Raw genomic sequence first — 72,089 nt, 5'->3', positions numbered from 1 at the left:
GAGAAAATTTACAAGACAATGACTAAACAGGCAGAGAACAATGCAAAATGAACCAAGGCCTAAGCCAAGGGCAAGGGAGATGGTGAAGCTAACAGAGCAAGGCTAAGGCATTCTTCTAGAGTGGGAAGAGAACTAGCTTGCTCATTGTCACTAGTGAGCACTAGTTTCTCCCCACTACTCAATCAACACAATGCACCCTAAGCATACAAAAATGGAATGGCAAGATAATCAGCTTGCTATGAGCACTGATTTCTTCCACTACTCAATCAATTCAGTGCTTCAAAGGTATCTAGCCTAGCATTCCATCAAACTAACAGTGAATTAAACATAACAGTGAAATCAGCAGAGCACTAGGCATGAACAGAAAATTGAAACTAAAGTTAAACAGTGAAATTAAATTGACCCTGACATGAAATTAAACTAACCCTAACATGAAATTAAACCATAAAAACAGGAATTTAAACATCACACATGAAATTAAACCAAACCTAAATTGAAGCTGAAATTAAATTGAATTAAAATTCAAATATCAAAATTGAAATTTAACCCTAATTGGTTACTTGGCTAGTCCAAGAACAAGTTTTAACAGTGATACCCAACCCTCAATTTATACCCAAACATTAAAATTAGGGTTTCCCCCAAATCCCAAAAATTAGGGTTTAACTTTCATTACCCAAAATCGAGGAATTGACTCTCTTATCTTCGACCCATTCCTCCTCTGATCTTCCTGCTTCCTCTCATGTGTTCGATTGATGTCTAGAGCCTCATCTATTTTAGTGATTTCCAACCTAGGGTTTAGAATGGTGAGAAGTCACTAAAATAGATGGCTAGAGAGATAAAGGAACGGACTGGGGAGGTACTGATGATGTTGGTGAAGAAGTGATGGTGTTGCAGAGGTGAGGTGGTGGCTGGAAATGGTCGGGGAAGGTGGTGGCAGAGAGGTGGCTCTGCAAATGTCGGGGAAGAAGGAGCTCAGTTGATTTTGGGAGAAGGGATGCGTTTGTTTAGGGTGTAGGTGTTCGGTCGCTAGGGTGTGAGGCGGGATCATCTGAAGTTGATGAGCAGCGAGGAGATCCGTTGGATAATCAGTTACTAATTGAATCGAACGGCACGATGTAAACAAGCTCTGAGCGACCGTTGGATTAGGTGATACAACGAAGCTGACGGCTCCAGATGGGGTTAGGTGCTGTAATGTAAGGCGGAGATATCAAACTTTGATGAACAGCAAGGGAGCAACCGTTGGATTCAACTACCATCTAATCTGAAGGCTTGGAATTTCAGCGCTGTGGTGCTTGGCAGAGACTTCCGATTTTGATGCTCTATGAAGGAGCGACCATCGGATGCTTCTGAGAACTGATCTGATGGCTGAGAACGGAGGCGTTTTTGTGTGTAGAAAATGAGGTTGTGCGCACCATTCTTCGCGGCTTCCTTGCGTGATTTCTCCCGGCTTTTCACTACTTTTCTGTTCTTTTTGCTCCGCAAGTCATCCAGACTTTATTTATTACCTAAAAATGCAAAATTAAGTAAGAAAAATATTTATTCTTGAAAACAATGAAAATACAGAATATGGGATAAAATGTAGAATTAATGCGCAAAAGATGAGTTAAATGCCAACAAAAAGGGATAAATATATACAATATTTGGCACTCATCACTCCTTCCCTGTAGTTCACTAGATTTTAGGACCGGATCACTAGTGATAAAAACGCATGGGATATCAAATATACCCCAACTATTTGGGTCGGCAACTTGTATAGACAAAACTTAATATAATAGCAAGTAGACCAACTGAATGATCCTTGACAATATATATTTAGAGTTTATATCTCTAACCTCTACTTAATCAGTATGTATATAGACACAGGGTTCGTGAACCTGATTGTTAAGTAGAGTATTTAGACGATCTCAAAAATCAATATCCAAGATCAATCTGGTTGCATCCAAATAATCCAATCGGAATCCTACCAAGTGATTAAACTTGTTATCTACCTTTCAAGATACGAATTTTACAAGAAACAAGTCTTGTAATCGATTACAATCAAGCGGACGTATTTACTTAGATTGAACATGTACAAACATGTGAAAATCCAATTATAAAGATAAACAGTATAATGCGGAAAAGGAAAAACACAAGATACCAGAAATTTTGTTAACGAGGAAACCGAAATAGCAGAAAACCCCCAAGACCTCGTCCAGATTTGAACACCAACATTAATATTAGAGGCACTAAGATACAATATTTTTGTGAGAAAAATCATCAACAAAAATTATTCTCTATGTCAGTTACGAACAAGAGAACAATTAGTGCAACATGACTCAACATAAGAACAATAACTTCTCTAGTCATGTACGAACATAGAGATTAAAGTTCACCACTTATCCTCTGGCGGTGACGTAATCAAGGAAGTAAGTCGTCGCTAAAGAACATCTTACGAAATCTTGTAGCAGCTTATTAACAAAAGTGTAATAGTGGAGAGATCAAAACCGCAATTCTCAAAATAGTTTACTCCTCTTTTACAAGAGTGAAAGAGCTTAACCTATGAGAAAATATGAGATATTTGTTTTAATCACCAAAGAATAACATCAAAGAACAAGTCTCACAAAATAAGCAATACAGATATATAATCCTTGAAGATTAGGTATTGCAAGTCATCTCTCAAAATGAAATGAGTTAATTAGTGTTTGGGTCGTAAGTTTTGGTACCCTTTAGTGTTTGTGTCCTATATTTGTCCTAAGTTTTCCAAGAATAGGGTCGGTTCGTGACCTCCAAATTTTGGAATTTGAGTTAAATAAGGAAAGAGTTTGTGAGCCGAACTTCCTTTACTCAAGAGTTTTTAACAAGACATGAAACTATTTTTAGAGACATATTGTGTTCTTGTCCATATCTAAGAGTACTTCAAATGCATGCATAAGCAATTTGTGAAAAATTTCAACATACAATTTATAATTCTTGGAGCAAGCTCAACAATAATAATTGTAATGTCTTAGAAAATCACAGTAATAAGTAGTACCTTCTCTTAGAAGGAACCAGAAGAATTATGTCATATAGCAGAATTATTTGAAACAAATAAAACACATGTCTACTTAAATCTTCACCTTACAGGATTTTGGTAGATGATGAGGATTACAGTCTCCCTGCTTAAAGAGCATCAAGATGAGTGTTTTCATACTCACCATTTGAAAGTTTTTACGTTTTGATTTAAATTTCCTTTTGTGTTTACCATTTGGTTTCGAAAAGTTATCAATATCGCCATGAAGGGAGATAAAGTTGGAAACTTTATCTAACTTCTTTCGCCTTTAAAAAGTACAAGATAACTTTTCAATGATATCATTGTAACCAGCAATCATCGAGTCCATGTTTGCTAGTTGAGTCGTCTCTTTAACTGGTAAGTTCTTAGATTTCCAAAAAAAATTAAGTTTTTATTGGGACCCAAGTCTGTGAAGACTTCATTAGGTTTTTCTTAGAGATTGTACCAAATCTTGTGTTTTTAGTTCTGTTTGATGAGTAAGTTGTACTTGCATTCTTGGAAGGTGCCTTGATTCGAGAACCAATATCCTTCGTTTTAAAAACCAAAGGTTTTGTCTTTTGAATGTCAGTAACTTCTTGTAAGATGAGATTTAAGGTATCTTGAATACACACAATATGATTGTTTCTCAATCTAAGATTACACTTCCTTTTAACATGTCCTTCCGTCTCGCAGAAGTACAAAGTTTCTGAACCCTGACAGAGTCAGTTTGTACAGACTTAGCACAAGAGCTTTTCTTTATGGGAGATACATTTTTTTCTTGGTCAGAGAAACATATTTGATCATCCTTTGTCAAAGCGGCAACACTTTGAGAATTTCCTTCTAAAAGATATTTACTTGAGATGTTGTGAGTGTCATTGGCAGTTACATCCTCTAACTCTTTTATTTTTAAAGTGGACATAGATAGGGATAATTTTTTAGACTTACACGTACTACATGGAGTTGGAGGGATCTCCAAAAGATGTTGAAGTTCCAAGGAGTTTTTCTCAAGCCGAGACTCAAATGAAATATGAATATTTACTTCAGTCTTTTCGTCAAGAAGAATCCTTATTTGTGAGTCCTTTTCATTAACCTTTCCAATAATATTTTTGATTTTGTTTTTCAGCCTATTGACCCCGGAAGCCTGAGTTCCAAGACGACTAAGAATCTTAGCACTTTCCTTAGCTGCTTCCATTTCGACTTCTGAATCAGATTCATCAATAAGATAATAAGGATAACAATTTTCAGCAATAGACTGCTTTATAGGAACCAAATGTTCATCTAATTTAGAGATGGAGGGAGATACTTTCTTATTAATAAAATCCATAAAAATAGTTTTTCAATAAGTGGTAATATGTTAACAAATATTACACTCTTGTCCATAATGTAAATCGCTTCAAACACAAAATTATTAGGTATAATAGTGTTTGCCTGCTCTAATACCAATTGAAAACCCAGGGGATACCAACAATACCAACTTTTTCGTTCGGCAACCTGTATATATGAAACTTAATACAATAAACAAGTAGACCAACTGAATGATCCTTGACAATATGTATATAGAGTTTATATATTTAGCCTCTACTCAATCACAGACACAAGGTCCGTGAACCGGATTGTTAAGCAGAGTACTTGGGCGTTCTCAGAAATCAATATCCAAGATCAATTTAGTCGTATCCAAATAATCCAATCGGAATTTTGCCTAGTGATTACAATTGTTATCTACCTTTCAAAATACGAATTCTACAAGAAAAAGGTCACGTAATCAATTACAATTAAGTGAACGCATTTACTTAGATTGAATACATACAAACCTGTGCAAATCCAATAATAAAGATAAACAATATATTGCGGAAAAGGAAAAACACAAGATACCAGAAATTTTGTTAACGAGGAAACCGCAATACCAGAAAAACCCCAGGACCTCGTCAATATTTAAATAATACACTGTATTAAGCAGTTACAGACACTATCCTACTATCAGACTTCGTACTGAAATGTAATTGAGACCGAATCCACCCTCCAAGCGATTCAATTACAGTCGCGCTCCTTACGTCTCTTGAACCTCGCAAGGTTCTACACACTTGATTCCCTTATCTGGCGTCCTTTATAGCCTAAAAGTTGCTTCAGCTCAATGAAGACTTTTCTTCCTCTAACAGATAAGCCTATTTGATTTCAGTTTATATCAAAGATCAAGGTGTCGAAATCTCTTTGCAATTGACAAAACTACCAAACCTCACAAATCCGGAACTTACGACCCCCGAAGAGCGGCCTAGATTCTTAACCACCTCTCAAGAAAAATCTTCAAAAGATCGACTAAGATCAGCTTTCAGATTTCTATCTTGAGGAATCACAAAGTTTAAGACGAAGATAACTTTGCGCTTTTTATTTATCTTGCCTGAAAGAGATTACGAGAACCTCGATAACAGAAAAGAAAGATCAGGATTCATGAACTATCAAGGTAAAGATAGTCGGGCCTGGATTCACGAATCCCCAAAGCAAGGTCTTTTAGTCGTAGACCTATTTATGTTTCTCAGAGGAAACCTAGGTTAATAGAGGTCAACTCTAGAATCAACTAGGACACATAGTATCAAGGATTGATTTTCCCAGTTGAAAGAGCATCTCTATTTGTAGTTTTTCCAAGACCAGGGTTGCTTAGAATTCAAGCTAAGATAACTTGAGAATCAAGCAGACTCTATTCTTGAAAAATATGATAGAAGAATATACACTTAGGTTCCGTTACTGAACCGTGTATAATGACAGTTCGGTTTGGCAAGTTAGCCAAAGAACTAAAAGAAATTTGATATTCATTCAAACACTTAAGAGTTTAATCATGGTGCACATGCATAAGTGTTTAAGTGAGCAATGAAGGCTTCGGAAGTGTTTAAGAGAGTTCTAGTAATGCTAAATGTATTAAGAAAATAATTCTTTGAGCATATACTAAAATATAAACTGGGACAGTTGGTAGGACGGTTTGCCAACCGCTTGGTTTTTTCACGAGTCAGGATTCATCGGCTCGTGAATCGGGTTGTCAACCCTATAAGACTACCAAACTCAGTTGACAATGGTTTGTGAGCCGCATTCGCCAACTGTTAGACTATTATACCAACTTTGATAATTCATCTCTCCACAGTTTTCTAACCGGGTTCGTGAACTGTTCCAAACTGAGCTTGTGTTTTGCGAAATGGTTCGCCAACCTTCCCGTATTTCTGAAACTCAGATATCTATGGTTTTCAAACTGGTTTACCAGCCTACCATGAGTAGAAATATTATTAAGGACCATTGAATTAATTTTTGGCGTTATAGGTTGTATCTGAGTTCTTATGAACTCAGATATCTATGGTTTTCAAACTGGTTTACCATCCTACCATGAGTAGAAATATTATTAAGGACCATTGAATTAATTTTTGGCGTTTTAGGTTGTATCGAGTTCTTATGAACTTGTAAGATCCTTTCGGGTTACATATGTATTTTTTTGTTTCTTTGTCATCTTTGTGACAAAGGGGGGAGAAATATATGGAGCATACGGTGACTTATAGTTACTGAGAATGGATATATGTGCTGAAAAGTATACATCTAACGAAAGAGTAAAGCATTGACTAAGGGGGAGAAACATATCATCATGATGTGTAGTATTACATACTACAAAAGGGAATAACAAATATGTTCATATTGAATATATACCTAGATTTCTTTTAGGAGGAGTAAAGCTTTTTGTTATTCAAATGCTTCAACATCGACATTTATCTTTGAATACATGTGCAGGTTATTGTGTTGTTGAAACTTGGAATCAAGCGTACGAAGAGTGAGTTAAGAAACTGTTATGTAATGTAATATCTTTATCTTTTAATTCGTGTATTCTCCATGTGTAATAGGGTTTTGTCACTAAATTGACAAAGGGGGAGATCGTTAGAGCACTGCTCGGTTGAACCCGTCAATGGTATGTCAAGGTTGGCTGTCATATTTTAGTTTCAAAACTCAAGGTCGCTTGATTAGATTATTAGAGTCAACTTCGTTAGGTTAGACTAGGAATTCTATAAATGTTCATACATACAAGTATTACTCTAGAGAACCTGAAGAATCCGAAGACGTATCAACATCAACAAACACATCATCCTTCTACTGGAGGTTAGTAATACAAGAATTGACTTGTTTTAGTTTTTATCTACGTTACTTTCAAGTCGTTTAAGTTGAAAATATAACATGCGAAGTTATATATATGAAAATCTAGTATTAGAGACTTGGTCATCTTATTGTGATCAAAGTGTCAAGGAAGAATATACAAGTTGTATCATAACTTTGGTATATTGAATTACAAAGTATAACACTTATCTTTTGAACTGTGTAATTGCGACATAGACAATATAATTGTAAATTGTTATTACATTGTGTGATGAACTGAGGACATATTCCATACTTAGAAAACTATGTTTAACTACATGTTAAAGAAGTAGACTTGTGAAACTTGTTTCGTAATTAAAAGGAATTATTGAGACTTGTGATCTGATTCCTAATGGGGATCAATAGCAGGACCGATCACTATTTATTGGGGATCTTGTTGATGGTGGATTTTTTCAACAAAGGGAAAAACCGTAAAATCATGAGGCATGTTTTAGACACGGCTTTCAGACATGCAGCGATTCATATTTTACGAAGCCATGATGAGTATGTTTTCGAAAAGCCTCCACTAGCTGTGCGTTTCGATCCCCAGCATTTCGTCATGACCTTTGTGCAGAATAACGTATTTGGGTGGTTCTCCGTAGATTGAGAGCTTAACGCCTTCAGGACATCGGTGATACTTACTGTTCCCTGACTTCAGGAGACAGACCCACCTCCACATAGAAGAATAGTTGGGCGGCGGACGCCTTCAGGACGTCGGTGACACTCACCGTTCCCTGATTATGTGAAGAGACCGTGTATAGATTCAGGAGGTTCTCCGTAGATTGAGAGCACTAACGCCTTCAGGTCGTAAACAACACCGTGACTCCCTGACTATGCACCATTCAGAACGGATGTGATGCCTTAACTGGATAATATTATTTCTGCAATAGATTAATTCTGCTGCGACATTCACCATTGAATTCCCAGAATAATCTATTATTGCTCCTATTCCATGTTCGAATCCACGGCCTGATCCTATGGAATGGCAATAACAATTTCTATGATTTCATGATCGAATCCACGGCTTGATCTCATAGAATGGCAATAACACTACTACATTATCCCGTATTCCGATTTCATGATCGAATCCACAGCTGATCTCATGAAATGATGATAGATAATTTTAATTACTCTGATTCTATGGTCGAACCCATGATCTCATAGGATGGTAATGCCTGCTTTATTATTCTGAATTCGTAGTCGAATCCACAGCTGATCCTATGAATTATGTAGGATCAGAATCTCGCAACAGTTATGTCTCAGCGAAGTTAACAATGGTATTGCACAAAAGTGTCGCAGAACAATTTCAGAAACGACATCAACAAGGGTCATGAGAAAGGTGTGATAGTCTTGCGAAAATTTGAAAGCTGGCGAATAATACATTTGTAAGGTTGCGAGAATGTCGCAAACCATATCCGAAAATAAAGGATAGATTAGCTGTCATCCATTAAGTATTTCCCTTATAAATAGTCATTCGAGTTGTAAAGGAGAGAGAGATCTTTTTTGAGTGAGAGATAAGTAAATAGGAGAGAGAAAGTTGAGGGTAGAGATCATTCTTGATTTATTTATTTTCCTTGTAAGAATATTCAGAAATTAATCAATAAAATTAACAGTGTAAACCTAAAAATAGGCTGATCAACGATAAAATCATACGAGGGGTGTATTGTAGGATTTCCTGCAACTACAAATTAATAATAAACAACTATTCATTTTTATTACTCAGTTTCATGAATTATTCTCCGCTGAATTTCATAAATTAGTAATAAATACTGAATAACCGGGAATCTGGACCATCACTGAGTAAGCCCCACAAAAATGGTGTGAGTGTACTCGACAATGATGCACGACTGAGCACCCGGATGCACGAACGAGCGTCCAAAAATATGAAATAATGAGGAATCCTTCGCAGAACAGGAGAAAACAATAAATAATAATAAAATAATAAGAGGCGCTCAGGGTGGGCCCACCAGCCGGCCGACCGGTCGTGCCCTAGCCATGGTCGGTCCATGCATCTCCCATTATTTTCTTTATTTTTTGTTATTTCATGAACTCATGGAAACTCCTTGGTTTTAGCAACTTTCCTTGTTTTTGCAAAACTCGTGAATTCGCCATAACTTCGTGGATTCACGAAAAATATTATAAAGAAAGGTGTGCGGGACTAGGCAACCCAGCCGGTCGACCATACCCGAGCCGTGGTCGGCCCCACACCTCACAATCCTTAGCTTTTTATAATTATTATTCCCTAAACTCATGAAACTCCTCCGTTTCAACAAAAAATCGTGGATTCTCCATAACTTCAAGGATTCTCCATAACTTCAAGGATTCATGAAAAATAATAAAATAGGGAAAGGTATGCGGGACCGACAACCTAGCCGGACGTCCATGCCCTAGCCATGGTCGGTCCCACACCTTGCAATCCCTAATCTTTCATAATTATTATTTTCCTCAATTCATGAAACTCCTGGGGTTTGAGCAAAATTCATGATTTCTTCATATTTTCTCAAATATTGCTCAAATCACGAAAAACCAAAAGCCAACATGGTCACACAACTAGCTAGCCTCTCACGGCAATTCTAAATATTAAAAAATTTTATTTTAATATTTTCAAAATATTGATGAATTGAGCATACATGCTCATTCCAACAAAAATCGAGAATTCTCAGTCAAGATGAAACTCTTCTGAATATTCACGATGTTGCTCGAACGCTCATCAGAAAATACTGAAACTCTCAGTATGGAAAAACGGACACCACGGAAACACGTGCATGCCTTCATGACCGACCAGAGTCATTCCTAGGGCTTGCACAAAGCCGGTCCCACATGTTTTCATAATTCTGACCTAATTTGCTCAATTGCTCATACTGGGCCCGAACTCTCTCCAACCAACTGAGGAATCCTTCAAATGACCAACAAATGGTCCCGTGATCACCAAGAACCGGTCCCATGCTCTCTTGGTCGGTCCCTATCTCTCATCTCTAGTTTTTATCATCTAATGTTGAATCCAGCAATATTTCAATAAATGATGAAACCGGCATTTAATAATCGTTCTTCCACCAACCCTCAAACTGACTGAGAACCCTGGTGCGTGCTCACTCGAGCACTGGGCACCACATGGACGCTCATCATCCCATGTGGTCGGTCCCTCTTCACTCATGACCAATTTTCAGCAATTCACAAATTGTTGAAGGATTGATAAAAAATTAGGGTTTCGAACAAACGCTCCACGAATCACCATTCTGAGCAAGTTCAAGCACAAAATTATGTTGATTCAGCAATCAAAAACCAAATTAATAATAATCGGTAATTCACCAATATTTTTGATTAATATTTTATTGGGTCACGGCACCAGTAAATAATTCGTCGAATTGAGCAATACTTGCTCAGTTGCTCGAATATTGATCCAACCATCAATATATTCAGTAATTCATCAGTAGTTTGTCGAATTGAGCAACATTTACTCAATTGTACGTCAAATTACCAATATTCAGTATTTTGTTGAATTGAGCAATACTTGCTCAGTTGCACGCCAAAATTATCAAATTCGTCGAATTGAGCAATACTTGCTCAGTTGCTCATCAAACTCTTAATATTCAGCAATTCGTCGAGTTGAGCAATACTTGCTCAGTCGCTCTGGTCAGTAATTCTCAGAGAACTACATGTTCAATCCATGAATCGCTGAGCATTCACCACTTATGCTCGATTCAACAAACCTAGACCCCATTGTCTAATTAGTCAACAACTGACTAACTAATACATGTCTGCCTTGCAGACTCCACGATTCGTGAGAAATCAATCACGTCACAAATGGGGGGATATTACTTAGGGTTTTGATCTGGCGGTCTACGGCACGTGGATTCATCCACGACGAGAAATGTGCGTAAGTCGTGCAAACGGTTGAAGGAGTTAGCAAAGTAGTGGGTACACGATCAGTCAAGTCTCCACATGACATGGAACTGACTTTAACACGATCTCCCACTTGCCCACTCTTTCACTCAAGAAACCGTCACACTTATAGAGATCAAGGTGTTCACGATTCTAACAATCAAAATAAGTCTCTGAATCCAAGATTGAAAACAACGAATGATCACTAGCTATCATCAATTTCCGAATTTCTCGAGTAACTACTCTCAAGAATTCATCAATCTATTAGAACTTATTCGAACTCATCAGTTCACCAAAAATTGCAGAAACCTTCAACACATCCACAATCCTTGATCATCACTGATCCTACACAATTCTCAGCTTCCCTCCTACAGATCAACCCATCTCCCTCTTTGTGACCGAATTGAGTCTGGAACGACCATTGACTTGGTTTAGGCCGAGTCCTACAGATTGAACTCTCGAATCTAAGCACTCCCTTTGCAGCGGTTCATCTGTGTGAGGTTCAGCAGTTTTCTCGGTCGAGGAGTCTCGACAGCATGCTCGACTCTCCACTTTCCTAGAAAACCAGCGAACCGTTTTTCCCTATCCAAAGATTGGCGACCATAATTGGAGATTAATCTCTCGGTTGCAATCTCTCATTTTCACAAAATGGTTGATCTTAGGTCAGGTTCAGTTATCAATCCTAACCCAAATAATGCTAGCACTAGCAATAGCGGTGGTACTCCAGAAACCGTTCCTACTTCCAACGATGGTGGTAATACTACTCCTCCACAAACCAATATCGGAAGTAATCCACTCTTCGGTCGGTCTCCTGAAGAAATCAGAGAAAATCCACCTACTATTGCCGATCTCATGAAGGTCCAGGAAGTTCTCGCCAAAAATCAGAACAACATGGACACCACTCAGAAGGAGTTATGCAACTACCTCAAAATTCTCACCGACACAAAACTCAGGAGAAGGGAAAAGACATGGAAACACCTCCGACCACTGATCCTGAGGTTATTCTAGTTCACGACAATGATGAAGTCCACAAAATGTAGAACCTGCTGGTTTTATCACTCGCGAAGACTTTGAACGTTTTATGGAGAATCGAGGAAAGGGCAAAGCACCATCTGTCCATCGTCATCAACCTCCCCATTCCTCTTCTGTACAGAGGATTTCTCTCCCGAAAGTCTATACTTATCCAACGTTCACACTTTACAATGGAACGGGGAACACCCGAGAGCATGTCTCTCGATTCCTGGAGGCATTAGGAGAACATGAACACAATCATGTCGTCCGACTGAAGAATTTCTCAAAGTCTCTGACCGGACGAGCATATACATGGTACAACAACATCGCACCAAGGAGCATCGTTAATTGGGGAGAAATGGTTAATGCCTTCTACAGGAAATACTTCTTCGTTTCAGAGCAGATTACTCTTTTTGACTTAGGGAGAATGACTTAGAAAAACACTGAACATCCGAACGAATATGTGAAGAGGTTCAGAATTCAATCCTTGGACTATCATGATCCTAATGTTACTGAACAAAAATTGGTGGACTTGTGCATCAACGGGATGATCCCTGTCTACAGAGTCTTGCTGGAAATTCTCCGGTTCCAAACTTTCTCAGAACTCCATGAAGCGGCTAAGCGATCAACAACTACTGCTCCAGGCTTACTGGAAAGAACAAAAACTTTCAAAACCGAGGGACCGCGAGACACTCGAAGCAGACGACGCCTAGTCAACAATCAGTATGATTTCCAGTCTTCAACAAACATTGTTGCTGAAAGGAGTGAAAGGAAAGCCGAGACACAACATCAGAGCGCTTATCCAACATCTCAGGCTCCTCTGAAAGCGCAAATAAAAGATAACCAATCCTAAAATGCACAAACCTCGACCCTGCATCAACGAACAAGGAAATGATCAGACAGACTCAAACTTCTCTTTTCTGGAAGTCTGGGTTCAAGATGGTGTAATCAAATTGTCGTTCATCAGGAGAAAGCCAACTAAAGAAGAAATGGAGAATCCCAGGTACTGTCACCTTCATAGATTCATCAATCATCCAACAAGTAACTACAATATTTTGGAGCACATCTTCAAAGAGAAAGTTGATCCACAATAACTTCAACTGGGGACTGAAAAAGTACACAAGAATCCTCTCTCAGTCAGAACCTTTACACTCTCTGAACAACCAGTTAAAGAAGCAGTTCAATCGTTGATCGAACATATCTGTGAATTGCTCTATCCATCAAAGGCACAAAGAAAACACACGTTCACAACACCGAATCATATTGTGTCAGATGTTTGTCCATCCTGGAATACTCCTTGAACCTTCATCCACAAACAAAGAGATGCACGACTGGGGACTGCTTACTGCAGTCCATATCAAAGGAAACGAATTCGGGAGAACGTTGGTCCATACTGGCACCGCTATCAACATTTTTCACTGAAATCCCTTAGAGTCGCAGGCATCACTCGACAAGAATATACTCATGCTCTCATCTCAATCAGAGACCACGAAGGAACACTCAAAGATGCATACGGTTTCATCACTCTCAAAATGAAAGTTGGCTCAACCTGGACGGAAACCAAGTTTCACATAATCAGGGAATATCCCATATACGACATGATTCTCGGATGGACGTGGATTCGAGAAGATGATTACTGACAAAGCGTCTTTGGTTGTACATCTCTCCAACGAAGAAAGTTCTGATCCAGAAGATTTGGCGGATGTTCCATCAGAGCACTTGAAGGAATTTCGAACTTTGACGAGATTGAAGCAAGAACCTGCAAAAGATGCATAGAAATTCATCAAGAGGTCCCACACTCAGGCAAGTCTCATTCCTCCCATGTCTATGTCATTTATTCCCTCAAATGTTATCCCAGTATGGGGACCCAACTCTGCTATCAACTCTGCAAGACGTTATGAATGGTAACTTCACCGCATTAGTATTTTACCAAGTGGTTGAATCTGACACTTCTCCGAATCGAGCACTGAGACGTTCATTGCTGAGATGATGTCCAATCATGGAAAAGATCACTTTAGGAGTTTCTCCATAGCCTTTCAGGAGTGTCCATGTGTGCCACAAAACTAGAAAGCTCTGATGTCTGCACAAGTGTTGAATCCCACTACCGCAACGAAAGAAATGTTGAATCAACAGAAAATAGTTGGGGCCAAGACGATCAAACCTAAGACATGCTCAAGGGATATGACGCTTCAATGATCAAGCATCTAAGAAGCCTTCAAATTGTACTCCCAATCAAAGAGTGCACCTTCGATAGTGGTGCATCTGGATTTAGCACAAATATGTCGACGGTGACACGTTGATTCAACACCAGCACAATGAAAGTGTAACTGAACTACAACCGATAAGTCTTCATTATCCCATGATAAGACTTCTGAAGCAGATGCAACATCATTCATCCATGGATGGCACAAACTCCTTCAACATACACGGGGGACTTGATCTTATTGGAATTTTGCAATCTGATGTGATTTCATGAAACTTCATCAACGGAACCTCTCTATATCACAAGACTTGCACGACCAAGGAACTTTTCTCCTCACATCCAGAATGGAGACTGCCGTTGTTATCTACCACAACAACATCGATCCCCTGACGAAGCCACTTCGCAGTAAGTCATATTCAGGAGAATTTGGGTTAAAATCCTAGAACATCTTCATATTAGGAATTCTCAACTCACCAACTAGTTTGTAAATGTAAAAGGCTCACTGAATGAAGGCGCAAAGGCTATATATAATCATGGTTCTAGAATTTTTCGGTCTCTGGAGCAACTCCAACCATAATGTCGGCACCAACAAGGATATGTGGAGGAACTCCGTTCATGGTCTCAGCATCAACAAGAATTTCTGGAGAAATTTCAATCGTGATCTAGCATCAACAACGGTCTCAAGAGCAACATCCTCATGACAGGGCTTCATCAATTAACAATTCTCTGAAGTATTGCTCGATGAAGCGGACTTCTCCAAGCACTAATGATTCATATCAAGGTGTGTATACATGAAGATATTTTCACATGAAAGTATTTTTGAAGCTTGTACGATGGACGGGCACGATCCAAAGTCTTCTACAAGATGTTCTCATCACCTCTACAAATGAGGTACAACATGCTTCAGCCCATGGGTTTACAAAAATGTATCAATGGGTGAGGAATGGGATAATACTTCCTCAATGAAAGATTTTCTTCTATATCCTTTATACAACATACCAAAAGGGTGCATCAATCGGACGTACGAGCTGAAAGATATGGCCTTTACCGTAAGGTCTACGAAATCTGAAAGTGTTATACGGGATTTCAAATTACAAATGTGCACGCTTCGTTGGCTGACCTCAACAACTCCAAATTGAGTGATTATATTCTCATGTGATAACTCAGTCTCTTATCTTCAAAATATGGGGTCAAGCATCGAATTCCGACGACGTATGAGGTTTCTACGGCTTCCAGAGCATACAACGCGCAAGCAGAAATTCGTGGACGAGATTCATAACTTCCACAGTCGATCAATGTCCACCATCGCTAAATCCTTCATCAAGGTACCTCCAACTTCGACCACCTAGGTCTTTACATCAATTTTTCTACCCGGGTCCTCTATCTAGGTCTTGCCAGAAGAAGGGAAAACGAAAGGGAGAGATTCAACAAAATACTGGGGACTGACGGTCCACTGATCATGACGATCAATTTCACAGTCCAAGACCCGTGGCACCAGACTCTCATGTGTTGATAATTCATCATAAAAGGAATGCTGCCACCAATAAATGCAATCATGGTTATTACATCACCTCCTCTTGAGAGCAACCTCAGTTATGGTCCCGTGACCAGGATTTCAGAATTGATGTTTCTGCGACTGACAGAAACAAGATGACACTGCAAGCACCACGCTCATGTATCAATCAGGTCCTGATCTCAAATGTATCAATGACATTAAAATCCTTCATCAACCGTTCAATACACAAGCGAATGGTCAAAAGACACAACATGAGTGTTTTACAACAAGCTCGTATAAGATGATTTTACACTGTCCTGCACAAAGTAGCAATCTGGGAGAAATTGGTGAATAATATAGGTATGGGTCATACACCATTCTCTTCGTATGGAAGTCCTCTACAACATGTAAAAATTTCATAATAATCGGAGGAACGAGTGAAGAGATGTGGCCAAAACATTGGGCAACATGCAATCTGGGAAAATCCTGAAAGTCTCCTGGAACTTTACTGTTTCGCTTTTTTCAAGCCCTAAACATGCTCAAAAGTCAAAAATCTTCTTTGAAAAAGCTTGGAAATTTCCTGGGCTTGAAGATACATATGCAGATATCGAAAATCCGACTCCAAACGAGGATTCTACAGCATTTTTTACTAAAAGGCTGAAGTCTGAAATTTTCTGGTGACGTATTTCAGCGAAATTACTCGTATACTCACATGGATTCTCATTCATTCATTCACTCACAAATCAGCAAGTTCATACTTCTATAAATATATTACAGGAGATATACTTACTAGGGGAGTATCTAAATCATTTGAAGGCTTAGCAACGCCGAAGTCTCCATCGGCAACGCCGCTATCTCCATTCGGTTCTGGATTTTGGGAATTCTCCATATTCTCATGTCCCAAAGAAGAGCACGCTTCGTCAACATGCTTCTTATCTACAATGATTTCCTCCTGGGTACATCGACAATAATAATAATTATTATTTCATTCAATGAGATGCCACGATCACCTGCACGAAAGAGATACTTACATCGACTTCTTCATCAGTGTTGGATTCCTGAATTGTTTGTCCGGGAACAAATTGAAGACCGTGATGGAGCAAAATTCTGAAAATACATAACAAACCTTGGTCTCGTGATCCTAATTGCACGGTCAGGGAAAAGTCATGACACAAGGAGCGCTAACAACTCACCAAAGAAACGGCTGGGGACTGCACGTCATCCTGTAGTCCTTACTGCTGGGTTCTCCGCTCCCGTAGACTTTCTTCCATTTCCGTGGAGTCTACATTGATTCGGGATCTCACTATTCGATCATCTTGTGGTAAAGCTAATGAAATAACCAGAAGTACAACTCAGTATGAAGGATCTCTCACCATCACTCAGAGGTCCCAGAAGTACCATTTCTTAAAGTTGCATCCGTAGAGATGTCATCTCTGGAAACACCATCTTTGGAATTATCATCACGGGAGTCAGTCATTCTTGCAAAGTGGCTACTTCGACACATCGTTCATACAAAGCGCAGGATTCAACAAAACAATGAATCATGGAATAAAGGTGCTCACAACAGTGTCTACAAAAATGGTAACTATCCAACTCTTACCTATTTACAATTTCACTAGTTGTAGTGATTACAATCTCGAGAATTTGTTCGCTCCTTCAAACCTGCAAAGACGAACAAAATTCTTTATGCACAACCATAACGTGATTTTCATAAAACTGTGAACAATTCACGAAACTTCCATCATGTGAACAATTCACATTATTTTCACCGTGTGAGCGACTCCCACCGAATGAACACTATTGGTTTTGTGCATATACTACCAGATCACAAAATCCATGCAAACATTATTTCATCAAAAATTGTTCATTTCTAGCAATTGCTGAAAATAAAAAACTTAATTTCACATAAGTTTCCACTGTGTGAACATTCACTGGTTTTTCAAATCAGCAGTACCTCATCTCTCCACGCTCACGAGATGACACTCTATCTTGCTATCAGGGTCCTTATCTGTGCATTTGCTCGTACATGACACCATTGGAGCAAATCGAGGATTCTGAGGCACACCTTTGTAGATTGAGTTCAACCACCAATCTCATCGATTGAAAATCACCATTTAATGCATTACTGCGAAACATGAATTTTCCCCACTAAGCAGCGGACTTAATGTTGATGGTGGATTTTCAACAAAGGGCAAAACCGTAAAATCATGAGGCATGTTTTCGACACGGCTTTCAGACATGCATCGATTCATATTTTACAAAGCCATGATGAGTATGTTTTCAAAAATCCTCCACTAGCTGAGCGTTTTCGATCCCTGGCATTTCGTCATGACCTTTGTGCAGAATAACGTATTTGGGAGGTTCTCCGTAGATTGAGAGCTTAACGCTTTCAGGATGTCGGTGATACTCACTGTTCCTTGACTTCAGGAGACATACCCACCTCCACATAGAAGAATAGTTTGCCGGCGAACGCCTTCAGTACGTCGGTGACACTCATCGTTCCCTGATTATGTGGAGAGACCGTGTATAGATTCAGGCGGTTCTCCGTAGATTGAGAGCACTAACGCCTTCAGGTCGTAAACAACACCGTGACTCCTTGACTATGCACCATTCAGAACGGATGTGACGCCTTAACTGGATAATATTATTTCTGCAATAGATTATTTCTGCCGCGACATTCACTACTGAATTCCCAGAATAATCTATTATTGCTCCTATTCCATGGTCGAATCCACAGCCTGATCCCATGGAATGACAATAAAAATTGCTCTGATTCCATGATCGAATTCACGACTTGATCTCATAGAATGGAAATAACACTACTACATTATCCCGTATTCCGATTTCATGATCGAATCCACAACTGATCTCATGAAATGATGATAGATAATTTTAATTACTCTGATTATATGGTCGAACCATTGATCCCATAGGATGGTAATGCGTGCTTTATTATTCTGAATTCGTAGTCGAATCCACAGCTAATCCTATGAATTAATAATAAACAACTATTCATTTTTATTACTCAGTTTCATGAATTATTCTCCGCTGAATTTCATAAATTAGTAATAAATACTCAATAACCGGGCATCTGGACCATCACTGAGTAAGTCCCACAAAAATGGTGCGAGTGTACTCGACAATGATGCACGACTGAGCATCCGGATGCACGAACGAGCGTCCAAAAATATGAAATAATGAGGAATCCTTCGCAGAACATGAGAAAACAATAAATAATAATAAAATAATAAGAGGCGCTCGGGGTGGGCCGGGCGGCCGTGTCCTAGCCATGGTCGGTCCATGCCTCTCCCATTATTTTCTTTATTTTTTGTTATTTCATGAACTCATGGAAACTCCTTGGTTTTAGCAACTTTCCTTGTTTTTGCAAAACTCGTGAATTCTCCATAACTTCGTGGATTCACGAAAAATATTATAAAATAAGGAAAGGTGTGCGGGACCGGGTAACCCAGCCGGCCGGCCATACCCGAGTTGTGGTCAGTGATGTTGCTATCGGAGCACTTATCGCTCAAGAATACGAAGAAAGCATCGAATGACCGATCTACTACTTCAGCCGTACAATGAGAGACGCTCAACTCCGATACCCGAAAATCCGAAAGAGTGTGTCTAGCATTGGTACATGCGATCCAGAAATTCAATCACTATTTGCTATCCAACAGAGTCGTGCTCGTTTCCAAAGCCGACCCTATATAGTTTTTACTGTCAAAGCCAGCCTTGATAGGGAGACCAGCAAAATGGCTGCTTCGGATATCAGAATTTGACATAGCTTGTGTACCGCCTAAAGCAATCAAAGGCCAAGCAGTTGCAGACTTGCTCGCTGCTTTTCCAGGAGAAGATGCAACAATGTTACATGAAGATGTGCCTGGTGAGTTTCCAGAGGTCTTAGTTATCAAAGAAGAAACGTGGCTTTTATACTTTGACGGATCTGCCACCCCTAGCAATGACACTGGAGGAGCGGGCGTAGTGCTAATATCTCCATCGGGCGAAGTCTTCTCACACTCGTTCAAGTTGTATTTTCACTGCACCAACAATTCAACAGAATATGAAGCTTTCTTATTAGGTTTGTCCCTGGCCAAGCAAGCAGGAGCAACACACCTTGAGATAAGAGGAGATTCAAAAAATACTGGTCAATCAAATGAACGGAGCATACTCTCTCAAAGAAATCACGCTCGCCGCATTCAGAACTGAAGCTCAGCGGATATTAACTCATTTTGTTGATGCAACGATTGTCCATATTGGACGAATTAACAATAGGCATGCTGACTGCCTAGCAACTCTCGTTTCTAAGCTGCAATTCGAAGGAGAAGAGAAAACAATCACAGTACAGAGGCGTGTTGTGTCATCTACCTGGATTTCTCAAGTTGAAGACATTTAAGCAAACGATTGGCGAGCGCCTATTATTCATGAATTGAGCAGTCCTCTTTCAGAAGGGAAAGTCAGTCTCAAGGAATTAAAGAATTATTTCTTGCTTCATGGAGCGTTATATTATCGAAATCCTGATGGGTCCTTATCACGATGCCTCGGAAACGGCGAAGCGGACGAACAACTCAAACGTATACATGAAGAAATCTGCGGACAGACATTGGTAGTAACATTTTACAGAAAGCTTCAAAGGATGGGATATTATTGGCCTTCCATGGAGGCTCAATCAAGAAATCTGCAAAGATCTTGTCCCAATTTCCAGACGCCTCCTCATCACTTAGAAGCTTTGACGGTCCATCACACTGGGGACTGGAGGGAACCTTGCATCAAGTACCTTCGGACAAGGAATTGCCGCTAGAAAAGAAAGAAACAATCAAACTCATTCAGAGAGCTAAAAGATTTGTCTTTCTTGATGGAATCCTATACCGTAAAAGCTTTGGTGGGAACTTGTTGAGATGCTTAGCTGAGCATGAAATCCCAACAATTTTGAAGGAAATGCATGATGGAGAACATCAAGGAAAAAGGAAATTATTTCTCCAAATTCATGAGAAATATTATTGGCCGACCATGGAAGACGATGCAGCTGCGCACGTTCATAGGTGTCATCAATGCCAAGTCCATGGTAATCTCATCCACATTCCTTGTCTCCTATTGAATTCTGTGAATAGTCCATGGCATTTTTATAGCTGGGACTGGATATTATCGGTAAAGTCAATCCAGCATCTTCGAAGCAGCATGAATACATCATCACTGCAACTGAGTATTTCACCAAATGGGTTGAAGCTATTCCTCTTCGAAGTACCACCGGAGTCACGATTGCACCCTTCTTCAAAGAATACATAATATATAGATTCGGTGTCCCTAAACACATTGTCACCGATAATGGAACTCCTTTTGCCAACAAGCATGTGACAGAATTGCTCGAGGAATACGACATCAAACAAGTTCTCTTCACACCGTACTATCCCCAAGGAAACGGACAAGCAGAGAGCACCAACAAAACTTTGATCCGAATTCTCAGCCGAACAATTCATAATAATCCTCGAACGTGGCATGAACAATTGCCTATGTCTTTATGGGCCTATCGGACTGCACTAAGGAGCTCGATCGGAACTTCGCCATACTCTCTCGTCTATGGAGCTGACGCCATACTCCCGGCAGAAATCAAAATTCCTTCAGCAAGGATTGCAATAACTAGTAGAGTACAATGGGATGAAGTCGAAGTGTCCAACTCAAGAATTGCTGAACTGGACATGCTTGAATCGAGGAGGGCTAAGGCAGAAAAATACGTGGAAGCATACAAACAAAGGATCTCCAGATCTTACAACAAAATGGTAAGACCCCGAACATTCCAAGTAGGAGATTTGGTATTAAAAACGGTAAAACACATTCAACAAGATATTTCTGCTCCCAAGTTCTCTCCAAAATGGGAAGGGCCGTATGTGATCATCAAAGCGGTGTCCAGCGGATACTATAAAATCTTAGCGGTTAATGGAGGAGTAGAAGGAAATATAATCAACGGCAAATGGCTCAAGACCTATTACGCCTGACCAACAACAAGTAAATTAATCTTTTATCATCATTCAAGCACATTTCAAAATGTAATTTATTTTCCTTCAAAGAGCGTACAAAGTTCTTATTTGTTCATCAAACATTCAGTAATTGAACAAAGTTCCTTCATACTGTCAGTTATTCTACCTTACCAAAAGAAACCTACAACCCTCTCAAATACTCACTCAGAGCAAAACATTCAACAATGGATAATTCTTATATAAAGCCATGTCAAGCCCATTCTTAAAGTTTTTTAGTCTTCACTTTCAAGTCCTAAACAGCTTTCTCGACCCTTGCCGACTCCAAGGCAAGTGCCTTCTCCTCCTCCAAGATAGCAGTTGTAGTAGAAATCTCGTCAGCAGCAGCCGCTGCCCTGTCAATTTTGATCATCTCAAGACGATGACGAAGCCAGCCTATGTTGAATTGCAAGGTCTCACAATTCGAAATCATGGCATCCCATCTATGCAGCTCATGATTCTTGACGTCTCGCAGATTCATTTTGATCATCTCTTCGATGATCGGTAGTAATCCAGCGATGGTGGTCAAGAGGGTCGGCAGAAAGTATCTCCACACTTCGGTTGTAGCAATGTGCCCGTACCTTATCCAAATCTTTGTGTACAGAGATGCATGACATTTTGTAATGACGAATCCACCAACTACCTCGTTGTTCGGGAAAGTATTGGTCATGGGAGTTTCAAACGGGAGTCCAGCTGTTGGGTACTCAGGGGAGTGAATTATAACTCCAGTCCCCAAGTAATTAGTAGAGTTATCATCAACACGATTGTTGCCATCGTCATCCACGGTCACGGACTTCCTATTCTTCCTCTTCCTAGCGTCGACAACAACATGAACATCAACCTGCCATGAAGAAGTTTTCAATTTCAATAGAGATTGGATAGCATGATAAAGCTTCAGTCAAGAGGTCAAAGAATTACTTACGGATGTTCCGGCTTCAGTACGAGCTGACCTGTACCGGGCAGGAGCCTTAACAGTCCGCTTGGGTATCAAACCAAAAGAAGAAGGCTTATGATTATCTTAACATAAATTATTTTCTTTGATCAGTCATCCTGATCAAAGGGAGATGTAAGAAAACGTTCAACTTACCGAGACGGACATTCCTGCATCATGATTTTCCCAATATTCGAAGAAGCACTATTGCTAGAAATGGTGATGAGAGATATGATCGTGATCAAAATTTATTCCGATAACACACAGGGGCAGAAGACGATATACTGTTTAAATAGAAAACCTAAACATTGAAGGTCTAGATACTTATCTTATAGCGGATGGTCAAATCTGTTGTGGTTTTTATTAAAACCCTAATTCTCGAATCAGAGTGTATCTGGTAACATAGAAGAAGTGCGACAATACTGGGGACTGATAGTTCAGGCGTGTTCAACATGGCGATACTGGGGACTGACACTTCGGATGTAACCAACATTACAATTGTGAACCGATGATCTGGCGTGCCACGTGTCTCCTAGCCAGTTCGTATAATTGTACTTCGTGGATAATTATTGTCTACATGGACATTGGTCCATCCTATTCAGCTGGATGTGAAGAAGATTTGGTAAAAAATGCGGTAAGGGATTATTGTTCAAAAATAATTTCTAACGCAATGTCTCTACATCCAAACTGCTCAAACAACAAGAAAATATCTACTGCAACGGAAAATAAATAATCTCAGAAAGGCTCGCGAGCAAGACTAATCATTAGATGCATCAGATTCATCGGAATCGTCATATTTGTCAGAATTATCAGATTCGTCATCATTGTTGTCTTTCAAAGAATCCTCATCAGGTTCTTCCTCAGAGTCACTGTTAGGGCCATCGAGGAAGTATGGTCTTTCATCAGGATCACTGTACATCATATCCCAGTACTCTTCTTCTTTACGCTCAGCTTCGAGGTCAGCTTCAACCAATCGCTCAATCTCCCTGGTACGCCGATGTGGCTTAATTTTGCGCTCCCGTGGCACCCACACGGGTTCGTCTTCCGAAGCATCCGAAGCTACATCGTCGGTACAAGATCGAAGTTTCTCCTCAGCTGCTAACTGTCTGCGCTGGAATCGGTCCCTCCTTTGTCGATAATCAGCTAACGCCTCATCCTCGGCTTTTCTCTTCAAGAGTTCATCATGAGTAACTTTACGGTCGTTAAGAGGCATGTTTTGTTTCATTTCCTTAACATGATCCTTCTTGGCTCGAGCTTTGGCTACATAAGTCTTGGAATCCTCTTCGGAAGAACTAGAAGAATAGTAATAATCATAATCGTTGTTGCTGGAAGTCACCATTGTCTGGAACCGAGAGCACAAAATTACGGATATGCTGATATAGAATTCATTACAGAATGGTAATTCTTAACTCTTACCTCTTTACAATTCCACTAGCGCAGTGATTGTGATATAAGAGTTAGCACCCCAAAATTTGCTCGTTCCTTGAAACCTACGAAAACGAACGAAGCCTTATTATTTCAAAATTGAAACTTGATTTTCCATAAAATCATGAACATAATTTTCATGGTGTGAACAGCCACAACTGAGTTATAAAACTCACACCAAGACAATATTTCATACAAATAAATTGTCTAACTTCAAGGGTTGCTCAAAACCTGTATTTCGATTTTAACAAAATAATAAAAACGTGAAATTATTCACGTAAAATTTTCAAAATTCTTTAAAAAAAACCGTGAGAAAACTCACGAAAGAAAAATATGCCATATATTTTTCATGAAATATGTCACGGTTTCATAACATTTTTTTTTCCTTCGTACGATCGTCTGTCTTTGAAACGAGGGTTTATTTCGGTTTTGTGAAAGCTCACACCTCTTAAGATAAAGTTTTGGTTTCCATGAAAGTTCATAAACAAAATTTCATCACTGGACACAGGTCTATATATAAAAAGTCTCTCTTAAATCAGGGATTATTACTAGTTTCTCAAACTAACGATCGAACGAACATACGTTCCTAAAACAAGGGTTTTTCATAACACTCACATCCAAAAGTATGTATATACACATATTATTTTATGATGAACAACTCATGAACAAACAAAAAACTCTTTTTTTTTTAAATCGTACCTGTCGGTGCCGGCCGGAAGTTGGCCGGACGGTGGCGGTGACGGTCGGACGGTGGCGGTGACGGTCGGACGGCGCGGCTCCGGCGAAAATTCTCTGCTCTCTTCCTCTGCTCGGGCGTGAAGAAGATGAAGAGATGAAGGTGTTGTCCGGTCGTGTAGGTGAAATAAAAAAAAAAAAGAGGATTAATTCCTTTTATATCAAATTTTATTTCCAAAACCTAATTCCATAAGGATTTCCCTTTTGGGCCCTGTCCCGTGAATCTTAAACCGACCAAGGTTCCATCACCAAACCAGCGGTTCTACATCAATTTAGGCTCATTAGACGAAGCTCTATCATGCCACTGGGATCTTCGTTCAAGCCGTGGTTTTCTCGTGCAATCGAAAATCCGGTAACATCTTATCTTACGACTAAGTTCAATTACTTATTTTCGTCTGCAACTGTAACAAGAAAATCACCATTCAGTGTTGATTGATGAACATGACTGTCCCTCACTAATTAGGGGACTTAATGTAGATGGTGGATTTTCGACAAAGGGTAAAATTGTAAAACCCTAATTATACATGCTCCTGACCCAACAATCAGATGAGTATTGAGGCTCATGTCTCTCATCGAAGCATGAAAGCTCATGCCACAAGAATCTTTGACTGAGAATATTGTCTCTCAGAGTATATGTAGGTGTGTAGTCTCTCAGCTGAGGCAACGACATATCTCATAAATACTGAGCAATTTCAGTAATCACTTCTGTAAAGAATCGAAATGATTGGACGACTCCTAGATGTATTACTCACTAGTGCAGAGCACTAACGTCTTCAGGATGTCGCAATATTCCCTGACTTTATAGAATACATATTGAAATCGAGCGTTCTGCTCCATCTAGCTTATACCTCGATTTTCGAATAATTATAATGCTCCTAGACAGCATGCCTGCTAGTATAGAGCCATCAATTAATTATTTCTAGTCGCAAGATTCATCAATTGAATTCCTAGAAAAATATTCTACGTTCTGTACAATATTTCGTTACTTCAATTTATGGTTATTCTCAGCAGAATTCCATGAGTTAGTAATAAATATTCAACGCACGGGCATCTGAACCACCATCGAGTAAGCCCCGAGAAAATGGTGCAAATGTATTCAGCAATAAATGCACTAACGAGCACCTGAATGCACGAACGAACATTCAATGAAACGAAGGAACGATCAAACCGTGGAGAAAATAATAATAATAAAATACTTAAAGGAGGCATCTAAGGGGACCCAGTCCACCGGTCGGCCGGTCACGCCCTCGTGGTCGGTCCCATGCTTCTCCCTTTATTTTATCATATTTTATTATTTTTCCTTGATCCCATGAAAATCCCTTCAGTTTATGAAACTCATTCGTTTCATGGTATTTCCTTCTCATTAAGGAAATTATACAAAAATTACATAAAATTAGGAAAGGTGTCACGGGACCGTGGTCACTAGCCGGCTGACAATGCCCTAGCCGTGACCGTCCCACACCTTGTAATTCCTTATTTTATTAATTATTTCCATCATCTCATGGAAATTCCTTAATCCTATGAAACTCCTTTGTTTCATGGTATTTCCTTCACATTAAGGAAATTATACAAAAATTAAATAAAATTAGGAAAGGTGTCACGTGACCGTGGTAACTAGCCGTCCGGCCATGTCCTAGCCGTGACCGGTCCCACACCTTGTAATTCCTTATTTTATTAGGTTTTATCAACCATGGCAGGTTTCATCACCCCTTGGTCGGTCCTTCATCTTTTCATATTTTATTAGGTTTTATCACCTAAGGTTCAGACGAGCATTATTTTAATAAATGATTAAACCAGTATTTAATCGTCTCTTCACCAACTGGTCTTCAAGAGACTTTGGTATTTTGCTCACTCGAGCATCTGGGCGCTACATGGTCGATCCATCATCCCATGTAACCGGTCCCTCCTTCACTTCGTGGTTGATTTTCAATAAATCATCAATTGATCAAAATTAGGGTTTCGAATCCAAAGCTCTGCAAAGCATAATTCTGAGCAGATTCAAACACCAAAAATTTTACGTTGATCTCGTGATCAACATTCTAATATTTTAAATTAATATTTTGTTTGGTCCTGTTACCAATAATTCATCAAACGAGGAACATTCGTTCAAATGAGCAATATTGCTCAGACTAAGGAATATTGGTTCAACTATCAATATTCAACAATTCATCAAGTGAACAATGTTTGTTCACCTTAACTATCAACATATATTCGGCAATCATACTTCTGTCTCAACAGACACGTTCAATTCATGAGTCCCAGAACATTTCTTCGACTCAGCAATGCAAGGACTCATCGTCCCATGAAGTGAGCAACTGACTAACGAAATACACGTCTTCCTTGCAGACTCCACAATCACGAGACATCAATCGTGTCACATGGGGGATATTAACTAGGGTTTGGTCTGGAGGCCTACGACATGTGTGTTCACCCACGATGAGAATGTGAGCAAGTCGTGCAATCAGTTGAAGGAGTTAGCAAAGTAGTGGATGGAAAATTAACCAAGTCTCCGCACGATGAGCAACTGGTTTTAACACGACCATTTACTCACTTTTTGACTCCAGCAACTGACACACTTCATGGCAAGGTGTTTACAATTCTAGCAATATAAATAAGTCTCTGAATCATGATTGAGGAACGAACGGTTTTTCGTAAAAAACAGACAATTCGCTTTCGTTTACACGAACTCATCGTCTTAGCAATTACTCTCAACTGAGTAAACTCAATCATTCAGAAATTATTTTTTCACGCAAAAATACACAACACACCAATAATCCTTGATCACCATTGATCTCATACATTTCTCAGCTTGCCTCCTACAGATCGACTCATCCTCTCTTGTGACCGAATTGACTCTGGAACGACCATTGTCTTGGTTTAGGCCGGAGTGCTACAGATTGATCTCTCAAACTTAAAGCACTCCCTTCTTGCAGTGTATCTGTGTGAGGTTAAACATTTCGCTCGGTTCAAGGAGTCTCCTCCGCACGGTCGTCTCCTCAATTCCATAAAAACAAGCAAATCGTTTTTCCCCATCTACACACCTCCATGAAATTATGTCGTCAACGGTCACCAATACCATATGGGTTATTTCTTAGCTGATGGTATCTATACAAAGTTTATTACAATTGTACAAGCTTTTAGTCAGACATTGGAAATTCCCGAGTATGTAAGATCCAACAAGTATCAAATGGCTAAAAGAAAGGATGTCGAGCGTGCTTTTGGGGTGCTTCAGGGTAAATTCAGAATTGTCGGATCACCATGTAAGTATTGGCAACAGTCTGACTTGAACCTGATTATGAAATGTTGTCTTATTTTACACAACATGATTATCGAGCATGAACGTCGGGATACGGATTGGGGCAGAGTTTCTCTTGTTCCGATTCCGGAACCTACCAATAATGGTCGTGTATTTATGTCATCTCTGAAAAACCTAGAAATGCACCTACAACTAAGAAATGATCTTGTCAAGCACATTGTTGCGCGTCCTGGAAGAGGAGGCCAGGCAGGGGACTTGTCTAGTTTGGAGGTTCAGATATGAAATACGTGGTACTTTCATCATCAGAAGGAGATTATGAAGATACGTACTTAGAAGAAGAAGAAGTAGTTCCTGGTCAAAACGAGGATGGAGCATTTGATTATTATGGAGATTACAATGATCAAATCCCAGATGACTTTGAACATGCAGTTGAACATGTATATGGAGAAGGACATGGGGGAAACGAATATGAACATGATGGAGATGACGATGAGGATTTTGGCGATGAGGAAGATTATGATGATGATGAGGACGATGACGATGAGGATGGTGATGACGATGAGGAGGACGATGATGATGAGGATTCTGACGGTGACAATGATGTTGCGTACGATGATGTGGGTATGTATGATGATGATGATGATGTTGAGGCATAAGATGTATTTCACTGTTGTGTTTTAAGATTTCGAATGTTAATTACATGCATATGTAAACCAGACCTTAAATTATTTTTGGGCTTCATTTATGTATGCAAATGAATACGTTTATATTTGATGGCATATGGTTTAAATCATTTAAATCTCCTTGTATAGTATATGGATATGTATACATATCCGTGAAATCTCTTTGTACAGTATATGGATTAATATACTTATCCGTGAAATCTCTTTGTACAGTATAAGGATTAGTATACATATCCGTGAAATCTCTCTGTACAGTATATGGATTAGTATACTTATCCGTGAAATCTCTTTGTACAGTGTATGTATATGTATACTAACCATGTATAAAGGATTCACATATTGTTTACTAATGAACACATTAGTTCGACCAACTCTCTTCTCCATTAGAGTTCAGAACTGATGAAAGGCTAAATCTATATGTTTCTCATTATATAAAGAACTGGCTGCTTGAAGGAGGAGATTTAGCTAAATTTAAATTGGGGGTTGTTTGTTGTGGGTTATTTGGAAAACAAGGAATGATGTCATTTTTAATAATGGTAAAATCTAGTTGGAGAAGATGCTACAGGAAACTGCATATTGGCATAATCTAAATAATCCTGATGTGGATATCCCCATACTGACTAGTGAACAAGATATCTTAGATTCTGTTGTTGTTGTGTGGTCTCCTCCACCTCAACCTAAAATGAAGATTAACTTTGATGGCGCAGCTGGCCCAGGAGGATATGCTTTTGCTGTAGTAGCAAGAAATACCCACTTTAGAGTTGATGGTTGTCAAGCAAAAGTACTGGAAATCATGTCCCCAGTGGAGGCACAAGCTTATGGAGCACTGTTGAGCATTGAGCTGGCTATCAGCAACGGTCTCACGCAAATTATTATTGAAGGTGACTCTTTTGCTGTGATTAATGCTCTCAGATATCACAACCCTCACACTCCTTTGCGTATAAAGAACACTATCTCCAGATCTAAGGATAAGTTAGAACATTTTTCTTCAGTTGAATTTAGTTTCATCAAAAAGGAGGCCAATGTTATGGCACGGTCCTTAGCAGCTTATGTTGTTGGAAACCATTTGTCTCAACAATAGTTGTCTTCCCCTCCTCCGTGTATTACTCACATGTTATGTGAGTCTTCTTTAGTTGGTTAGTTTTTTTTTTGTTTGGTTTTTCTTTCTTTACAACCTTCAAAAAAAAAAGAAAAAAAAAACTCCGGTCATTTTGCCTAGTAACAAGTAAAGAAAAAAATGCACATGCGTCACAACAAGGGTCCAAAGAAATAGGTTCGATGGTCAAACTGTAGATCATACTTTGAATTGACGCACTAACAAACTAACTATTTCCTATAAATATATAAAAATCAAGCTCATCCAATTTCTAAAATTGTTACTTCACAGGTGTTTGAGGGTGAAAACAGTTTCTGCTAGTTTCGGTAATTTTGTGTGTTGTGGGTGAGAAACGAGCTTAAACCCTAAACAATGTACTGCAAGGGAGTACTTTAGATTCGAGAGATCAATCTGTACAAATCCGGCCTAAACCAAGAAATGGTCGTTCCAGACTTGTTTCGGTCACAAAGTGAAGGAGAAGGGTTGGTTTTGGGGAGGGAAGCGAAGAGAGTGTTGAGATCAGAATAGTTGATTCTGGAAGAGTAGTTGTTTGACTTGTATCAGAAAGTGAAAGCTAACAGATAGGAAAGCTAACAAGTGATTTCTGAGTGTTGTATGCTCCTGACTAAAACTTGTTGTTCGGTGGAAATAGGTAATACCTATCTATACAAGTCGAAGTGAAACGTACTCTGGTCTCGTAAAAAATGGAAAACGGATGAGTAAATGGGAGGAGGTGGTAACCGATAACGCCTGGAATTGATGTTCCATAAAATAAAGCGTTTCACCATTACTCCCTGTATTTACTAACCGCCTCATCCTTATGACACTGTCTTATAACGGGCGTAGTGTACGCCGCACACTGTAAACCGCCAAACCAATACCCCATGAGCATCCCCCTGTTTGTGACATGTGTTGATGTCTCGAGTGTTTTCGTGGAAAACATGTAGCATGTTGCTGCTGTTTGGCAAGTTGAGCTTGGGAGACTTGCCGACTCGGTGGTGACCTTCGACGGTCGATATTTTGCATCTTGAGAGGAAGGGTAGCTGTTGATTATTGCAACCCTTCGTTTGGTAGCCAGTGGCATGAAAGCATGATCGGTATGGCTTTAATATGTCCTAGTTTAGGCGCAGCCAAAAGGTAGGGTTTTGGCTTTGTTTAGGCGCGACCAAACTAGGTCCAGAAGGTTGCCATGCGTTAGCTGGTAACCTTGGACGGCTAAGATTTGCATCTTAGATGAAAAAGTGGTCGTTGATTGTTGCAGGCCTTCGTTTTGGCATTCGTAAAGGGAAGGCGGACATGATATGGCGCGAAAAGGTGGTTGGCATGCCATTGGCACATGTGGCATGGCCGGCATGCCTTGGCGCGACTTAGGTGTGGCCAAAAATTAGGGTTTTGGCATTGGGCCAAAGGTTACCATGCGTTGGCTAGCGACCTTGGACGGCTAAGATTTGCATCTTTAGATGGAAGGATGGTCGTTGATCGTCGCAAGCCTTTGTTTTGGTAGCCGCATAGGAAAGGCCAGCATGGTATGGCGCGGCAAGGTGGCTGGCATGCCATTGGCACATGTGGCATGGATGGTATGCCTTGGCGTGGTTTGGGCATGGCCAAAACTATGGTTTTGGCGTTGGGCCAAAGGTTACCATGTGTTGGCTGGTGACCTTAGACGGCTAAGATTTGCATCTTAGATGGAAGGATGGTCGTTGATCGTCGCAAGCCTTTGTTTTGGTAGCCGCATAGGGAAGGCCAGCATGGTATGGCGCGGCAAGGTGGCTGGCATGCCATTGGCACATGTGGCATGGCTGGTATGCCTTGGCGTGGTTTGGGCATGGCCAAAACTATGGTTTTGGCGTTGGGCCAAAGGTTACCATGTGTTGGATGGTGACCTTAGACGGCTAAGATTTGCATCTTAGATGGAAGGATGGTCGTTGATCGTCGCAAGCCTTTGTTTTGGTAGCCGCATAGGGAAGGCCGGCATGGTATTGCGCGGCAAGGTGGATGGCATGCCATTGGCACATGTGGCATGGCCGGCAAACCTTGGCGCGGTTTGCGCGCGGCCAAAACAAGGGTTTTGGCGTTGGGTCAAAGGTTACCATGCGTTGGTTGGCGACCTTGGACGACTAAGATTTGCATCTAAGATGGAGGGGTGGTCGTTGATCGTCGCACGCCTTCGTTTGAGCAGCCGTAAAGGGAAGGCCGGCATGGCATGGCTTAGGCACGGCATGCCACTGGCACATGTGGCATGGGCGGCATGCCTTGGCGCGGCTTAGGCGCGACCAAACTAGGGTTTTGGACCAAGGGTTACCATGCGTTTGTTGGCTACCTTGGACGGCTAGGATTTGCATCTAAGATGGAAGGGTGGTCGTTGATCGTCACACATCTTCGTTTGAGCAGCCGTGAAGGGAAGGTCGGCATGGCATGGCTTAGGCGCGGCAAGGTGGCTGGTACGACATGCCATTGGCACATGTGGCATGGGTGGCATGCCTTGGCGCGGCTTAGGCGCGACCGAACTAGGATTTTGGTCCAAGGGTTACCATGCGTTGGTTGACGACCTTGGACGGCTAAGATTTGCATCTAAGATGGAAGGATGGTCGTTGATCGTCGCACGCCTACGTTTGAGCAGCCGTGAAGGGAAGGCTAGCATGGCATGGTTTAGGCGCGGAAAGGTGGCTGGCGCGGCATGCCATTGGCACGTGTGGCATGGTCGGCAGGCCTTGGAATAGTGGTGCGTCTAGCATGGTTGGCATGCCTTGACGCGATGACGTGGCTGGCGTGGTTTGCCATTGGCACAGTGGTGCGGCTAGCATGGTTGGCATGCCTTGGCGCGGAGACGTGGATGGCATGGTTCTCCATTGGCACAGTGGTGCGGCTGGCATGCTTTGGCGCGACGACGTGGCTGGCATGGTTTGCCATTGGCACAGTGGTGCGGCTACCATGGTTGGCATTCCTTGGCGCGGAGACGTGGATGGAATGGTTTTCCATTGGCACAGTGGTGCGGCTGGCATGGTTGGCATGACTTGGCGCGGAGACGTGGCTGGCATGGTTTGCCATTGGCACAGTGGTGCGGCTGGCATGGTTGGCATGCTTTGGCGCGGAGACATGGCTGGCATGGTTGGCATGCCTTGGCGCGGAGACGTGGCTGGCATGGTTTGTCATTGGCACAGTGGTGCGGATGGCATGGTTGGCATGCCTTGACGCGGTAGTATGAGAATTAGGGTTTGGCATAGATGATGTCAGTCAATGTTAAGGGTTCTTTCGTGGAACATGACCCATGTAAAAAAAAGTACCCCAGTAATTTTTACGTAGGCATGCTGATCGATTCAATAAATGTGCTAATGGTCATAGTGACGTCACGTCAGATGTACAGTTTTACGATTTTAACCATAAGCTAAAAACCACCATCAACAACATGATATCTACGATGCAACAGAGGTTTTTACACCGCCATGATGACCTAGCCTTCAGTAACCCTAACCCTAGTTCAGTGGCGGATCCAGAAAAAAATATTGAGGGACGCTAAGATGAAATTTTGTAAACATATTAAATTTAGTGGACTAAATACTAAGTATTAGGTAGGCTAAATACAGAAAAACAGATAAGTTTTAAGTGTATTTATATGATTTTGGGGATTTTAGGGGATAGAGCCAGGGTTAATCAACCCTTGGCTCCCCTACCCTAGTTATAGCGCATACCATGCATTATGCCTTTTCATTTAAAAGTCAGTAAATATGTCAAATTTTAACCACATTATTTATCAATATAAGTACTAAAAGCATTTTCAATAAAATACTTGAGTTTATTGTAAGTCTTTTTTTCAGAGATGTAACCACTAAATCCCAATAATACGTTTTTGGATTTCAGACTTCAATATCTCTTCTATCGGGAGAAAAATACCCAAACGCCGACAAAATCTTCCCGCTCAGATGCGGTCCGTTTAGGGCTGGTTCTGAGCAGGTTCTTTCAATCTTTATTGTTTTCTTAGCTTAGATTTAAGTTTTGCATAATTTTTATTATGTTTTTTTATCTACACCATGATGTGGTTTTGTCTCCTCTTCTATGAAGGTTTGTCTTGGCTTTAATGGCTATTCTTGGTTACTTTATTGGGTACATAGATCACTAGCAAAGCTCTCAAACGACGAAATCATCATCTTTGTTGTCTCCGGCGACAGAATCTTCAGCGGAATCTTCATCCTTGAATTATCCGGCGACGGAAACTTCATCAACATTGTTTTTGACGACGGAAGCTTCATGACTAGGTTTAAGAGATTTGAGCAAATCACTCCTAATTTGGGAGCACATCTTTCTAAGAAGAAAAACAAATTTAATGGTTGGAATTTAATTTTCGAGAAAAACCATCACTCCTCCGATTTATTCGGTTCTCATTCATACTTGTATTTTGGTCTACACCGGTAATCCTTCTCTTTCTCTTGTCGGATTTCTCGAAATTGTACTTTTACGGTATGCTTCTTTGTATTTTATTATTTTCGATCTTAAACACGTTGTATCCTTGAATTCTTATTAATGAAAAGGTACTTTGTTATCAAAAAAAATAAAAAATAAAAAATAATGTAACCACTGTAACACCAATGTTTGTGATAAAACAAACCAAACGAAGATTGAAATATGTATATGAAACTTTAATAAACAAAACTGAGTACCAACTAAAAACAGAACTGTCAATGGTTATGTGTAAACCTGCCTGCTAGAATAAGTAAATGCAGTGGTGATTGAACCTTTTGAAGCCAAATCCGTGATTGTGCGCGACCAAGGGACTAAACTGATGATACAAACAAGGAGAAAGGAAAGTGAGTTATTTTTTCTTTAAACTAAAAGGTAATCAATATTCCACATACCAGTGAGAAAGAACAACAAAATGTGATACAAGCACACGACAAAGCAAACATTACGGCATGCTCCCCTGTACCCGTATAGTACCAAAATATTAGCAAAGAGAGTCGGTTAAGATTTTCTCATTTTTTTAATTTAGCAGTTCAACTAAGCCCACGAGGGAGTTTTATATGCGAAGGCATAAGGATACCTTCGTCTAAATTTTAACTTGCTATAAATCAAATACATGTACTAGAGCCCCATGGTGGGATCACACATATAACATCATTGAAAGTACCATGCCAAGAGAAATCTCAAGATAACCATGTCAGTGGGGGCCTTAAAGCTTAAAAAGCTCAAATATCGGACTAGGCAGTAGACACACTTAAGCCATTCCTTGACACATAGTTCACAACCTCACAGTTAATTGAGGAATTCTTATTCTCTACATCTTGTTGTAGAGTTCCATGTATTTATAAACAGTTGTTACAAGGGTTTGTTACAATGGTTTCCAAAATTAAGAGACTTGGATACGAAGACATACTTAAAACAGGAAAATACAATTGAAGAAATATTTATACATCACGTAACCTTAACACGCCCCCGCAAGTTGAGCGTTCTAACGGTCAACTTGGAGCGAAGATCTTCATGATGCTGGGAGCCTAAACACTTGGTCATTATGTCAGCCAGTTGATCTTTTGTAGAGATGAAACGAACCGAAAGTTGGCGACGAGAAACTCTTTCCCGAACAAAGTGATAATCGATCTCAATATGCTTTGTGCGAGCATGGAAGACCGGATTGGCTGTAAGATATGTAGCTCCAAGATTGTCACACCACAATACTGGGGTGTTAGTATTGATTCCTAACTCATGTAATAAGGATTGAATCCAAATTAGTTCTGCAGTTGCAGTTGCAAGCACCCTGTATTCAGCTTCGGTAGTTGATTTGGCTACTGTTTTCTGCTTTCTAGAGCTCCAAGAAATGAGAGTGTTGCCAAAGAAGATATAATATCCGCTAGTGGAACGACGAAAATCAGGACACCCAGCCCAGTCAGCATCAGAGTAAGCACAAAGATCAAGATTTTTAGTGGTACGAAGAGACAGACCTAAGTCGATAGTACCTTTGAGATACTGTCGAATACGTTTCACAGCCACCCAATGTGGTTCACGAGGGTCTTGCATGAACTGGCATACCCTATTGACGGCGAAAGCAATATCAGGGCGAGTAAAAGTAAGGTATTGTAGATCTCCAACGATGCTACGATATGTAGTAGGATCAGTCATTCTAGGACCATCTAAGGCAGACAAAGTAACTTTAGAATCTAAAGGTGTGGATATGGGCTTTGCCCCGTCCATTTTGCTTCTCTTTAAGAGATCAGTAACATACTTTCGTTGCGAAAGAAATAAACCCGAAGACGTGAAGTCCGCTTCAATGCCTAAGAAATAGTGTAACAAACCCAAGTCCTTAATTGCAAACGAGGTGCGTAGGAGAGAAATTAGAGCTTGAACACCTTGTGGAGATGAACCCGTAACCAAAATGTCATCAACATACACTAGCACATATAAAGTTTCAGATGCTGTAATTTTGATAAAGAGATATATATCAGCCTTGGAACTAGTAAATCCATTATGCAGCAAAAATGAACTGAGTTTTGTGTACCAAGCACGAGGAGCTTGTTTCAATCTGTATAGAGACTTGTGAAGACGACAGACATAGTTTGGGTGTTGTGGATCAGTGTACCCCGGTGGTTGTTTCATATAGATTTCTTCTTCGAGATCACCATGAAGAAATGCATTCTGAACGTCGAGTTGCTTGATAGGCCAGTTTCTAGATAAAGCAATGGTTAAAACTGTACGTATAGTGCAGAATTTAACAACATGACTAAATGTGTCCTTATAATAAATACCTTCACGTTGATGGAAACCTTTAGATACTAATCGTGCTTTGCGGCGATCAATGGAGCCGTCGGCATGTCTTTTTATGCGAAATACCCACTTACAACCTATGATATTGGAGCCTGGCTTTGGGGGAACAATCGTAAACGTCCCATTACGAATCAAATCATTAATTTCAGTATCCATTGGCTCACGCCATTCTCTGAGTTTAGAAGCTTCAGAGTAACAGGTAGGTTCAGTTTCGGGCATAGGGTGATGAGTGGTTACCAATATCTTTGGCTTAAATATGCCTGCTTTACCATGAGTTTGCATGTGGTGAGTTGGAGCTAGAGTGCCACTAGGGTGAGGTTGTGGTTCAGGTACAGTAGGGAAACTTGAATTACTGGTTGCGGAAGAAGAAACATGTTGAGAAGGGACCACTGAATCATTTGAAAGTGCACTGGAATCTGGAGTTGAAATATTAGTGGATTCATTGGGAGAGATCGGAGAAAGTGGTGGAGTAGAGATTGGAGAATGTGTAGTGCTGGTTGTAACGGGGTCCAATGGGGAGAGATCAGTATCGGTGGTATATGGAGAAAAAAAAGAGGGGGAAGATGGAATATTTTGATTAGTGGGAGAAGGAGTAAAATTATTAGAAGACTGTGTAGGTGGTGGGATAGAGAATACAAGGGGAATATTTGTTGCTTTGAACTTACCGTCTGCCTGGGGAGAAGATGGTGATACACCAGCTGCAAATGGGAAGACGTCCTCCACAAACTTCACATGCCGAGAAATATAAAACCTCTTAGATGGAATATGGTAGCAAACGTAACCTTTATATGACGAATGGTAACCCAAGAAGACACACGGAAGCGAACGTGGTGCAAGTTTGTGCTCACCATAGGCACGTAGATGAGGAAAGCAGAGACACCCAAACACACGAAGTAGGCTATAGTCGGGATCATGTCCAAAGAGAACTTGGTGAGGGGATTGGTTATTTAAAACACGAGATGGTAAACGATTTAAAAGATAACAAGAGGTTTGGAAAGCATATACCCAAAAATAAAATGGTAGAGACGCGTGATGGAGTAAAGAGGTACCCATCTCACGTATATGACGATGACGCCTCTCTGCCAGACCATTTTGCTCAGAAGTATGTGGACAGGAAAAACGATGAAATATGCCTTGAGAATCAAGGTAAGAAGTGAATTTTCGATACTCGGTGCCATTATCGGACTGAAAAATCTTAATCTTAGAGTTTAGAAGATTTTCAATTTTGTTCTTAAAACTAATAAAAACTGGTAAGGCATCAGATTTATGATATAAAGGAAAAATCCACACAAAAAGACTATGCACATCCATGAGCAACAAATAATATCGAAATCCATCACGAGAAACTACGGGAGATGCTCCCCATAAATCAGAGACAATCAAGTGCAAAGGAAGAATAATAAGAGAGACTCTCTGTAAATGGAATTTTTGAACTTTTATTAACTGAACACGAAGAACAATGTGATTTTTTTTTACTAATGGTTGGAAGAGAAAATTCGTTAACAATCCGTTGGACCTTGCGAAACATAGGGTGGCCTAATCTTTGATGCCACACATCAAAAGAGGTTGCTTTATGTAAGCTAGATACTAAACCAAACGACTTGTTGAGACTAGAAGTAAACTCTCGGGCACTTGTGAAGTAGTAAAGTCCATCTTTATGCAGTCCTTGTAGCACTACTTTCCCCGTGCGGCGGTCCTTTACAACAAAATAGAAGGGATGACATTCAAAGTAAACATTATGGGCTTTAGAAAATTGAGCAACTGACAGTAAATTCGCTTTTAAGGATGGTGCAAAATAAACATGATCCATTGAAAAAGATGAAAGTTCAGAAGATAGAGAAGTGTTACTTGTATGAGTTATGGGAAGATTTTGACCATTGCCAACACGAATATTATCAGGGCCACTATATTCTTCATATAAGTGGAGGTTTTGGAGATCACCAGTAACATGATGAGAGGCTCCGGAATCTGGGATCCAGTTGCCATTATTATATGAGGTTCGTGCAGCGACATAGTTTGGGTATGATTGAGCTGAATTATAGGCATGTCGAGGAGGATTTGGCCGAGGAGGAGTTGGCAACAATGGAGGTTGATATGAGGGTAAGGGAGAACGCTGCTGAGAGTTCTTAAAATTTCTATCGAAACGACGACGACAACAAGTAGCATGGTGATTATCAAGGCCACAAAGTTGACACGGGGGTCCTGTGTAGGAAGAAGGGGAAGAGGAATTTCGGGACATGGATGAAGAAAAGTTACGGTGAGATTGATTGTTATCTCGATTACGATTTTGCGGTGGACCACGAGGATGTTGTGATGATGAAGAGGAAGTAGTTAAATTGACGATGGGTTGAGGAGAAAGGGTAGAATGTTGAGCAAAAACTCTCATCTCATATGCTAAGAGGTGGGCATGAAAATCATCCATAGAAAAAAGTTTGTTATCAACGGTAGCAGTTAGGGTAGTAACAATTGGATCATAAGAGGTTTCCAAGCCATCAAGGATGATTTGCTGGAAGGTATGTTCAGAAACGGGATCTCCAGCTGTAGCAAGATTGTCAGCAAGGGTTTTGGATTTGAGAAGTTAATCACTCATAGTGGACTCACCTTTGCGTATAGTACGTAAATCACGTTGAAGTTGCATTATCCGTGCCTGTGATCTTGAAGCTAATTTTCCTTCAATAGCACTCCAGATTGCTTCAGATGTTTCAAGACGAGCTACTAATGCTAATATAGGGTCGGACAAGGTGGAGAAAAGCCAAATGATAATGGTATGATCTTGTTGTTGCCACAACTCATACGCAGGGTTCAGTCTTAGTCTCGGATTTTTCATCAGCTGCACTTTTTCCATCAGATGTACTCGTAACATCAAGAAATTCTGGAGGGCATGGATGAGTACCATCAACAAATTTCATGAGTCTGTGACTGCGAAGAATATAGGCATCCAACTCATAACCAATTGGCGATGAGTGGAGAGGTCTTAAGAGATTATAAACCGCAGGATCTTAGATGCCCAGACAATGTGGGACTAATAATCTCAACACGCCCCCTCACGTGTAGCCTCGTTGGGTCTAACACGTGGAAAATTTAAATCGGGTGACGCGGTCAAATGACTCATCGCAAATAGCCTGCTCTGATACCAAGTTAATTGAGGAATTCTTATTCTCTACATCTTGCTGTAGAGTTCCATGTATTTATAAACAGTTGTTACAAGGGTTTGTTACAATGGTTTCCAAAGTTAAAAGACTTGGATACGAAGACATACTTAAAACAGGAAAATACAATTAAATAAATACTTATACATCACGTAACCTTAACACTCACTGAATCAACCACAGTTGTTCTCATAGAGTTTAGGCTAATTTTTTCAAAAAGTTTGTTACATATCGAAAGCAGGGGGTAGGGACTAGGGAGTGAGAATAGGTGGGGCAGTTAATTTCTCCTCCTACAAATTAAGGGTTAAGAGTTATTTTATATGTATTTTCAATCAAACACCCCTAAATATACCTATTATTCATATTTTTTTCCCTCACAGTGAGTTTTTTTTTTGGGCTTGTTATCTTTGATCAAGAGGAGATGTCTTCTAATCCTCAGTTAGACTGAGGCAGTGAGGCTAGGTACAAGCGTTTATGTTAATAGATGATGACAAGGAATAAGCTCATCGATTGAAGACAATACCTTATCTATAACAGAGCGATTGGGCAACCTATTCATCAAGTCTTTCATTTTCAAGCTCTTCCTCATAAATTCTTTGTCGTTCACCATCTTCTTCCTCTTTTCGTATAATTTCCTCGACAACTTTTGAAGGCCGATAACCATCCGGCAGATCATATCGAGAGGATTCATACATAGAATCAAAAATCATATCGGAAAACTCATCATCCGGTGTGTTCTTTTCCAGATATATGTAATACTTCAATGCATTGAATTCATCCTCCTCCTCCTTGAAAATAAAACGTTCGATCAACCAAATAATACAAAAAATAACAAAAAAATATAAAAAGATTAGAAGGGGGGAAGGCAAAAAATCGGACCTTAGTGGCAAATTTTCTAGTAGTTGGTCGGAATCTTGAACACCAAAAGGAACGACGAATCCTTAGTGTTCCTTCTATGAAACCTAATGATAAAGTATTAGAAGAGAAAGGAGATATCTTGTTAAAAATTGCTCTCATAGCCATTCTCTACAATTTCTACTATTGTTCTTCCAGACGGCAAGAAGAAATCCAAAAAACACCAAATGTATACATGAGACACAAAGGGTGATTCTGAAACCCTAATTCCAGGATGTTTATACAGGGGCAGTGAGGTTAATGAAAAGGTTCCACGCCGTAGCGAAAGGAATCATGCTCCAAAAGTGGCTCTGCGTAGAAATTTATTTTCTTCTTCTGTTCCCTTCATAATTTTTTTTTTTTTTTGAAGCATGAAGATATTGTTAAAATTAAGCAACAATTACACGAGGATAAGTGATACCCAAGGACTCATCTATTAAAATTTAATGATGCATGGTGGGATTGTGTGATCACAAAATAAAGTTGTAAGGTTCTCTAATTGACTTTTGTCCGCTGCCAGATTGGCTAGTCTGTCTGCCGCTTGATTGCCTTCCCTGTAGTGGTGGTTGATGGTGCAGTGAGGGATCTGACTCATGATTTATTTGGTTTCAGCGATCATTCCTGATGTGTACCATGGTGGATCGACATCTGAGGTTAGGAATCGAAGTAGGTTTTCCGAATCGGTTTCAAATTGAACTTTTGGTCAGCTTCGTTCTTTTGCCGTCCTGGTCGCTATAAGCATTGCCCATGACTCAGCTGTGAGGGCGTTGGTAATTCCTAGTGGTTGTGCTACGGCTACCAGGGTGTTGGCATAAGCATCTCTGTAGATGAAACCTGCTCCAGCTATTCCGGGGTGTCCTCGCGCTGCTCCGTCTGTGTTGATATTGACCCAGTCTAGATTAGGTTTGATCCCACCTATGAAGATTGTAGTAGACGTTCGTTCTCCATTTCTTGGGTTTGCAGGAGCAGGTATTCCAGGTAGCACCTGAGGGAGGTGCTCTTGTGCCCAAGAGAACTCTTGTTGAAGAGAGAGAGCCATCTGGGCGATGTTACCCGGATTTGGTTGTCGTTGTCGATAAATGTAATCATTTCTAGCTATCCATAAAGACCAGAAAAGGAAACAGAAAGCTATTTTGACAAAGGGGTGAGTTTTCAATTGTAAAATTTGTGGGATTGTCATTTGGGGATTTGGAAAGTTTGGAAGATTTTGGGTTGTGGTTAAGTGACTAGGGAGTCTTGTGTGGAGAATGTTCCATGCCGCCATAGCCACTTGACAATGGAGGAGAATGTGGCCAACAGATTCCGGATCAGTGCTACATTGTGGACAAATGTCGGTATCGATGAGGTGGATATGGTTTAGAATAGTGAAGGTCGGGAGGCCTTCGTTAATTGCTTTCCACAAGAAAAGCTGTAATTTTGGAGGACATGGGAGTTTCCAGAGAAACTTAGTTGGTGGTAAAGGGTTTCGATGGGAATGATCCCAAGAGCTGGCTAAACAGTGATATCCAAATGATGTGGTGTACTTTCCGGATTTGGTGAAAGGCCAAATGATTCTATCAGATGGGTTGTTTTGAGGGAGGTGGATATTCACCATTCGTTGGATTATGTGGGGTGGAAGGAGGTTTAGTTTATTGTGATTCCAAGTGTGAGTGAAAGGATCAATGAGGTCAGCGACCATCTGAATTGGGTAACAGATCGCCGAATCCAGGGTGTTATCAAATTGCGGAATCCAGTTTTCTTGAATAAGGGTTGTTAACCCATCTCCGATTTTGTGGAAAAGATGGTGTTTGATTGTGGGAATGAGGGATGTTAATTGCCTCCATTGAGGACTGGTTGAAGATGGGATAGCTGGAGTTCCTAAAAAGAGATGTTGATGCCTAAGATATTTTTCGCTGCAAAGGCTAGCATAGATTGAATTTGGTTTCTCGTGGATGTTCCAGACCCGCTTCATGAGTAGTACTTTATTATGATCGTTGATTTTTCGGATTCCGAGACCGCCTTCTGATTTGGTCCTAGTCAGCTTATCATAACCTAGAGGGTGGAGCTTCTTAACCGAGGAGTCATGTCCCCATAAAAAGTTCCTAGTGATACGATCTATTTTCTTATTGACACTGATAGGAAGAAGTTGTGCTTGCATTATGTGATTTGATGTAGGGGTTAGAGAAGATTTTATCAGGGCTAATCTTCCTGAAGGTGTTAAGCACTTCGTCATCCATCCCTTTTCCCTGCGTGCTAACCTATTTAGCAGAGGTTCGTAAATATGACGGGATCTTCCGTGCTTGAATTGGATTCCCAGGTAGATCGGTAGTGTCGAGGTTGTGGCCATATTGAAAGCTTGATGAAGGTCAAGCAGTTGTTGTTGGTTGAGATTTGGATGGTGGATGATGGTGGATTTGGAAGTATTAATGTGTTGACCTGCTGATATGTTGTATGCCTGGAGCAAGTGTTTGAGTCGATTCCTTCCTTCTGTTGAAGCCTTGTATGTGATGAGGAGATCGTCCGCGTACATAAGATGGAGAACTGGTGGAACTTTTTTTTTGAGATGCGTAGTCCCTCCACCGCTTTTTGGGCCTAAAGATTTCCCAAATTTGTTGAAAGTATTTCCGCACAAATAATAAACACATATGAGGAGAGTGGATCCCCTTGTCGTATTCCTCTAGTTGGAGTGATATACCCATGTGGCGTGCCGTTGATGTTGATTGAATATGTGATCGTTGATATACAAAGCATGATGTATTCTATAAAAGTTGTCGGAAAACCTAATTTAGTAAAGGCTTTTCTAACAAAACCCCAGTCTAGACTATCATAGGATTTTTGGATATGCAATTTCAATGCTATTTTGGGGTCCTTAGTATTGGTTGAGGTTTTAATATGATGAAAAAGCTCTCCAGCAATTGCTATGTTATCCTGGATAGATCTTTGGGGTATAAAGGCGCTTTGATAAGGGATGATCAGGAATCGGAGTAAGGGGCGAATATGATTTACCAGGATTTTTGAAATGATTTTGTAGGTGACATTACAAAGTCCTATAGGCCTGAATTGCGACGGTTTGGATGGGTGGTCCATTTTGGGGATTAAAGTTAGGTTGGTGTGGTTCATAAGCGGGTGGATATTGAAGGAATTGAAAAAACCTCGCACCATCTCTATTAGATGTGTATGTGTTATTTCCCAAAAAACTTTGAAAAACTTACTAGTGTATCCGTCCCAGCCTGGAGCACGTTCAGAGCCAATGGAGAAATGGGCTTGTTTGATCTCTGTAGAGGTTACTTCTTTCGTCAGCGAAGCGCATTGGCTGGGTTTTAACCTTGGGGTTATTTCTGAAAATAGGATCTCATCCATCACTGTATTTGGAGCCGTATATTGATCAGTGAAGTGATCGATAATTAGTCCAACCACGACATCTTTTTCAGTAACCCAAAATATTTTGGTGATTTTGAAGTTTTCAAATGTTATTGCAACTTCGGTGGATTGTTGCTTTTGTGTGGAAGAAAGTAGTGTTACGATCGCCCGATTGTAGCCATTCAATTCTTGATATTTTTCGCCAATACGTTGCTTGGCAATCAAGTAAAGTAATGTGTTGTTCTCTGAGTTATTTTTCATGGAGTTGCCAATATGTCAAATCATTGCCAACACGTGTGGCACATTGATGTTGGGCCATTTTGATTTTCTCCGTTGATTTCTTGATCATGGTAGGAAGATAGCCGAAAGTCTCCTTGTTCCATTTGGTAAGGATTTCGCTCGTCGAAATGAGCTTGAGATGCAAATTCACCGTGGGATCCGCATCATGAAGCCTGTTCCATGCCGAATTCACCACTTTTTGCAGTTGTGGGTGGGTAAGCTATAAATACTCAAACTTATAGTTCTTGCTCCCTTGCCAGTCGATTGCTCTCATTTGGAGCAGAATTGGGGCATGGTCTGAGGATATTCTCGGTAGGTGAGTAACACCTGCATGTGGGTTGGACGTACGCCAATGTTGAGTTTTCATTGCTCTGTCAAGTCGTTCCAGGATGTTATCTTGTCCTTGTTGATTGTTCTTCCAGGTGAACGGATCGCCTCGAAATCCCAGATCCATGAGTCTCATTTGATCTATTACGTTAAGAAATGGGCGGGGTTTGTGCATACGTTACTTGTATGCCCCCTTTTTTCTCCATTTGGCCAATTACTTCATTAAAATCGCCAAGAAGGACCCATGGTGCATTAATGTTAGAAAAAATTGATGGGAAATCATGCCAAAAATCTTTTCTTGCAACTGGGTGCGGAGGAGCATAGATGCCGGAGCACAACCAAGGGTGTTCAGGTGTTGGGGGTGTAATAAGGACGTGTATATAACTCTGGCAATGCAAGATGACTTGCACATCGTAGTTATCTTTCCACATTAAGCATAATCCTCCCCTCCTACCAACTTTAGGGACAGAGAAATGATTCTGAAATTGAAATGATTGTGCGATAAAATGCATATGATTTTTGGTAGCTAAAGTTTCAGATAAAATGATTGTGCACTGATATCCTCACGAGTAATGACTGGGTAATGATAACAGTGATATGAGTTCGAAATTTGTCAGCACCAAATTCTTTGTCAATCAAAAAAAATGAAGTAGAATTTATATTAATAACCTGGATAGTTTGGGGCCTAGTGTGATTATTTGAGGCCTGGTACTAAAAAACAAAAAGGGTCATTAAGAAGTAATCTCTAGAAACTCTTTATCCAATTATTTTAGGAGTCGGGATCCCTTGACAAAATCTTTCAACAAAATTTGATAACCGTACGATCACATACATCTAACGGCCCCCTTTTTTGGATGATGCAGGACTTAATTTACCTTTAGTTCAGAAGTCCAAACGTAATTATAGGAATGATAAACCTAATATGGGAAATATAATGAATAATTGAGAAAGTTTCTGAAAATGATAACTTAATTCGTTAGGTTGAATACTCATCTTCTTCCCATACTATCAAGTATCTTAATAACTGTATATATCCTTGATTTACCGTTTAAACATATATTTAAACATGTAAAAGTTTAAAATTGCTTTTTCCAGAAATATTTTGATTAAATTTCCCAGTAGTTACTTAAAGATATATATACACACACCAGATCATCAATGAATACCTCAAGAAAAAATACAAAAAGAAAACATCAATGAAAATTTCAGAACTTAAATGTTGGTGGAAGGAGTAGAAAATTAATTAGTACTGGTAACGTTACAATTACTGTTTTTGACTCAATCGCTCGATATGCTTACGCGATCATCACCTTTCCATCCAACAATATTTATTATTTAAAGATCATCTGAAAGAAAAGAAACCGTTAGCAACTTAGCATATGCAACATAAAATGATTTTAGTTCACATATTGATTTTTTTTTCTGAACTTCTCGTTCTTTCCTAAAATCATGTAATCATTTTTGACTTTTCTTTTATTGAGCCAAACATATAGGTGGCACATCATTCATGAGATTAGCCGTTAGGTATATGGGATCATGTGGTTAGCAAATTTTGTTGAAAGATTTTGTCAAAATCTTTTGTTAAAGGATCCCAACCCTTTTTTTTAAGAATACCAACCCAGAATCGGATTATGTTGACATTGATATCAACTGATTGTAACTTCAAAAATACATAAATTTTTTGAAATTTGCTTTACCCAAAATCGATTTATATGGACATGAAAATCAACCGATTATCCAGAATATGGACATGACCATAAACCGATTTTGGGTAAGTTTTTTCTTTTTGATCGGTAAATTATGTGTTGTTAAACATCAAATAAAACTAACATTCATTCTACTCCATATATATATACTCGAGTTAAAGAAGTGGGTTAACCATAATCGGTCTTTATATGAAATATATAATCGGTTTATGTGGTCTTTCACATAATCTGATTCTAGCAAAAAAAACATACAAAAAACTTGGTATTTCTCATAATCGGCTTATATATGAGGCACATAAAGACCGATTCTTGATTTCTCTACAAATTCAAACTTGAACCCAGAATCGGTTTATGTGTGTGTACAACAAAAACTGATTTCTGGTAACATTAACTACAATCGGTTTACGCTAATGCACACATAAACCGATTCTAGGTTGATTTTCAGAAAATTTGATGAAGAAATTTCAGAGATTCATGGTTAAATCACTGTTGAGTTTCTCTTAAAAGGAACACATTAAAAGGATTTAACTCAATTACTTGAATTGTTTGTTTGCGAATTGTCTTTCAAAACCCAAAAAGAATGAAAATTCAATTTATGTTTGTGATTGATTAGATTTTAGTTTTTGATTTGAAAAAAATTTGAGTTTGATTAAAGATTTTTGTATTTGTTAATTGAGTGATTATGATTTTGTATTTGTATTTGGTTTAGAACTAGAAATAACTCGTGCCATAACGGCACGGCATTACATGAGGTTGTACATCGTGGAGTTTAATAAATGTCTATCAAAAAGAGAAATATAAGGAAGAATAAGAAAAAATTAAAAAAAATGATTGTGTTAAAATAAAGTAGCATAACACAGACTTGTTGTGTAGGTGAAGCAGGGTACAACACCAATTTGTTATCAAATTGAGATAGTTAAAAAAAAACAATAGTGGTAACAATCAATATTTCAGTGAGGCATGCCGAGATCTTTTTTCAAAATCAATTTGGCACGTTGAAGTTACTTGGCCCTCTGGGAATTTAGGAATGGTTTTTATGTTTGGAAGGATGGAATTGTTCAAGAACCGGTGGAGATACAATAGTTTTGATGAATGTATTATGATCCTGAGAAGCTGTTGTAAGGTTTCCAATTTCCAAAATCGAGGTTATCAATATATTTGTTGAGGTTCGCCATTTTCCCGAAAGAAAAAAATAGTGAGGCATGCCGAGGTTTCCACTACAATCATCTAGTCAAGTGTTAGCATAGAAGCTCACAATAATGTGCATGCGGATACAGGCAGAGTTACACTATATGGGTAAAATGGGTGAAAACAATATTTTTTATATAATCCAACATTGGCGATGTATTCAGCACATTGTCACCTAAATGACCCCTCCAAACAGTACCAATGCAATGTGACCAAATTCTTGTGTCCAATATGCCCATCCCTCCAAACACAATTAAGTCTACTTAGAAAGAAAAAAAAAACTGAGAAACAGTACTAAACGTAGCAAACAACTAACTACTGTTAGCAAAGTGAAGGGCCGGGTGGAATATTCCGCAATACAACCCCTTAATTACTATATCCTCCTCTCCCGTTTCCCTAATGATTTAACTAAAACATGTCACTGATAAAAAAAATCATAACAAATCATAACAAATTGCGCTCAATGCCCGACGGTCATAAACTGAATAGACAAGACTACTAGGTTTAGGTTAAGAACTAGAGAATAGTTTAGAAGAAGAGACGACACATAAACAAAATATAAACAATTGTGATTCTTATTCGATGATTATAATTTATCAAAGTACATCATATATATATATATATACAGGGTTCCTTGAACAGCAAGGAGTCTTGTTTCCTAAAAACATCAGATTTCCTAATATGCAATAAGCTAAATATCTTGGTCAACATGGTTACGTGTGTGTTATTACACACGTACCAGACTATGTGCTAACACCCTCCCGCAAGCGCAACGGGTTATCCTGAACCGTTAGTTTGAACCTTAAAAACCAAAATCGATCCTTTGATAACGTTTTTGTGAATATATCAGCAATTTGATCCTTGGAGGATATAAACCTGATATCAAGAAGTTTCAAAGCAACTTGATCACGAACAAAATGATAATGAATCTCAATGTGCTTCGTTCTTGCATGAAATATAGGATTGACAGTAAGATAAGTTGCACCAAGATTGTCACACCATAGAACAGGAGGTGATTGAGTAGAAACACGAAGTTCTGAAAGAAGTGATTGAATCCACATAATTTCAGCAGTAGCAATTGCAAGTCCCCTATATTCTGCTTCAGTACTAGAACGTGACACTGTTTTCTGTTTACGAGCACTCCAGGAAACAATATTACCACCCAAGAAAATACAATAACCACTAGTAGAACGTCGATCTTCAAGAGAACCAGCCCAATTTGAATTAGTATACGCACTGAAAGATAATTGTAGAGATGGACATGGTCGAAGAAGTATACCAACAGTAGACGTGTCTTTAAGATAACGAAGTATACGCTTTACTAGACCTCAGTGAAAAACGGTGGGTGCATGCATAAACTGACATACCTTATTAACAGCATATGCCAAATCAGGACGAGTAAATGTCAAATATTGTAAGGCTCCAACAATGCTACGATATTCAGTAGCGTCAGTTAATAAGGTACTATGATCAGAAGATATGTCCCCAGAAGTACTAAGTGGTGTGTGAATAGGTTTAACACCATCCATTTTTGCACGAATAAGAAGATCATGAGCATACCTTTGTTGAGAAAGAAACAATCCTGAGGGTATACGAATTGCTTCAATTCCAAGAAAATAAGACAAAGAACCAAGATCTTTAATTGCAAATTCTTGTTGTAGACGATCAAGAGTGGATTTAATACCAGTAGAATTGGAACCTGTAACAATAATATCATCCACATAGACCGACAAATAAATAGTACCATGAGTACCGTTGTAGATGAATAGAGAGGAGTCACATTTCGAAGTGACAAAGCCAATTTGCAGCAAAAAGGTACTAAGTCTGTGGTACCATGCACGAGGAGCTTGTTTGAGGCCGTAGAGAGAACGGTGTAACTTGCAAACATGCGTAGGAAAACGAGAATACACATAGCCCGGTGGATGTTTCATATACACCTCTTCTTGAAGTTCTCCATGTAAGAAAGCATTATGTACATCAAGTTGACGAATAGGCCAATTGGAAGACAAAGCCAATGTGAGAAATAATGCGTATAGTACATGGTTTAACAACCGGACTAAACATTTCAGAGTAATCAATTCTCTCTTGTTGATTATAGCCTTTTGCAACTAAGCGAGATTTACGACGTGCAATTGTACCATCAGGATTGCGTTTGATACGAAATACCCATTTACATCCAATAACATTCATAGAAGGATCATATTATACTAGTGACCACGTACCATTTCGAATTAAAGCATTGACCTCGACATCGGAAGACGTACGCCATTTTGGATCTTTATGAGATTGTGAAATACAGGTAGGCTCAAGAAGAGAATCACCTACCAGTGCATACTTCAAATTTGGTTTAAAAATGCCATCCTTAGCCCGAGTCACCATTGGATGTGTGACAACAGCAGAGGCAGGCACAGAATTTTGAACAGGCTCATTCAGAGCTGAATTAGACACCGTAGTAGATACGTGACTAGATTCTGGAAGGTGCATAGGTGAAGGTAAGGTAGTAGACTCTGGCATAGACGTTGTCGGCTGCAAAAAAGACAATTGTGTATGTTCAGAAGCAGGATCTGGAGACTGCAAGTTGGTGACAGGTCTGAGAGAAGAAATATTGATGTCGCATGAGTCTGACACGCTGATGATTGTAGTAGTTGACTGTGTCGTCTGAAAACCAAGAGAAGTAGTGTTGTCGGCTGAGTCTGACAAGCTGGTGAGCGGAGTAATTGGGTATGTCTGCTGTAAACCAAGTGAAGGAGACACATCAGAAACTGGTCGTGCTGACTGATAGCGAGTAGAGAATGTCGGCGGTAAAGAAAAACTTAAGGGAGTAGAAATAGATACCTGTGAAGAAGTCGATACCGGAGAAGGCAGTGATGCGGTCGCAAAAGGAAAAGTGGTCTCATCAAAAACAACATGACGACTGACATATATCCGTCCTGTAGGGATGTGAAGACATTTGTAACCTTTTTGGGATGGACTATATCCAATAAAAACAAAAGGAGAAGAAAGTGGTTCCATTTTATGAGACCTGTATGGTCGTAGGTGAAGATAACACAAATAACCAAACACACGAAGCAAAGTGTAGGCTGGTGGAAGACCAAAAAGAACTTCATATGGAGAAGAATAATTGATAGAAATGGACGGAACACGGTTCGTTAAAAAACAAGCAGTGTAAAAAGAGTCATACCAATACGAGGATGGTACAAAAGCCATGTTTAGAATTGTAAGACCAGTTTCACGAATATGACGATTGACGATGTTCCACTAAACCATTTTGTTCAGAAGTATGTGGACATGAAAATCTATGAAAAATACCAAGTTGCTGAAGATGCGGAGTAAGTTTGCGATACTCAAGTGCATTATCCGATTGAAAAATCTTGATTTTCCGATTAAAAAGATTTTCAACATGCTTTTGGAACAAAAAGAATATAGAAAAGACATCAGACTTTTGAGACATAGGAAACATCCAAGTTAAACACATCAATAAATATGATATAATATTTGTATCCTTCATTAGACAAAATATGAGAAGGTCCCCAAACATCAGAGACAATTAAATCTAATGGATTCAAATAAGTAGTTTTACTAGAATGAAAAGGTAACTTATAACTCCTATGTTCATGACAAGATGAACAAAACTTAATAGACTGAATAGAAGCCGGAAGTGAAAACTGAGAAACAACTTTACGCACTGTACGCATCATTGGATGTCCTAATCTAGAGTGCCAGTCTTGTAAGGTAGCACGTTCTCCTATGTAAGCTTTAGGAAACTTAAACGAACCATCAAGTTGATAGAGACCACCCCTCTTACTGCCGCGAAGAAGAACCTTCCCGGTACATCGATCCTTCACAAGACAAAAAGTTGGATGAAATTCAAATAAGACATTATTATCAGTCGTAAAACGAGAAACTGACAAGAGATTATGAGAAATTTGTGGTGCATGAAGAACTTTACGAAGCTGCAACTTACGGTCGGGAGTTCCCAAAATAGAAGATCCAACATTAGAAATCGGAATAGAAGAGCCATTACCCATTTGAATTTGATCAGGACCAGTATATTCGTTTGAAAACTGAAGACGAGAAAGATCATTCGTTATATGATCTGTAGCAACACTGTCAGGAGTCCATGGAGGAGTTGGCAACAAACCAGTTTGAGCAGTATAAGCACGAGGACGGAGGTCGGTGGCTGACGTCGAGGAGGACGAAAACTGCGATCGAAATTCCAACAATCTGGAGCTTCGTGGTTTTTGCGACCACACAATTGACAAGGAATCTCTGAACGGGAGCTTCGTGTTTGAGATTGAGTACTGTGCTAAGATTGAGTATTGTGTTGGAGACGAACTGGGCCAAGCAGGGAAGATGAGTTTTTTGGTGAGGAGAAATTGGGCCGAGCAGAGAAACGAGATTGGCTTGATGCAGATTGACGAGATGGGCCTGGTGCAGAAACGTTGGCGCCAGTTGGATATTCAGCAGTTTTGCTTGATTTTCAACACGAAGCTCGAACGTGAGAAGGTAAGTGATGAATTCCTCCAGTTTCATGGTCCCCATTGACGTTGTAAGAGAGGTAACGATGGCATCATATGAAGTATCCAAACCAGCTAAAATACAGTGACTCAACTCGGATTCAGTAATGGTAGTGTCAGCAGCAGCGAGGTTATCAACGATGTTGCGAGCTCGATCAATGTAATCTCTCATAGAAAGAGATACTTTTCTTAAATCCCTTAGTTCACAACGATGTTGCAAGTGATGGATATGCGCATCAGATTTTGAAGCAAAAAGAGATTCCAGAGAAGACCAAACAGCATGAGAACTTGTGAGACGATGGACTTTCCGTAGAACGGCGGGAGTTAACGAGGAGAAAATCCAGCCGAGAAGAATACGATCTTGTTTTAGCCAAGGAGCATAGGCTGGATTCGATTCTTCACTGTTTGCAAGAGTAGGAGAGGGACATGGGTTGTCGCCAGTAACAAAACTGTCGAGTTCATAGCCTTGGAGATATGGGAGGAATTGAGCACGCCATAGAGAGTAATCGGTCTCATCAAGTTTGACGGTAATAATGTGGTGAGGTTGAGAGAAAACAGAAGAGGCCATCATCGATTGAGATGAATTAAGAACTGTGGAAACTGAAGAGGCTGCGGAAGACATGAGGATCAACTAGGATGATACCAAGACAAGACTACTAGGTTTAGGTTAAGAACTAGAGAATAGTTTAGAATAAGAGACGACACATAAACAGAAGATAAACAATTGTGATTCTTATTCGATGATTATAATTTATCAAAGTACAACATATATATATACAGGGTTCCTTGAACAGCAAGGAGTCTTGTTTCCTAAAAACATCAGATTTCCTAATATGCAATAAGCTAAATATCTTGGTCAACATGGTTACGCGTGTGTTATTACACACGTACCAGACTATGTGCTAACATACCTTGTACAACTAAACATCAGAATTAAATAAAAACGACATTTGTACAACTAAACATACCTTGAATTGTATTCAGAAACATTAGTTGTCCACCGTCACCAGGCTGCACGGTGTGGATAGATGTGAGGTACTAATTTATTGAGAAATCCATGTTGGATTACTGTAGGTGAGATTGGATAATGGCGCATAACATTTTTCTCCACTAAGTTTGGAGTGCTACATTTTTTACTTATCCGGAAGGTTGGTAGTGGTACTTGAACACCTATTAGTAAACCTTCTGAATATGTCCGGGCACACTGATTTGCTTCTCTTACGCGCCTTCTCAATTGTGCAATTCTGGCTCTCGGCCAACAATAAAAGTTTAAATTAATTGAAGTTCTTAAGTTATTAGCCTTACACTCGTTTGATTGAGTTCGTCCTCCCCTTCTCCGGAACGTGGCACTGGTCTCTGTTCTTCTTGGCATGAACTCTGTGAAGATGATTATGCACGATCCCCTGCTTCACATTCGGCGCCTCCTCGATTGTTCAATGTTTCGTCTCTGGCCCAAACAAAACCAAAAAGTTAGTGCAGTAATTGAACTCTTTTGGTTTGTGCCGAATGGGGTTGTATTTCTTGTTCATATTGATTTTCTTGATAAGTGATAACCTTTGGATTGTTTTGATATAGATCATGCTTGCCCTCCATAAAATGTTGAACCATTAACTGTCCACCATTTTGTTGTGAACTTAGTGAAGACGCGCGCTACGCTCCCTAGCTTCTCATTCGCGTCTCCTCAGTTGTCCGATTCTTCTTCTCTGCATAAAAGGAAAGTAAGTTTTTTAAAATGGTGACCCGAAACACAAATTAAGAGCAGTTTCTTACCCTAAAATTTCTATTTTGTATCTTGAACTCTTCAAATTTGTTTTGCAGATGTGGAGGGATGCTTGACTCCAATAATGAAAAAACCATGTCATTATTTAGCTTAAATTCATCCCGGCCAAACAAAAACAGTTATATGAACAAAGTTTGAAAGTCTAAATCTTGGAAACTCGAAGCAAATCTGAAGGTTGTAAAATTTTATTAATAAAAGTGCATTAGGAAATTAGGGTTATTACTCAAATCAAAACCTTACTAAGAGAAACGTTGTACTGATTACGATTATCATTAGATACGTTTTTCCCCTCTTGTCCAAAACCCCAAGTTGTTAGCTTGAGCTTCTTTCGACCACTTGTGAACATCTCCATTTTCAAATCAACACCTGAAAATGATTGATAGAAGGCAAGAAAACTTAATTTATACATGAAGAACACATACCCAATATCTCGGTATACCATCAAGGAAAAAAAACCCTTAAGGATCTAGTAGTTTCTAAGATCTAAAGACCAATTCTATAAATTCAAAGAGCCAACAGATACAAATATTAGACATAGACATATTCATGTGGTAGTTGTAGTACTATTGAAATTTCAATTTATAGTCAAACACCTAGATTAAAATTAACCAAAAGTCATCCAACCTGTACCTTAAACTCCGTATTAAAATTTATACGACCTATGATATGATTTCTTATTTATCTCTGTTCTTGTACCTTCATCTCCATTATCTGGTTCGACTTGATCATATAATTAAATCTGAAAAATCTCAAACAAAAATCCATTAAAATGCTCAAAATCTTACGTGAGAATCATGATCCACGCAACTATATACCTCCAGGGCCTCTTAATTTTCCCACCATGAGTCAATGACAGCAAAATTAACATATACATCAATCAAAACCTAACCAGTTTTTTGGTTAATTAGCCCTTGAATTTGAATTCTTGGGTCAAAAAGACGAGCAACATATACCAACCTTTCAAATATCCAAGATGCTATAAAATACTTTTCTAATAACCAAATGGGATATTTCAGCCAATTTTCTACGGACGAGTTTACGAGAAATGCCCTTTATTCTCCGTCGTCAAAATAAACAGAGGGATTAGTCGGCTCTCCCTCATTCCAACAGCTTCTTCTCCCTAAAACTTTTTCACCGGGACTGTTAGTGAGCGGGAGAAAAACACCATAGTTTTCTCTATAGTATTTTTGTTTATATCAGCTTCTTTTCCAACAGGTAACAGCTTCTTCTCTTTTTTTTTGTTGTTGTTGTTGTTGTTGTGATGTTAATCATGTCTTCCAGGGAAAGAGAGCTAATAAGTATGGGTTACACTTGTAATAATGTCTTGCAGGGAAAGAGAGCTAATAAGCAAGAAATTAGTACAAACAGAGTTTTTCCTTCACCAGTTTGTTAGACGCACATCCAGTGCTTGACAAAATGCCTGAACCGAAAGAAGTAAGCGAGTAAAGAGGACAGAATAACGGTTGCTGCCGTTGATGTTGGAGAATTTTTTTTGAAAGGGATTGATTCGATTTGCAGACTCCCGGTAAGATAAGGAAGGTTGGTCGGATTTTAATTAAGTTATTGATGTTCCTAGCTGACAAATAAGAAGAAATGGGATTACTGTGGTTGGTTTTGAGAGTCAATAGTAACCCACTTCATCTCGCTGTCTTACAATACAACTTTGATCACTAACTCCACTATAATTTATATTGTTATACTTGACCACTACCAGCTATTCCCTCCTTTGCAAACACGTTCAAAATGACAACCAATTTTTTTCTAAACGGAATCGGTGCCTTGGTGATAACATTCTGTAATGGAAAAAGTAAAAGAAATAACTAATCTCTTTACTCCAATCTATCTTGTCGTGAGTTGTTTGTTGTATACGTAGGCACATGGGTCTTGATACAGAGAATATGGAAAATAGCGTTTGAGCTTTTGTGGTGCAGAGAAGGTTGATTGTTTGCGGTGCTAGTAGATGGATTGTGCAGGCAGTGGTGGTACCTTATAAGACCTATCGCTGCAATTAGGCCTGATTTTTTCTTTTTAAATAAACTGAAGTTTTATTAAGAAACGCTACGAACTGTACAACAAAATATTTAGCGGATTTACAATACCATGGAGTAATTTGTCCTTCAAAATTAAACAATTTGGATCATTTACATTCAAAAAACCTTGTTTTATCCTACTCCATTTCGCTAACATGTCCGCTTCCCCGTTATAGTCCCTATTTACATACTTCAAAATAACCTTAATAAAACTTCAGTTTAATAATTAGGCTTGAATTGAAATTGCACGTAATGGGTGTTGTTGTAGCTGCGGACTCAAAGAAAGATAATGGAATTAATTTGCTATTATAAACCTAGATTTATTCTAGGAATATATAAGATGCACCTGAGTGCATAATTAATATTCTGGCGGAAAAAATATATTTTGCCTAGGTTGCACCCGAGTGCATAATATATATGCATGTTTTTATAGAAAATATGTTTTGGCCAGATGCACCTGGGTGCATAATGCATATTCTTATATGAAATAAATTTTGGTCACATTGAATCGGGGTACATAATGCATATTTTCGTAGGAAATAGATTTTGGCCAGATTGCACCTGGGTGCATAATGCATTTTGATGCATAATGCATATTTTTATATGAAATAAATTTTATTTGAACTGTACGTGGGTGCATAATGCATATTTTTTAGGAAATAAATTTTGGTCAGGTTACACCTGGGTGCATAATGTATACACGACCCAGTTAAAAATATTTTTTTTTCGAATTTCATAGCAACAATGGATCTTGTTTGTAGAGATTTTCGAGTCCTTTCCAAACATATAAATTTTATTAAAATCCGACTTATATTTCGGAAGTTAAGATATTTCTCGTCAAATTGAAGAGAAAAATAAATAGGAGAGAAAAAAAGGATATGATAAAGAATAAAGTCTAAAGTTAAGGGTACATATGACTAATTTTTCTTATGTCTTTTTCACCCAGACCTATATGTTACAAGTCCATTGCTCCCACACTTTATGGGTTGTGGTCATTTGACCCATTTTCCGTAACGTAACTAGTACCACCGGTATAAACAATTCCCTTAGTTAAACATCAGGGTCGAATCTCATTATTCGAATCAATATGCATGTGAGTAAAAATAAACCGATTTTATACCTAATCAGATTATTATTTTATTTAGAATGAGTAACGGATTCGAAAAAATATCAACTATCTAAGAAAGAAGAGGATGAGAGAGTGAGATTCTAGGGGTTGTGCAGCGGTTACAATTCTTTGATTATGTGCTGATTTAACGAAAATGAATGAGTAAGAAATAAAAACTCCCACTAAGGATCGTGTAAGGTTTGCTTTGCTATCAAATTTTTTGCGAAAAAAAAAACGGCTTCGGCATTGGATACTGTAATGAAGACAACTTAGGTAAATAAGGCAAACACGAACTAGACTGGGAGAGAGGTGAGTAAACCAAGTGTTTGCAGTTGAATCTGGACCATTATTTGTCTTTTATTTGTTTCCAAAGTGTTATTTAGCCGTTGAACTCTCAAAAACCCCTTTTGTTTTGTATTATAGATGATTAAGGTTTTTTTAGAGGATAATTCTGTATTTTACCATATTTTAAACACCCCATATCTCTTTCTCTAGGTTGGTTGAAGAAATTTATGGGCCCCAAATGAACACACTAGACCCCAAATTAGGCCAGAAGTGCTAGACACATCGAGATATTTTCCCCAAAAATCCATTGAGAGAGAAAAAAACCCTTAGGGCCCGCATGGAAAAAAATAGGGGTTCTTTTCACCCACCATGGATGACCCAGTATGACTGTCTCTCCTGGTGTGATTCACGGGATTTAAGCCCCGGTGAGTTATTGAAACCAGCCACGATTAATAAGAAGCAATAATGATAGGTTTACCGTGAGAATCTACCGGGGATTCTCGCGTTATAGACACAAAATACCTTAACTGATTGAAGATTGAATCGATAAACATACAACAAATCTTGAATTATCAATCACATAACGCCAAGTTAATTGGAGATATTTTTGTCCAACTAAAATGTTATGCCACTTTGTTTGGACAAAACAGTCAAGTTCAAGGCCAGTACAGTGTCCACGTGTACCACATTAAAGGGCAATTTTGTCCCAAAAATTCAACACTAGCTTTCTTTTGTGTGGCTGAGCACGTCTTCGACTGCCTCAAACTATAGTTAAAGAGTGCTATGATTTTCTTTGTGGTACCTTTCCCTTCTGCAATACCACCACCACCACCAATAGCAACATTTGACCACATTGAGAGTTCATGGGCAGCACAAGCACCACCTCTTCTCCACCATTAACATATCAAACTCATGAGCTCTCTATCTCTAAAAACAACAGGACTAGAGGTTCATTAGTAGGAACTCCTTTCTCTGTTAGAATCCCCACGAAAAAAAACGCATGTAGTGAGAGGAGCGCACATTCAGAGCTTACCCTTTCTGATTCTGCACCTTCTTGTATCTTTGTTGGTCCTATTGAGACTGCTAGTAAAGAAACCCTTGAAGCCCTTTATCGGCAAGTAAGTATATCTTTATCATATCAGTTATTCATGAATTGAAAATAATTCATTGGGTACTAATTTCGATTACTATTGGGGTGTGAATCAGGCACGAGATGCGTATTATAGTGGGAAACCGTTGATTATAGATGATATGTTTGATAAAGTAGAGGTAACTAACTAAACCCATTTAGAGATTTAATCTTGAATGTTTTAATATGTTATTGTTGATATTATGAAGCTGATTGATTAATTAGTTAAATTCTTGTAAACAGCTAAAATTGAGGTCTTATGGTTCGAAATATGTCGTGAAGTATCCCCGTTGCAGTCTAAGGCGGCAATCGACGTATGCTGATGCTGAGGTAATTCTCCTTTAGATATGGCAATGGAATTCACGTTTACGGCTAAACTGGTCTTATCCAATTCCTAGTGTAGGCAAAAATTTGATGAATTTGATTTCCTACATCGAATTACACTAAAACCCATGTCTCATTAGTTTGTATGTTGCTCCAAGATTTTTCATTCGTATGCTTAATTATAGAAGCACTTCTTCAAAATTGAAAATGAATTTGTGTAGGGCAGGAAGATCCTTCACAGGTTTTAGCGTTAGCAAGCGTTTGGATCTTATTACTCTCATTTGGCAGTTTATCCCTTCTATTACCTACGTTTTACACGGTTGGTCTGGCTTATCGGGACGCTTTCAATTCAAGACTCTCTTCGTACGGCATGACGTCTCCATTTGAGTCTCTTTCAATGCTGAACAACTTTCTTTTTGTGGCAATGGGATTATTGATTGGTTATCCAATAGCATCAGCTTCTGGTAACAATATCTATTCATTTTTCTCTTACCCTTGTACTATGTTGTTCTTCAAGCCTGATACTTGTAGTAAACTGAGACACTATCTTCTCCCTTAACATTAAGTGGACATCATAAGCAATGTTACACGGTTGTTTGATGTATGATGTCAGACATTTTTCAAAAATGTTACCACTTTCATTTTGCAGTTGCAGCACTTCAGCGACTGTGGAGGAATGACTTGGTGGCATTAAAGGGCTCTTGCCCAAGTTGTGGGGAGGAGGTAACACCTGATTAACTACAAATTTTATCAATTGTGCTTACAAGTTCTTTTCCTATTTTTGGCCAACAATCTTTTTCTTTCACCTGACAAAAGCGATACCTCATGCTCTTCATTTGGCTATAGTCCTAGCTTCCTTTGCTTGGTTACATTTCACAGATCAGTGTCTATAAAGCATACGTGCAGTTTCATATCTTCAAGGATAACTTCAATTAAAAAATTTCTTCTCAGGTATTTGCATTTGTGCGTGCGGACCAATCAAAAAAAACACACCACAAAGCAGATTGTCATGTATGCGAGAGCTCTCTAGAATTCCGCACTAAAGTTGTGGTAATGTTGATCTTACACCTGCTATCATGATTACCTCCCGAGTCTAAAAGGGTATATACCTTCATTGCGTCTTGGTTTTGCTTCTCACATATGTTTGAAATGAATATTTGTGCAGCAAACTGTTACGAAACCTAGTAGACAATGGGTCTATGGCCGCATTTACTTGGTCAGACAGAGGAGAAAAAATCTACGGCAAAAATTGATGTAGGGAGGCATATGCTTCTGTGACTTTACAAATAAAATGTATGTTATCTCCCAGATTATAGACATTATACTTTGATTCTTTCTTCCGCGTTCTTACAATTGTAATGACAGAATCCCGTTGTAAACATCTTGTACACAGTAGATTACACCACTGTGAAACTCAACTTCAAGTAACGGAGTAAGAAGGAACACTTGGACGTGACTTTAGAAATAAGATTTTGTTTTGGTCATTAGACTCATTTCTACAGTATTCTTCTTTCTGTTTTTGTTTTTTCCTTTTCCAGTTTCCTACACAGTTCGTTTATAGGATCTCCAACACTTGGATGTTCGCCGAATCCCCGTGTAAATTGTCAGGCAGTCCACAACATAATATCCTACTCTAACTCCAGTGTCATTGCACATTGGCCAGCTAATTACTACTTTACTAGGGCAACACTAGACCCATTTCACAATCCCACCAACACTTGATGAAGTTGTGAAACCTATTGACTTGCTACAAACCCTTGACCAAACCTTTACTTTCTTCTTCATTTTTCCATCATAAAAATAAATCTTTATTGTAAACCAGAGAAAGGGAGAAGGAGACGCAAAGTAGAGGGGGAGGAGTGAGAGAGAAATTCTATTAATATGTATGTGTTTACAAAGGTTTGGGACTCTATTTATAGAGTTTATATACTTGGTGTCCAAGTAATGGGGTCCCACTAAAGTGGGCATCTACCAAATAAACTTCCGTTTATAACACTCCCTCTAGATGACCACGGTATCTAAGCTAATTGCCTCATTAAAACCTTATCAGGAAAATCCGAAGGGACAAAACCAGACTGAAAGGAAAAGAGTACAATTATGAGAAAACTTAAAACAGAGTTGGACATGCATACGTTGCCTCGTTAAAACCTTGACAAGGAAAAACCCAGTGGGACAAAACCTTGGCGAAGGAAAAAGAGTACAACATGATAGTCCAGTAAAATACCTTTTACTATGATGCTCCCCCTGATAAGTTCTTCATTTAAGTCTTGGCTTGCAAATCTTCAAGTCGACACTTCCCAATTTCGATAAACGAATTTCTTGAATGCTGGAGAAAATAATGCTTTCGTGAGAAATCTGCCAGTTGATGAAGTCTTCTTTTGCGTTAGTCTTCTAATAGTTGTGTTCTCGAGACTTCATGTTTCTTTCAATGCATTAAATACTTGTGTCTTGGATTGCTAATTTCTTGGAGATGATTTGAAGAAATAGTTGATGTAGTTTCTTCAATAAAGTGCCAAGATAGAATACCTTATCATACGTGAACAAAAATCGTATTTGTGAGAAGGAAATCCAAATTCTTAGGAGATCATTAAGTTGATTTGGTTTAATCAAATGATCTAGTTAATGGTGGGAATCCACCAAATAACCGAAATCGATACAACTCCCCCTTGGATGACCACCATGTTGAATTAAATTGTCTCACTAAAACCTCGCCAGTAAAACCTAATGGGAAAAAACTTGGACAAAGGAAAAAGAGCACAAATATCAACATTTTGAAATAAAATAAATGTCATGTTGCCTCGTTAGGAAAACCACATAGGCAAAACTTTGTCAGGAAAACCACATACGTAAAACCTGAAACGAAGGAAAAAGAATACAACTTTTGACATATTTGTGGATGCTAACTCAACTATATGAGTACTAGAGAAAACAAGCATCAAACCATAATGTATAGTCTATTTAATAGACAAGTGATATACAAGCATAATTCTGAAACTGTAGAAAAAAGGAAAATAAGAAATTATGCTACTTAAACGTGGATTTTTAGTGTTTCTAAAGACTCTTCAAGAGACCTGTAAAGTTGATATCATTAACTAATTAATCCGGATTTATGGTCTTTCACCAAATTTTTGAAAACACATAAAGGATTGTTAAAACTGACAAAATCGAGTCAGGTGGCTGCCTGGATATAATTTGAATCCTATTTTGAATATGTTCCTTGATCACATCTCTTGTGTGAATGCAATATGAATTCTTTGAGGACTACCACGTCAAATGCATCAAATAAGGAAGAACATAATATTATTGAACCAATCCTAGGGTCTGAGCAAAAATAAAACCCTTCAATCGTTTATTCAACGATTATTTTTCTCATATAACGCATTATAATGACTACACCACTCTAAAATAAATAGGCTCGACAAATTTATGGTGTCAATTCTTGGATCCGAAATTGCGTCGATCGAGAAATTAATCCAACCTAGTTGGATCGTATGCCAACCAATCACATTTGTCGATATTCATCTGCAGAGCGGTTCACAACCACCATCATTTATTTCAGTAGGTACCATAAATGAATATTCGACAATCATATTAGCTTATCACGATCTGACACAATTTCATGTGTATGCATACTTTGAAAAATTCAAAATTTATTGGTACCGGCGCCCACGGGCGTGATAATCTCCTACTATTCAAATAAAGAGATATGGATTTTTAGAATGTGAATCGTACTATGATAGAATTTGTAGCCTATATAAAAATGCTACATGATTGCTAGATGTGGTTGAGTTTGCCTTTCCAAACGGCATAAGCTTAAAAAAAATAGCTAGATGAAATATTTTTACGCCTAGTAAATGACAGCCTTTTTCGATTTGATCAAGATGAGGGAGAAACTGATATAACTTTGAAGTTAATTAATACTAACGTTTGGTAGTGTATATTCCCCCCCTGATTATGGCGGAAATATTATCATCTCATATACGAAAACAAGTTTCGTAGAGTATTATCCGATTAATTCGAGAACATATACTCATAATAATTTCTGGATTTTAAGAATACCAGTTGGACTGTAGATAATGACTTCAAAAACCATAAAAAAAAATTGTCCTTAAAAATTGTAATGTATTTGACATAAAAATCTAACATTAACCATGAATTTTAATGGTTACAACCAAAAACATATAAATAGGTAAATAAATCTCCAAATAATTTCATGATCTCTAAGGCCAACAGATAATGATTTAGAGATGTAAACTTTCTTTTTCAGAAATAAAAAATAAATTCAAGATCAATTTAGTCACTACAAGGACTAATAAAATAGGCTAACAAGCCGGGTGCACCCTTTGATCTTATGTGTCCTTCGGTGTTCCAACAACAAGTGGAATAGTCCGAATTTTGGAGATTATTATCACGAGGAAACAATAATTGCTCAATATCCCTAAGGAATGCAACAATTCCTCGTTTTATTGGTATTTGTAATAATAACGATATTTTATATGTCCCTTTAAAATTGATAGGGAAAAACCAAACTTGATTGGTTTATTGATTTCTTTGAAAAAATATTGAAATCATTATCGTTATGATTTTTAGAAAAAAATCCACATTGTGGTTGATTAATGGTGATTTCTTGTAAAGGATAGATACCAATCAATGTCCCTTGTAAAAAAATATGACTATATTAGCTTAAAAATAATTTAGAACGTCAATTTATTTACATCTCGTCTCAAAGATTATGCATGAGAAAGAAATCAACATCAATTGATTTGTACAATTCACCAAAAGTTGATTGACAAAAGAAAAAATATCGTCACTTTAATAATCGCATAGAACCGATGGTTTCATGTAAAAAAAAAATAGAAACCATATATGTAAATCACATGATCTTCATTCAATGGATGAAAATACCAAACTTAATTGACCATAGATTTTTCAACCATACATATGATTAATTACCGTACATATAATTTAATTGCGATAACACCGGATTATGGTGATTACAGTTTTATTAGGGGACGTAAACTGAATTTTTATTTTTATTTCCCTATGGAAAATATTAGAGAAAGAAAGACATCAAACTTTTTCACAAAGTTGATCACCCGCTTATGCTTATATATATAAAATTAAATTTTATTTTATGTAGAATAAAGTAAAGTACCAAGAATATAATAAAAAAATTAATAAAAGCCACCGAAAGATTAACATCTTACGAGTTCAATGTCTGGTTAAGTCTAATAGCCTCTAATCATCATGTGGGGAGTATTGATGTTTTGTTCGTCAACTATAGCGTCTAGGCTAGAACTTTCATGGTAGTGGAATAAAATACACCAGATTCACACCACCTCAAGTATCCAACTCCAACCGAGGTGAGCGGGTACATCCATACATGCAAAAGATGAACAGAATTAATGTCAGAATGTGACGAACCATATCTTTTTAAAATTAAATGAAATAACATAATTAATATGTATTAATCAAAGTATCAGATTAAGAGCTTCCCTGTTTTGTGCTGCTATCTTATACAACCCAAGAAAAAACAGTATAGCTCAGTCGGGAGCGTGCTGATGACGTATTATAAACTAGAGAAAGGGAGAAGGAGACACAAAATAAAGGGGAGAAGAGAGAGAAATTCTATTAATATATATGTGTTTACAAAGGTTTGAGATTCTATTTATAGAGTTTACATACTTAGTGTCCAAATAATGAATCCCATTAAAATGGGCATCTACTAAATAAACTTCCGTTTATAACAATCTTAAGGTTTAATATATTATTACCAATTTACCATTGGCTCTTTGCCAATAAAATAAATAAATCTATGGAGGGTCATGGACATAACGACTTGTATGGGTCGGGTTACCCGTTTCATTAACATGCCGAGTTGAGAGACCATACCCGCTTACCCAGTCACAGAGAATCGACTTTTGAAGTTTAAAACGTGAAGAACGAACATTTGATAAAACTTCAAATGGATGGGTATTTTAAAGTCACTGGAAGAGTTGGAACGAGTGCAAAGGCAACAAGCACTAGTTTATTTGAAAAACCCAACAAAAATCTCCACCAAATTTCTAAAAGCTCTTCATGTCTACCTTATCAGAACTGGTCTCCATCAAAGCAGTTTCGCCATTGGAAACTTCATTGCTCATTGTTCTACTTTGGGTACAATGGATTACGCAAACAAATTATTCAATCAAATGCATGAACCTGCTACTTTTTTTTGGAACACCATGATTAGAGGCTTCCAGAAAAACCAAGAACCTATTAAAACACTTGCATTCTTTAGTCAGATGAGAGCTGAAAACATTCAACCTGATCATTTTACATACCCATTTGTTGTTAGAGCTTGTGCAAATTTACAGGATATTCGTAGAGGGAAATGGGTTCATGGGCAACTGATGAAATCTTGTTTGGTGAAAGATATTTATGTCGCGACGAATTTGATTGAGTTTTATGTTAGCTGTGGGGATGTTAGAATTGCTCATAAGGTGTTCGATGAAATGCCTGTCAGAGATGCAGTTTCTTGGACTGCTATTATGTCAGGTTACGTGAATCAGTCTGGTACTGATATGAAAATGGCTCAACGGATATTTGATGAAATGCCAACTAAGGATGTTGTTGCTTGGAATACAATGATAGCTGGATATGTAAAAATCGGCAACATGAAACTTGCTAGGATTTTATTTGATGAAGCGCCTATTAAAGATTTACTAACGCATAACACGTTGTTAGGTGGCTATGCAAAGCATTGCGAAACTGAAGTTGCTCTTTGGTTCTTTGAGTCGATGCCTGAGAAAGATGTAGTATCTTGGAATTCAGTTATTGCTGGGTCTGTTCAGAATAAGAGGGTGAACGATGCTATGTCATTTTTTCACGAGATGCAAATACAGAATGTGAAACCTAATATGGTGACCTTAGTGGGTGTTCTTTCTGCTTTGTTGGAATATTCACAATATATCCGGAAGATTTAGTCAGCTAGCTAGCTGGATAGGCCTAGTCAAAGATACGTAGTTTGTTAGTTTGTTGCTATCTTTAGGTTTATTGTTTCTATCTTCCTATATAAATAGGAATCATTGTAAATGTATAATTATCCCAGAATGATCAAACTCTCTGGAGATCATTAATCTTATTCACCCTAAGGGGTTTCTCCGTGGACGTAGGACATTAGTGCCGAACCACGTAATATCGGTATGTCTCTTTCTGTTCGTTATGATTTTGATATGTAGTTTAATTATTATCATTGATTTAATTTCACTGTTTACTAATATCAATGATACCCATCTTGAATTTGATCTACATATCAAAATTTAAGATGGTATCAGAGCGGGAAGATCCGCTCAAATCGCTTCCGCTACAAAATTAAAATCTTCATTTTCGCACCAATCAGCATTTTTTTGCTTGTTCGATGTTTTTATCTGTACATTGAATTTAATGAGATGTTTACATGGTGCTCATACTTTCTTTGCTGCCCATATATGTTAAGGTAGTATCTTGAATAACAGGGAAGTTCAGAAAATCTAATTTCCTTGTCATCAAAATTGGGTATCAAACTTTGGAGAAGGATCAGTGTCTTTCTTCCATTATTCACTTTTGTTTGCATCTAAAGTAGTCGATGCTCTTTCTGTTCCATTATTAAGGTTAGATACAAAATCTAAGATTCCTCGGTTCTGTAATCTTCATACGAGTTCTATAATATCAGTATTTGGCTCGATTGAAAATTGATTATCTTATTGATTTTTTTTTTCTTCTTCATTGCATTTTATTTTGCAATTGATTCAATCAGACACGTTGTGGATGATCAATTATACATTCACCGGAATTTACTTGTTTTTCCTTGGTTTTTGTTTGCCAAGAAGAATTCAATCCCGAAAATATGATTATGGGTATAAATGGATCATCTTTATCGAGATATCCATCTTTTATCTCCTGAAAATATGATCTCTTTTCAGATTTGGTAACATCATTATTGTTTACGGTCTAAATATATCTGTTTTTAGATCTCATCTAAGCTCAAAATTTTCATGAGCTCATATATCCTTCATGTCCTAATTGATCATATTTATTATCGGCCTAATTGATCATTATCTCCGTTTTTTTCCGTGTTCTTACTGTGATCTCCCAACACAATGACGCGTGAAATTCGTCAACATCTTGGATTTCTGCTTTTTGAAATCCTCGAGGCAATATACTCTCATGATATTCTTGTCTGTATATCAATCATTAACCACAGCAGATGCCATGATCCTTGGCATTATGCTTTTGTTAGACAGGAGCTATTATAATTTTTAATTAATTGATCACATCAATCATTGGCCTTTAGTGGTCTGTTAATACAGTGAAGAGCTGAAGTCCATGGTCACAGTATCCATGATCTTATTATTCACGGGCATCATACACAACGTTTAAGTTGTTGCTTTCTTTTTATCAAGGAATGTTTTCTCTTCTTCCGTCAAGAGTATGGCCAATATCACGCGGAAATCTCCCTCAATATCAGGAGTTTCCTCCTCTAAAGATCGCCATTTTTCTTATCTTATTTCAAACGTTAGTTTTTCGTCCAAGAAAACTATTTTACACGTCCATCTCTGTATCTCAGTATGGTCGATTTTTTATAAAAGACTACAAGTTGTTTGTATGTCTTATCTCTGTTTGTCGTCAACAAATCAAGCCCATATCACTCTTTTAAACATTCTTCAAACCCCGTTATCCAATAATTCACATTGTTGGTGTGTTTATCATGTCTTGCCTTGGTTAGTAATCAACATACGAAGCACTCGGCTACACTTTCTGGGAACATTAGGCATCGGGCAATGAAGACTACGTGCTGCCGTTGAGAAGGTTATTTTGCTGCTGCCGTTGCACATTCGATACTTTTGTTCAAAGAGGATCTAAATGAAATCAAGTGACTGTTTTACAAGATTCTAATGGAAGTTTATGTTAAAGATTTAAAAAAAAAAGTGGTTACTGCTATTTCTATTATTTACTGATGACAGTTAGTCGTTAGGAAAATGGGATGTTCTCCGGTCAAAGATTAATACAACATCCAGGAGTCAAGCTACATAATTCATGGTTGAAGATTTATTCAAGTTGAACACTACAAATTTTTCCGTGTCCAACTTGAGGGGGGTGTTGGAATATTCACAATATATCCGGAAGATTTAGTCAGCTAGCTAGCTGGATAGGCCTAGTCAAAGATATGTAGTTTGTTAGTTTGTTGCTATCTTTAGGTTTACTGTTTCTATCTTCCTATATAAATAGGAATCATTGTAAATGTATAATTATCCCAGAATGATCAAACTCTCTGGAGATCATTAATCTTATTCACCCTAAGGTGTTTCTCCGTGGACGTAGGACATTAGTGCCGAACCACGTAATATCGGTATGTCTCTATTTTTATTTTCTGTTCGTTATGATTTTGATATGTAGTTTAATTATTATCATTGATTTAATTTCACTTTTTACTAATATCAATGATACCCATCTTGAATTTGATCTACATATCAAAATTTAAGATGCTTGTGCCCAAGTTGGGGCTTTGGAAACAGGGAGATGGATACATTGGTACATCGATAAAACGGATTCAATTTGAATGTGATGTTATGTACTGCTCTTGTGGATATGTATTCCAAATGTGGAGCTTTGAAAAGTGCTCAGCGGGTTTTTGATTTGATGTCTGATCGAGATGTTGTTACCTGGAATGCAATGATAATTGGTTTCTCCATGAATGGGCAAAGTAAGAAGGCGCTGGACTTATTCTATCGAATGCTAGATGAAGAAGTGAGTCCCAATGAAGTTACCATGATTGGAGTTTTATGTGCATGTACCCACACGGGGATGGTAGATGAAGGTCGAAATAGATTCGAGAAAATGCAAAAACAGTTTGGGATCACACCCAAACTTGAGCATTATGGTTGCATGGTCGATCTCCTTGGCCGTGCTGGGTTGTTGGATGAAGCTTATGATTTTATTCAAAAAATGCCACTTGCTCCTCATATCGGAGTCTGGGGTGCTTTACTGAATTCATGCAAAACCTATGGTAATGTTGAGCTAGATGAGTATGCAACTAAGCACTTGTTTGAACTAGATCATGAAGATGGAGGTTATTTAACAACTATGTCAAATATATATGCTAATGCTGGAAGATGGAATGATGTTGCCAAGGTGAGAGTTTTGATGAAGAGGAAGAAGATTGGTAAACTTCCTGGTTGTAGTTCAATGGAGATCAACGGTGAAATTCACGAGTTTGGAGTAGATCCATCCTAGATCAAATGAAATTTACGAGATGATTGATGAGATCTCAAAGCGGTTAAGAGCAGCAGGTCACATAGCGAGCACCACCGAGGTGTTCTTTGATGTAGAAAATGAGGAGAAAGAGAGGGCATTATTCTACCACAGTGAGAAGTTAGCTATCGCCTTTGGGCTTATTGCTACTGATAAAGGATCTACGATACGGATTGTGAAAAACTTGCGTGTTTGTGTTGACTGTCATTCTGCTATAAAGCTTTTTTCAGATATTTTTGATAGGGAGATAGTAGTCAGAGACAGATGCAGATTCCACCATTTCAAGGATGGGATTTGTTCTTGTGGTGATTACTGGTGAAGTGGCTGTTCCTTTATTTTGATTTTTCCTAAAAATATTAATTACATTCGGCATTTGAGTGTGGAAGGGCTATTATACTTTCGAGCAAACCGCTTCGGAGCTCTTTCCTGAAGGAAAGAGTCCAGTTACCATGAAACTTGAATTTAGAACATGTATAAAATTCATTATATATAGAAGTTAGATCAATGATCATGTTCTCGAATCCAATGACAAAATCGGGGGGGGGGGGGGGGGGAAGAAAAAAATAACGCGAGCAAATCACATGTTGCTTAGTAAATAAAAGGGGAGAGGGAAGAGAAAATATCTAGCGAAAGGGTGGGTAAGTAGTAGAAACCGATAGATAATTGATAGCAATGACATGAAGATCGAGGTAAAGCTAACGCAATGTTGAAAAGTAAGCATACGCTTTGATAATTCAAAGTAAAAGAAAACCGAGAAAAAGATGTAAGATTAAAGGATAATCATGTTGAAATCTTGTTGGACATTCTGTCCGCGAGCAATATTTTCAAAAGATTCCATCTACCTTTTAGTCATTATAACGTAAGCATATTTTTGTTTCAACAATTTTGAATTTGGATTTCCCTGTCATTAACTTTTCCCAAATTCATCTGCTCAACAGTTTAATCAGACGTACGTTCATCTTATTTCCCAATGACATCATAAACTGTACTACCACACTAAGATCTCCGGACGACTAGCATCAGAAATCTCAAAATCAATTTTCTATTACTCTTCCTTCTCAATAAACCGATTCCAAAATAACTTCAAAAAACAAGAATAAATTTCACATGATGATGGAAAAAGAAAGACTTACTACACTTCTCAAGCTCAGCAACTCAAAGCACCACCTAAACCCTTGCAATTTTTCACGAAGAAGTGTCAGAAATCTCTACGAACTTAATCTCCAAGATTCCTCTGATACCTCCTTGATGATCACCAATGATCATCATCATTGTTGTTGTCGAACTCATCCTCCTCGTATTAGAAGTCACGGCCACTAGAGAAGCAGCGGGACCATAACCCTTGTCTTCCTCATCATCATCTTTTGTCTCTTCACCATCTTCATCTTCATCCTTTCTCTCCTCCCTTTCAATTGGATTACCATCGATATCCAAGCCAGGGATTTCCTCTCCGTCATAATCTACATTCAATGGTTCTGACATAGTACGATAAAACATTCTGGTCATCCTCTTTTCAGCAAGGTAATAGCGAGACATCATGTCTTCCACTCGCTTCTGCCTCTCCATCTCACGTGCTACCTCCTCGGCGTATGTTTATGATTCACTTGCTGCTTTCCTCCTCCTCAATTCCTTCAACATTTTTCTCTTCATTCTCTTCACTATCACTCTTTGTTGCATTTTTGGTTTTTCTCCAACGTCGTTATGTTTTCTTCCTTGTCTTTCCCTTGCCTTACGTGCACCTAGTACATCACTATTTCTCACCCACAATTGAAACTCCCCATTATTTTCAATTTTCAGATGCTCGTACTCCTCATGCTCTCTTTTTCTACACAACTCTTGATTCAACGAAAGAAATTAGTCTCTCAATCTCATTACTTGATAATGCTTCAGTGGCTCTCTTTGCATGCTGAATTTCTAGTGAATCAATCTGTTGATCTTCTACATCTTCATTCGCTACATTGTTACCCAAATCAGCCATCTCAAAATTTTCAAATCTCTGGAGAATCACTTTCCGTTTGGGGTATAATTAGTGCAAATCGTGTTATTATCTCTTTATTTCTCCTTTATAGAGCATGCAGATTAATCATAAATGCCCACTTATGGCGCATGGTTAAACGTCCAGTTTCTTGGCAGACCATGCTAATTCATTTCCAGATGCATTTTTTCAAAGATCATCATTACTCTTTGTTTATACCTACTCTCAAAGAGTTTATATTTCCACGACACTGGCATTAATAGGAGTCCTAGTTGGTTACCTACTTGCATGGCCTTAAGTGCAGCATTAATAATCTTCATTGATTTCTTGCAGATTCAAAGAATGCAGCACCTATTGAGAGGCATTATGGTCCGTTGCGGTTTACACATCTGGTTCATGCATTATGCGATTGTTCAATACCCTAGCCATATTACATATCCTCATTGCATATACACCATAATTCATCTGGCTAGACTCATGCAACTCAACACATACACTACTAAAATATATCCCTACCAGTTTTCCTCTTTACCTAATGTTTCTATATTTATTATTGTTGTCCTGAGCAGTTCTATTACTTGGGCATACAAAAATAGCCGTAATAAATGTTCATCTACCCTGTGTAACATGCATCAATCTACTACTGCTACAAAGAGAATCTCTGTCATTGGTACTAAGCCTACCAGACTAAAGATAGAGTCATATGCCTTCATCAGAAATAGATGTGGACTCCCCATATTTGACCACATGCTTCATCAAGGGTCAATGTTCAATATCTCTAAAGAAATGTTGTTTGTAGCGAGGTACCTGTTACCCTCCAAAAATTCAGCTGTCATACCATACATAAGAACTCTGACATTATACAATTCCATGCTCTTGGCTAGTGTCCCCTTTTTTGTTGTCTTTGTGGTAAGTCTATTTTTAAGAATGTTATGTCTATTTCCCTTCACATAATCCAGCTTACCCAAGTGACATATCACTATGTCCGCACATGTGACCAAATATATTATTATTTATCTGACATCACCAATCTATACATCATCCTCACCATTCATTTCAAAAAAACATATTATTAATTTGCTTATTTATTCGCCCTCTCCCATATATATTTAATCATTCTTCCTCGGATAAGTACTCAATATAGTTC

At 38.7% G+C, this 72,089-nt stretch overlaps 6 protein-coding genes and 1 pseudogene across 7 annotated transcripts; 5 read left to right on the top strand and 2 right to left on the bottom strand.

The window, feature by feature from the left end:
* Window positions 1-23,452: 23,452 nt before the first annotated feature.
* LOC113312797 (ribosomal L1 domain-containing protein CG13096-like) lies at window positions 23,453-24,034 on the bottom strand. The gene has a single exon (XM_026561532.1). It carries the CDS (start codon window positions 24,032-24,034, stop codon window positions 23,453-23,455), a length of 582 nt encoding a protein of 193 aa, XP_026417317.1.
* Window positions 24,035-27,934: 3,900 nt separating this feature from the next.
* Window positions 27,935-28,393, top strand: LOC113312796. Its single transcript, XM_026561531.1, has one exon. The coding sequence runs from the start codon at window positions 27,935-27,937 to the stop codon at window positions 28,391-28,393; it is 459 nt and encodes a 152-aa protein (XP_026417316.1).
* Window positions 28,390-28,767, top strand: LOC113312795 (trigger factor-like). The gene has a single exon (XM_026561530.1). It carries the CDS (start codon window positions 28,390-28,392, stop codon window positions 28,765-28,767), a length of 378 nt encoding a protein of 125 aa, XP_026417315.1.
* A 583-nt stretch (window positions 28,768-29,350) lies between these two features.
* LOC113312794 lies at window positions 29,351-29,875 on the top strand. Its single transcript, XM_026561528.1, has one exon. The coding sequence runs from the start codon at window positions 29,351-29,353 to the stop codon at window positions 29,873-29,875; it is 525 nt and encodes a 174-aa protein (XP_026417313.1).
* Window positions 29,876-39,823: 9,948 nt separating this feature from the next.
* LOC113308108 lies at window positions 39,824-41,033 on the bottom strand. Its single transcript, XM_026556592.1, has 2 exons — window positions 40,669-41,033; window positions 39,824-40,577 (listed from the first exon to the last, which is right to left on the bottom strand). The coding sequence occupies exons 1-2, from the start codon at window positions 40,810-40,812 to the stop codon at window positions 40,341-40,343; spliced, it is 381 nt and encodes a 126-aa protein (XP_026412377.1). The 5' UTR covers window positions 40,813-41,033; the 3' UTR covers window positions 39,824-40,340.
* Window positions 41,034-57,106: 16,073 nt separating this feature from the next.
* On the top strand, window positions 57,107-60,182 carry LOC113310961. Of its 2 annotated transcripts, none has more exons than XM_026559788.1 (8): window positions 57,107-58,360; window positions 58,449-58,511; window positions 58,615-58,701; window positions 58,922-59,159; window positions 59,345-59,418; window positions 59,647-59,745; window positions 59,861-59,988; window positions 60,089-60,182. In XM_026559788.1, the coding sequence occupies exons 1-7, from the start codon at window positions 58,106-58,108 to the stop codon at window positions 59,951-59,953; spliced, it is 909 nt and encodes a 302-aa protein (XP_026415573.1). In that variant the 5' UTR covers window positions 57,107-58,105; the 3' UTR covers window positions 59,954-59,988; window positions 60,089-60,182. The 2 variants fall into 2 exon arrangements, with proteins under 2 accessions (XP_026415573.1, XP_026415571.1); XM_026559786.1 differs by having other exon boundaries at window positions 60,061-60,182.
* Window positions 60,183-64,664: 4,482 nt separating this feature from the next.
* LOC113312792 lies at window positions 64,665-69,488 on the top strand (annotated as a pseudogene).
* The last annotated feature ends 2,601 nt before the right edge of the window (window positions 69,489-72,089 follow it).

Source organism: Papaver somniferum, chromosome 9, assembly GCF_003573695.1.
Source record: "Papaver somniferum cultivar HN1 chromosome 9, ASM357369v1, whole genome shotgun sequence".
NCBI classification, from domain to species: domain Eukaryota; kingdom Viridiplantae; phylum Streptophyta; class Magnoliopsida; order Ranunculales; family Papaveraceae; genus Papaver; species Papaver somniferum.
This window is presented reverse-complemented; position numbering and strand designations above follow the sequence as displayed.

Bases quoted from the DNA above. Each gene is read 5' to 3' on its own strand.
- LOC113312797 (XM_026561532.1), bottom strand. From the start codon at position 24,034: ATGGTGACTTCCAGCAACAACGATTATGATTATTACTATTCTTCTAGT.
- LOC113312796 (XM_026561531.1), top strand. From the start codon at position 27,935: ATGGGTTATTTCTTAGCTGATGGTATCTATACAAAGTTTATTACAATT.
- LOC113312795 (XM_026561530.1), top strand. From the start codon at position 28,390: ATGAAATACGTGGTACTTTCATCATCAGAAGGAGATTATGAAGATACG.
- LOC113312794 (XM_026561528.1), top strand. From the start codon at position 29,351: ATGCTACAGGAAACTGCATATTGGCATAATCTAAATAATCCTGATGTG.
- LOC113308108 (XM_026556592.1), bottom strand. From the start codon at position 40,812: ATGGCTATGAGAGCAATTTTTAACAAGATATCTCCTTTCTCTTCTAAT. The intron at 40,578-40,668 runs GTCCGATTTTTT...TTTATTTTCAAG, and splicing joins CTAGAAAATTTGCCACTAAG to GAGGAGGAGGATGAATTCAA.
- LOC113310961 (XM_026559788.1), top strand. From the start codon at position 58,106: ATGGGCAGCACAAGCACCACCTCTTCTCCACCATTAACATATCAAACT. The intron at 58,512-58,614 runs GTAACTAACTAA...TCTTGTAAACAG, and splicing joins ATATGTTTGATAAAGTAGAG to CTAAAATTGAGGTCTTATGG. The intron at 59,746-59,860 runs GTAATGTTGATC...ATATTTGTGCAG, and splicing joins AATTCCGCACTAAAGTTGTG to CAAACTGTTACGAAACCTAG.